This window comes from Peromyscus californicus, unplaced genomic scaffold, assembly GCF_007827085.1.
Source record: "Peromyscus californicus insignis strain IS unplaced genomic scaffold, ASM782708v3 Scaffold_10__1_contigs__length_136768540, whole genome shotgun sequence".
NCBI lineage: Eukaryota > Metazoa > Chordata > Mammalia > Rodentia > Cricetidae > Peromyscus > Peromyscus californicus.
In genome coordinates, this window is record NW_026294391.1 from 114,994,484 (window position 1) to 115,066,572 (window position 72,089).

Sequence of the window (72,089 nt, forward strand, 5' to 3'; positions counted from 1 at the left end):
GAGTCAGGGTCTTGCTGTGTAGCCAAAGCTAGCTTGGAAATCTCAAGGTCCTCCCGCCTCGAAATCTGGAGAGCATGGGTTGCAGGTGAGCACCATCACACCCAGCCTCAGCTTGCTGTTTTAATTAGGAACTATGTCATGTTCCCTTTCAAAACTCTAGCATCTGCCATCCAACTTGCCGTTCAGAAGCGATCTGTGATGCCTGTTGAATAAATGACGAGAGAGTATCGGGAGGCAAAGGGCAGTGAAAGCAGGTGAATCTCTTAAGAGTAAAGGCAAGCTAGAGCAAAGTCACTGGTGCTCCAGAGCAGAGTCAGTGAATCGGGGCTTCCAGAGCACGGGAGAGGTGGTGCAAAGCACAGCTCTGGTTGCTGGAATCAGGACAGACAGCTCTGTCAGTCTTCCTGGAAGCGTAAGAGGATGGCTGTACCAGATCTTATAGCTCAGTCCGTCCTTTTAAAAGTAAGTCATGAAGCTGGGGCCTTTGCTGACTATGAAGAACAAAAAAGAAGCAGTAACCAAGCCTGAAGAAGACCAGGAGAGTGTTGGCGGGAGTGTACTGGTGAATCAATATGAGATCAGTAGGGCCTATGCTATACCCCCAGGCACTAACGGGAAATAACAGGCTGCACCTGTCATGCTAATCGGGCCTGGTTACCAGACCCGGTCCCGACAATAACTGAATCCACTGATAACTGCCTTTGGAACTCTGCATTCCCATCTCGCCGTCTAAGATACTCACTGCTAACATCTTCTGTTGTAGCCATTTGTCTTTTCCTTCCTAGACTATAATCAGTGGGAAGGAAAAGCTGTGTCTTATTCATTATTGTGTTGTACCTTACCACAGTGCTTTGTACGCATCAGGTAGTGGATGTCTGCCTCAGGCATGCACCTTTATCACACCATACTGTATTGGTTTACTTGATGGTCTCAGTATTTTCACCCTGAACTCGATGGGTTTGCATTGGATTCATTTTCGTTTCCTCTCAGTTTGGAACTTAGTTTTGCAAGCTTTTATTGACTTAAACTTTGTTCAAATAAGTGCATGAATGAAACAATGAATTAAAGGCAGTAAAATATGGGCTGGGGTGTCAACTAAAAAGACTACACATTGTTTAGCCACTGCATTTTCTCTTATATATTCATCTGTGTCATTGTGGCATCAATAATCCTGTAAAACTTGGTGGAGGACCTATGATTTACATACAGTTTAAATGGAATACATATTGTGGATCTTCTTATGCAAATCTCTAGTCACTCCCTGGAGAGTAACTGGAGGCAAAGGGCAGTGGAAGTAGATGTATCTTTTAAGAGTGAAGGCAAGCTAGAGCAAAGCCACGGATGCCCTAGAGCAGAGGCAGTGAATCAGAGTTCCAGAGCACGGGAGGGATGTGATAAAAAGCACAGCTCTAGTTGCCGAAATCAGGACAGACAGAAGGCTCGGAGCAGGAGCTAGAGAAAGGTTCCTTGAAGCTAAATGATTGATTTGTAGGACCTCCTTGGGTTCCATTTGAATGAATCAATTTTAGACCACTATGGTTACTGTTTTCTTGGGCGTTGAAATCTAAGGTTGACCTTGAAAGGAAAAAATTAAAAATTGATGAAACACTATGTAAAAAGCATTGGATCCAGAATGTAAATCCACTCCCATTGCAGGAAAAATAGCTACATGAAAGATATCTTTAAAGGCTCCCTGGTTTGTTAGTGATATTTTCTTTTCTTTTTAAAAATGGTTCCCCCCCCCCCCCCCCCGAAGAGGCCAGCAGAAAATAACAAAAGTTGACCATCATAATAAGGTATACTATGTCCCCAGGCTTTATTCTCTTGTGATTTGCATATGTTAACTCATTTCTCACAATCTTTTGAGAGGGATAACATTGCGGTCTCTATTTTAGAACTGACAAGTCTGAGGGACCAGAGGTGATCAAGGTCATGAAGCTAGAAGTGAGGGAGCTGAGATTCAGTCCAGAATATGGCTCCAATATGCCTAAAAAGAGTGCTAGTTTAGGTATTTGGTTCATCTGTGTGGGTTATAAAGAAAATCACTCGTCTTTTTTGATTATGACAACCCCAGCATTTACAGAGAACCAGCTATACATGCTTCAGCTGCATCCTTATTCTTCCTCACAATAAACTTGGGAGGTATTTCGTTCTCATTTCCAAGACCAAAAAACGAAAAAAAATAAGGTTGAGTGATTATAACGATTGGCCCGAGGATTGCCATGCAAACGGGCAACCTGCACTGGAAGCTCTGTCTTTGCTAGCAGTGAAATCAGGCAAAAGGAGGACCCCACAGGGATACCAGGAGAGTACAATGAAATAATGGATGTAAAAAGGCCTCGACGAACAAGTGCAAGGGCTAAGGCCTGTGCATTTGAGTCACTGGAAAACCGGTTCCCCAAGACCTGGTCTCAGCTTTCTGGCCCCAACCCAGCGCCTTCTCCTCCCAGTGCCCAGCTTTCTCTTCAAATCTTTCTCGGTCTCCTCTGATCCTGCCCCCAAAGCCTCAGCCGAGCGGCAGAACGGAGAATAGAAGGTACGCGCGCGAGCCGGAGGCGGGGCCGCCGCCCCGAGCTTTTTGAGGGGCTGGTCTGCGCGCTTGCGCTCTACTTCGGCGGCTTCAACCGCCCCGGCTCGGTGGCCAATCAGAGTCCCCGGCGCGCTCGAGACGTCTTAACGTCCTGTGGGTCGTGTGCGTACGGAGGGAGGTAACGTAAGGGCGCTCGGCGAGCCCGTCTCTCCTCGAATGAAAGGAAACAACCCCCGGCGACAGAGCCCCGCTCTTCGGCAGTGCCGGAGAACCGACGCCCGCCTTCCTCGTCTCCCCTCGTGGGCGCTCTTCTCCCGTCGCCCGCCCGTGGGCCACGCTGGTGAGTTCCCCGCGGGAGCTAAGGGCCCCCCATTCTCTGTGTGGCGGGAGAAGACGGGGAGGATGGCGGTGGCCAGGCCGCCGCCCCTGCCCGTTGTTACGGGGGGACTCGCGGTGGTCTCCTTCATTGTCAGGGACCCCCAGAGGCGCCGCGCATTGTTGGTGCTCGCCGCAGAGGCTGGCGACCTAGTGCCTCGGGTGCGCTGAGGGACACGCTAGGCGGCTGCCTGGACTTCGGGGGAGGGGGCTTCACATCAGAGGAGGGAAAAGCTGGGATGGGGGGGTGTTAAAAAAACTCTATGCTGTTGCTTCGATCATTTTAGGGGTAAGGAGGGTGACTCCTAGTTTTGAAGTGTAAGAGAAAAAAATGGTTAAGATGGCATGAGGGTGAGCCCTACGGAACGAGGGGGAGAAAAAGAAAAACTCCTGGGCAAGGGGAATCGGGTGAAAGTGATGGATAAGGCGATGCTTTGGAGTAAGATCCTTCGTGGACGAACTCCTGGGGGAGGGAGGAGTGGGAAGAAAGTGGTTCCATGATATTTTCCTGAATTCCAGAGGCTTGGCCAAGGACAATCGGTGGGGGGACCCTCGACTTTCTGGCTGAAAAGAACCTGCCGAAGTGTTGGAAAGGAGGATAGTTTTTCGAGTTTATTCAGCGCCTTGGTTAGAGGGAGATCTAGGAGTCTAGTGTGTGATCGGGGAATAAATAACGGAGAGAGTCCGCTCTGTTTCGTATCTGGTCCTTTATTACATGAGCGAACAGCACGGCGTTCTCTTGCAATTTCTGTTCGTTTCGATATTCTGCGTGAAAGTGAAAAACAAATCTTTTGATCTTTGAAAAGCCTTTAATTTTCCTCTAGTTTCTACGTAATATCAGGTCTTATTCATACAGTTCAAAATTTTCACTACCCTTTGGCTTGAAACAACTGGAAAATTCCTTTAGTTTCCTTTTGAATAACCGCAAAAAGCAGTGCGAAGCATGTAATGATATCGTGCAACCAAATTCAGGTGCCCTTCCGGTACATCTCTTATTCATTTATATCTCTCCTCTGTAACTTTCCTGATAGAAAGGCTGTGTTATCTTTGGAGGATCACGCTTCTATCTGTACATTTCAACTGGCTTGCATGCGGAAGGGTTTTCATCTTCCGGAACTGCAGTTTTTGTTTTGTTTTGTTTGTTTTTTTCTGTGGAAAACGTTCTTTTCAGATACCAGCCATTGAATGAGCTCTCCAGTTGGTTCTCGAATGCCCTCCTTGGTTGTTCAGGTGATTTTCTACCTCGGTGCTTCACTGTATCTTGAAAAATCAGAAATGCATTCATTGTTTCCGCTGTGTTTTTCAGACGTTTAAACAGTGTTTCCCATAAAGATGTTGTTGTCTCTGCTTTAGACATTATCTTTTTTTAAAGGGAAAGGTCTCATTGTCGGGGTAAAGTATTAAACTTCGAGCTTTGCCTGCTCTTGAAAATCTTTAAATTAAAATCAAAGTGCTAAATAGCTGTGGATGATTATGAACCCTATAGTAATGATGCTTGAATGTCCTTATTCTGCTTAACCCGAGACCACAAATGTGACAGCAGTAGATAAAAATCTGTATTTTTATGATAGACAGTTTTGCTGGGCGTCATTGTTTCCATGATGGTCTCTGCCGCTGCATGTTTTATAAGGCAGATGTAAAAAATCAGCAAGCTATGCACACATGCATTATTTGAATTTTAGTGGAAAAATCCAATTAGCCATTACATAGCAGGGCAAAAATTTAATCGTTTGTTGCACATTCGTGTGTTTATGTTCACTTTACAAATAAAATATAAAGTAATTACCAGGAAATACATGAATATTTAAAAATGCAAAATTAAGTATTTTTTGTTCTCTTTTAGATTTTGGAATCTAATATCTAGAAAAGCAGGTTCTGAAAATTAAGATGAACAGTGTACCTGTTTATTAGTGAAAAGAGGCAATATTTAATAAGGATAGAATTTGGGGGGCTAACATTTCAGAATCAATTTTGGGAATAAAGAGTGATTTTTTTCCCTCTAGTAATTTTGCTTATCTTAAGTCAGTTTTTTTTAAGCCAGTGCTAGGATTGTATAGAGACAGCACATTAAAGATGTCTATGAAGATTAGATTTATAATGTACCATCCTTTCAGCTGGCCTGGATGACCTGGAGAAATGCTGAATACATCATGGTGACTTCACACTGCCAGTTATTCATTGCGTGATAGTGAAGGAAACTCATTTAGAACTCCAGTAGCATATCTGGGTGCTATTTATGAATCTTGGTGTTTTTGCATAGCTCTAAAAACTGGAACAGCTATATTTTTCATAAAGCAACTGGACACATACTTGCCTGAGCAAATGCAAACACACTTCCCCTTTTGTTTCTTTTGTTTCTCTGTTGTCCTTTTTTTAATGCTAAAAGATTTGCTATTTTCAGTCAGTTTCAAAGTTTCTAGCCAGTGTTCTGAAATCGGTATATTGAGAAGTACCCCGTGGCACTTGGGAGACTGAGGGATTTAAAATTATAGATAGCATTAAGAGTTCGTTAAACCATCAAAGCAGAGACGGCAAGACCTTTGAAGTCTTGTTCAAAAGAGAATACTGGATATAAATTAATGAGAAGAAATGTTTTCTTTGTGGCTTCTCATTACATTACATCAAGATGATCCACATTGAATAGCTCTCTGAGTGGTTGTAGATCCCGCATCACCTTGCTGCTACTGCTGCTACTGGTGAACAGATGCTTCTCAGAGCCAACGACTGAGTTGTTAGTGAGCCAAGTCTCTAAACACAATGTCACGAAAATGTTCAAACCTATGTAAGTGGCAATTTAATAAGCGAATTTGAAGACAGAAGTTTGAGATTCTATTGATTGTGATGTATGTTATGCCAACCTGGGCCTGAGCTGCTTACTCCCATTAATTGGGTGAATTATACAAATCAAAACACTGATTTGAAATTTGTTGAGTTGGTGGCATTGAATGATCTGTGTTGAGAACGATGATGCAAATCTGTAGACTTCTGTGTTACAGCTTTTCTTCCCTTTTTTGGTTTGACTGTACAACCTATAATTATAATCTGATCAAATGCAAGGCTCATTCAGAAGAATTTTCCTTCCACTGCACAGTATTGCTAACTTCTGTATAGGAATTATTGCATGTAGAAGACCACTGTTGGTTTGGCTTTTAATAAGCAGACTTAGGATAATTCTCAGTCAAATAAAATGGTTTAGTAAATATTAGGGTCCTAATGGCTGCATTTTATGGTACAATATTAGAAGCTTTATGATTTCATTATATGGAAAAGGAACAGGATAGCAAGAATTTGAGGTCATAAACATGATTTTCTTAAATTTGAACTATTTCAAATTTTAAAAATAGTTGTTTTAAAGTTACACTTAATTTTATTTCTAATACTTTATCAGTATGTGAACTGGAAGAAATTAAGCAATTAAAGATTCAGTTCTCTTAATATTCTGTAGTTTTCTTTGTAGTTTTAAATTGTTCATAGGTCTTTATCATTCTATTTCCTTGATGGCCATCTACTTATACTTGAAAAATATTTTTTACTATTAATTATTAGAGGACGCTTTAATTTTGTGATTTTGGTTTTCTATATGCTTTTTGAGACAGGGTGTCACTTTGTAACCCAGAGGGGCCTCAGACTCACCTTGTGGCCCAGGCTGAACTCATGATCTTTTGCCTGAAACTCTTAAGTGCTGAGATTATAGCCATGCACCACTGTATGTGGTAGCTATGCTATACATTCTTATCCACACAAAAGTACTTTTATCCACATATCTCCTAATTTGAATTCATTTTGATTTCTCTCACTCTAGACTTGATTTCATTTTCTACTTCCCTCTCTTAATATGTATTATATCTGGAAGGCATCTTGGGTTTTAGTATTTATCTATACTAATGTTTAAGTAACTCTATTAAAACCTAGGTCAGACATTAAACTACTTGCATGCAAATGTATAATTTTTAAATGAAATTAACCATTTTGTTGCCATTCTTCTTCTCTGTAGCATTTCTTGAGGCTTAAAGTGGCATTCTATAAGCAGTTTAACAATCATGTCAAGCTCAATTGAACAGAAAAAAGGGTCTACAAGACAGCGCAAATGCGGCTTTTGTAAGTCAAATAGAGACAAGGAGTGTGGACAGTTACTGATATCTGAAAACCAGAAGGTGGCAGCACACCATAAATGCATGGTGAGTATGTTGGCATCGATGGAGAGACCTCAAAACCATTCCTGAGAGAGAATCTCAGTAACACATTAGTATTACTGAATATGAAGGCAAAAAATGCTGTTAAAATTTGAAGAAATGCTTTCACACTATGCAATGTCATTTTAATAGAAAATTCATTTTTAAGTTTAATGTCTTATTCATTGTCTTAATGTAGTTATGTATAAACCCTAATGATTTCAAATGTTATTTATAGCTTTTTTCGTCGGCCTTGGTGTCATCACATTCCGATAATGAGAGTCTTGGTGGATTTTCTATTGAAGATGTCCAAAAGGAAATTAAAAGGGGCACAAAGCTGGTAAGTTGGTATTTGTGCCTCTTGAACATAAAAATTATTTTAAACTCACAAAGAAGGAAATTACTTATTTTAAAGTGTATACTTTGCAAATTTTATATAATTTTAAATTGTGGGTTCTTTTTTATTTTCTAGCCAGTAAAATCCAAAGCTTGATTTGTTTACAACTCAAGAAAGAGGAGTGAATCAGTATCTGTACTATTGAAATATTTCTTCTCAAAAGGAAAATCTTAAAGGCTGTGATCACTTACAAAACAAATAATTTGCTTAATTTGCATGTGTCATGTTTAAAAACTTCACTCAAATGTATTTTTCATAATTCTGGTATGTCTTCCTTTTTCATCATAAAATTAGTGTGGGTCATCACAAACTAAGATGACAGTGCCTCCTCAGCAGGAAAATGATAACTCTTGCTAACAAAATATTGTTCTGTGCTTTGGCTCTGTGACACAGCATTTATGACTTTGGATAACTTTTGGTGAATTTTCCAGGAGTTTTTCCGAAGCTGCGCTAGAGTTATGTTCCTGTAGTTATCTTCACCACCAATAACCAGATTGGCAAGATGTTATATTGCTCCTTGGGAAAAGTAGTGTCATCTCCATTGGTATTTACAACACATGACTTACCACGCAACATTTAATGGATAGATTTCTTTTCATTTGGTTGTTTCTCTTGCTTGAGCTTTTTGTTGAAATTATATCCATTGTTGTAGTAAGATCTTAACTGTGAACATATGTTATCATTCCAGCCCTAAACTGTATGTAATAATAGAAAAGATCTTTTTTTTTTAAATGTGATTTTTTTTCCTTTAGTGGATTTACATTACTTCATAACTGTAGTGTGCTGGTTTTTTTTGTTGTTTTTGTTTTTTGAGACAGTGTTTCTCTGTGTAGTTTTGGTGCCTGTCCTGGATCTCTGTAGACCAGGCTGGGCTCGAACTCACAGAGATCCACCTTCCTCTGCCTCCCGAGTGCTGGGATTAAAGGCATGCACCACCACCGCCTGGCTCTGATTTTTTTTTTCTTTTGGTGTTTCGAGACAGGGTTTCTCTGTGTAGCTTTGCGCCTTTCCTGGAACTCACTCTGTAGACCACACTGGCCTTGAACTCACAGAGATCCGCCTGTTTCTTCTTCCCGAGCGCTGGGATTAAAGGCGTGTGCCACCACCGCCCGGCCATGGCTCTGATTTTTTTAAGAAACAGAACACCTGTGTTTTTATTTCCTGGTCCTTAAAACAAATTCAGATGCAACAAGAGAATGCTATTTACTTGAAAGTAGTGTTGTAAACCTTATTGCTTCATTTTTTCCTTGTCATTATATGTAAAAACCCTTCCTGTTCTTGATGTGTTAGAGCTTGTACCACTTAACATGCCTCCTGTAATCAGACCAGGTATGGTATTGGCCCCTGATAGTGAAATAGTATTATGAAACTCAATGCTTTCTTTTTGCATGTTACGTGAAGCAGAAGTACACATCTGTCATTGCTGCTATAGTCAATCAAGATTCAATGCATTTGAACCTGTTTGTAAATAAAATACCAGAATTTGATACAAGTTTTACTATTAGAATTTACTAATCTAATTTACTAATAGAATTACTATTACTGTTTTGTTTTGAATGTTATAAAGTAGGGTGTTAATTTCCCCCCAGGTATAGTGTGCTATATATAACTCCTTGATCTAGTGAGTGGAATAATATTGAGGGTTAAACGCCCAGAAATCGTAATAGACTTGGGCTTGGGTCTCAGCTCTGTCACTAACTGGGTGACCCTGAATATGTTCTTTCCTTCCCTAGCCATGTATTCTTGTTCAAGGGATAATGAGCATACTTGCCCCGCAGAGTTACTATTAGGATTGAAAGAGAACATACAGGACTAAGTATGGTGCTCAGCACATACTTAAGACTTGATAAACGGTAGCCACCTCTGTAGTTACTCCTTACAGATAAAAGTAAGATCCTGCTAATGTCATTGAAGACTTACGAAAGAAAGCATGCGAGGCAGACAAGTCATGACATCAAATATGTTTTGGTGCTTGAGATTGAACCATGGCCTCAAAGATGCTAAACATGTGCTTTCCTTCAAAGCTACTCCTCCAGCCCTATGGCCTTTTTTTTCTGGATAATTACCACAGACACATTAATGTTACCTTAGACAAGTCATTAACTTACTTGTCTTTTTGCCACCTATCAGTAGATACTGTTTTATCATCACATACTAAACATCAATGACAAAATTATTATAAGAGGTAGAAAGATTTCCCATAGGCTGGTGGGATGGGTCACTGATAGGAACACTTCTCAAGCTTGTACACTGTTGCCAAGCACTAACTCACTAAGAGCTAGGATTTGTTTGAAAAGCTAATTGACACCATGGGCATCTTGAATTGTGGAATAGTTACAAAAGAGGAGTGTATCATAGCTTAGACTGTTTTCTTCTTCCTTCATCCAAAATGTTAGAATTTAAATTACTTATACAGTGAATTGGAGAGCAGCGTTTATGTTTCGCTTTGGAATAACCTTTTAAAAATTAATTATTTTTGTTTTTATTTTATGTGCATGAGTGTTTGCCTGCTTGTGTGTATGTATGTATGTGTACTGTATTCGTGCCTGGGGCCCATGGAGTCCAGAAGAGGCTGTCAGATTCCCCCAATATTGGAGCTGCCATGTAGATACTGAGAATGTGGATCCTCTGAAAGAGCAACAAGTGCCCTTAACTACTAAGTCACCTTGATGGCCCCTTAAATTTTCCCCTAGTACTTATTTTTAACTATGTGTATGTTTACATCTGTGTAGGGGTATGTGCATATGAATGCAGTTACCCATGGAAGACAGAAGACGTTGGATTCGTTGGTGCAGGAATTATATATAGGCTGTTATGATATGCATGCTGGGAGCAGAACTTGGGTCTTGTGCAAAAGCAGTATATGCTCTTAACTGCTGAACTTTCTCTCCAGGCCCTGAAATAACTTTAGCTTTCAGTTTCCTTCTTTGCTTAAATTGTTTTCTTTTTAATGAGGTACTGCCAAGTAACTAAAATTCTTGATTTTAGTTTTCTTTACTTTTCCCAGTGTAGATTTGTCTAAACAATAAAAGGACCACAAGTCAAATAGGAAAGAATAAAAAATGAAGAGTTTTATATATCTAAACTACATATAAACCAAGTAACTGGCGTCCCTGGTCAGCTTTTTAATGCATTTGATCCCGTGAGCCTTTTTGCCCTGGCTTCAGTTCATGTGCATTTTGAGATGAAAAGGCTTATGAATACCCACTGAAAACCATCAAAAGCAGGAGCCCAGGCTCCTGAGTGCATTTGTGGCAGATTTCAGTCAGTGCCTGATGTCATTTCCAAAGGTGTTATTTGCCCCACGGAAGAGGGGCAGACTCAAGACTTGAGGTGAACAGGTGCAGGTGGCTGGATGGGAGTCTTGCAAAGGTGGGAATGCTCCGGAGAGCAAGAGGTGCAGGGATGTGATTCCTGGCAGCCATAGGCAGTTAACTTTCATCACTTTCATATCAGCTTCAAGGATCAGAGGGAAAGCTATTTTGTGTGAACATGTTCATCTCTTTTCCATTATCTTAAATATACAGTTAAGGCCCAGGATGTATGGCGAGAAAAAGACAAAACTGTTTTTGTAGTTTAGTTATTTTTCCACAATGACTTCCAGTTCTCATTGAAGACATACAAAGACATCACACCTGAACCCTGTGCCAGATATGTTTTTGTTGTTTTTGGGTCAGGGTCTCCTGTGTCCCAGGCAGACTTCAGACTGCACTGTGTAGTTGAGGATGAGCTTGGTTCCTAATCCTCCTGACGACTCTTCCCAGGTGTTGGGTTATTATAGGTATATGCTACACTCACCTGTAAAATTTATCCTTAATTGTCCAGCCATATAGAAAAAAAATATAGGCCGGGCGGTGGTGGCGCACGCCTTTAATCCCAGCACTCGGGAGGCAGAGCCAGGCGGATCTCTGTGAGTTCGAGGCCAGCCTGGGCTACCAAGTGAGTTCCAGGAAAAAGGCTCAAAGCTACACAGAGAAACCCTGTCTCGAAAAAAAAAAAAATATAATTTCCAAGTAAAGTTATTAGTTACCATTGCTTTTTTGAATTTCTCATGAGACATGTGAGCGTAGTATTTGAAGAATGTATTCTTTCTGAAGCTACTTGGTAAGATCACTAAGATCTACACTGATAGTTACTTCTACTAATTAGTACCTGTGTCAGATAGAGCACAGATAGCAAAAGAATCCAGGAGGTCATGTAGTTCACCTTCCTTACCCCTAGGCAAGATTACCTAAGTCACCCAAGATGCTCTGCTCCTCTGCTCTGTTCTGGTGTTAGGAAATTGTGATTCTACTCAGGTCACATGAAATAAAAACAGCAATATATTTGCGAATCTCATCCCTCAGTAATTCAAATGTATCTCTTAATTTCTCTTTCCATTAAAGAAGTATTTAGGTTTTTTCCCTCCCTTTATTTAGAAAGAATCCTTCCTAGCCGGTGGTGGTGGTGGTGGTGGTGGTGGTGGTGGTGGTGGTGGTGGTGGTGGTGGTGGTGGTGCAGCACGCCTTTAATCCCAGCACTCGGGAGGCAGAGGCAGGTGGATCTCTGTGAGTTCAAGGCTAGCGTGGTCTACAGAGGGAGTTCCAGGACAGGCTCCAAAGCTACACAGAGAAACCCTGTCTCAAAAAGCCAAAAATAAATAAATAAATAAAATAAATAAAAGAATCACTCCCTCCTATACACAATGACCATCCTCACATGATTCCCAAACTTGCCTATTTTCAAATGAGAATTTTCTGCCATACACTTTATGAACTCCCCTGAACGTTTTATACTTTATCTAGTAGTAGAACTAGCTGACACTTCCTCAGTGCTCAATATGTGTTAAGGACTAGGCAAAGTATTTTAAATACATGATCCTAATTAATCCTTACAATCATGCTGCAAGAAAGGAAAGAAAGTATTCATCCTTGCTTTTTTATACAAAAGGAAACAGACTCAGAGAAGTAAGTAACGTGAGTGTCTAGGGTTATGTAGCTAGTATGTGACAGACCTCAGATTTGAATCTAGGGCCAGCACTCGTAATCAGCAGGTTATCTAGCCATTCTTTTAAGCTGCTTCACCTCAAATCACATTTTAATAAAGTGTGATAGTTTTGTAATAAAGATTGTTGATTTTATGGCACACTCAGACTCCTATTGCTTAATGTATTCCATCAGTAGCATTATCTTGCTTACTGTTAGGACAGAGCCTTATACACATCTTGGGTTAAAATGGTCTATTTTTACAGTGGAGATATTTTTTGTAGGCTCTGACCATAAGACAACTCATTCTCTAGTCTTTACTCAGTAGCAAGGGAGCACGTGGCACTGCAGAGGTAGGGTGTCCGTATTTAGGATCTAAATGGATAACTCCTAGTGTGTGTGTGCTTTCTTTTTGGGGAGGGCTGTTCCCTATTTAAAAGCTTAAGGCTTCTTTCTAGAGATAGTCAGGTGTAGGAATGAATGTAGGAAATGCTGTGAGCTTTACCGATTAGAGTTGAGTAAGAATGGTCATAGGGTTTTTTAAATATCAGACAAAATTTCAACTCAAAACGAGGCAAGGCAAACAGGATTTTTCTGGAGACAAGTTATGTACAATAGGCACTGTGGAGAAGGAAGTATAATGATTGCAATTTCCTTGCCTGTTCTATGTAGATGTCCTGCAGGCATTTGAAACTCAACCTGTCCAAACCAGTATTATAACCTTCCCCCCTGAAATCTGAGTCTCTTTCTGAATCCCTTGCCTTCAACCCTTCCTTCCACGTCTGTTAGGTGGATTCTATTTCTGAGGAGACTTTGTCTTTTCTTTCTTACTGCTGCCCTCTATCAGGCTTTCATCTTCTCCTTTTCTAGTAAACATAGCACTGGTACGTGCTTAACTGCTTTTGACAGCTACTGCCGGGCATGTGAGATGGCTCGGCTCTGGTAAAGGCGCAGCAGATAAAGGCGCTTGCCACCAAGTCTGACAACCCGAGTTTGATCCCCAGGAACCACATGGTAGAAGGGGAGAAGCAATCATTCCTGCAAGATGTCCTCTGACACTGGCCTGTGTGTGTGTGTGTGTGTGTGTGTGTGTGTGTATGTGTGTGCACACACCAGACACACATTTAATTGTTAAAAAAGCTCACGGAACTCTCCACACTACCCAGAGACATGAGCATGACATTGAGCAATCCTGTCTTAATGTACCTTTCCCAGCCTCTTGACTCTCCTTTCTTGGGTTTTCAGACATCCCCTCTATGCTTTCTTTCACTGCTACTTCACAAAAGTTCTTTTTATGTGGCCAGATCAAACTCAGGCTTGTCTCTGCAATATGGTGCAGCCCGGCATGCTTTGCAGTCGGAACACATGGGCAAGCTTTTCTTCCATGGTGAACTGTGGGCTCCAAGCGAGTTGAGACTGTGTTCTCTTTGCCTAGTTTAGCATCACATGGGCATAGCACATGGAAACATTTAGCATAGTGCTTTACGTCTTCTTTGTGTTCTGTACTGTTCTAACAAGTAAGTGGGCACTGATCAGCCCTTGCATCTCAAAAGAGGAATGGGTTTGGATTGGAGAAAGTAGGAAGCCTTTAATAACAGGCTAGGTTTAGGGGGCTGGAGAAATGGCTCAGCGGTTAAGAGCACTGGCTGTTCTTCCAAAGGTCCTGAGTTCAATTCTCAGCAACCACATGGCGACTCACAACCATTTGTAATGAGATCTGGCGCCCTCTTCTGGCAGGCAGAACACTATACATAATAAGTAAATCTTTAAAAAAAAAACAGGCTAGGTTTAAACTGGAAGTCCTGGCATAACATAAAATTCCTGATTTGGTTAATCAGTGTTGTTGTGTTGTTTGAGGCTTTGACAGATTGGAAGGTAGAAAAATTAGCCTGGTTATTTCTTCAGGGTGGTAGAGAACTATGTATGTACCTCAAACATGATGATTTTCATCTCTTCAACTTTCACTCACCCAGTGTGGTGGTACTTCTGTTGTATTCTTGGGCATTATATTTGTCAGATAAACCTTAGATTTTATCTTTATATGTGTTTATTAAGTACTAAAGAACCTACTAAAAGCTAGATACTTTGGATATAGACATGAAATAAATCACTCTTAGAAGTAAAGAATGGCCTGGGAGAGCTGGGAAAGAAGACCACAGCTGATCTACCTGAGAAGTCAGAAGGCTGCGTGGAAAAGACATTTGAGTCTGTATGGTGACCTGCATCTGTAATTCCAGCACTCAGGAAGCTGAGGCAGGAAGAGGATATGAGGTCCAGACAAGCTTGGACTACAGAGTAAAACCTTTTCCCACAAAATGGGGCTCTTTTGAAATGTGTTCCACCAGGAGAGCAATACCATGGAAGGCAAAGGTGGAAGGGAGCGCTTCAAGGAAGAAGTGTTCGAAATGGTTAAATGAGTGCAGTATGCCAGTGCTGCTTAAGTAGTGTGTGTGGCTTGTTTAGCATTTAGTAAGGGCTGAATGGGGGCAAGATGCCCCCACTTGGCTTTTGCATACAGAAACAGAAGATATTGGGTGACTGTTGATGCTACCTAAGCTCTTAGAACAGCGATCCCTCACCAGCTTGAATAAATCAGAAAAGGGGTTGGTTTTCAGACAGGCACACTTTGGTTTTTATTTTATTTTTTTTTATTTTTCAAGACAGGGTTTCTCTGGGTAGATTTGGTGCCTGTCTTGAATCAGGCTCTGTAGACCAGGCTGGCCTTGAACTCACAGAGATCCGCTTGGCTCTGCCTCCCAAGTGCTGGGATTAAAGGCATGTGCCACCACCGCCTGGCACACTTTGGCTTTTATAAGATAGGATCTTACTATATAGTCCAGGCTGGCTTTGAACTTGCAGTTCTCTTGCCTCAACCTCCTGAGTGCTAGGAGCACAGGTGTCTGCCACAAGACAAACTTTTTCTCTAAAAGACCAGATAATAAATTTGTGAAGCTTTTCCTCCAGCTATGTGGACTTAATTGTAATCAAAGACAATACTGAAAAAATGGTTATGACTGTACTCCAATTAAACTTCATTTACAAAATCCAGAAGTAGGCCATGTTGGGCTCACAGGACATCTGCCTATAGGGTATTTGAGGAGGAAAAGAGGTCAGTTTTCATCAGGGAGATTTTTCACTTCATCTCTGTAACTGTATGTACATGCATTATGAATGTATTCATGCTAGTGGGAATTCTTTTAAAAAGCCAATTATAGCATGGAGGTTAATTTTAATGTCTGTAGATATTTTACCAGAAATTTATATTAAAGTGAACTTTGCATTTGGGGTGATTAAGGAAAATAAGCAGTGATGGAGAAAACTGTGTCTTTGGCTATTATGGAAATGCTTTTATTTAAATGCAGTCTTTTTCTTTGCCTTCATTTAGTATGTTTTATAATTGGGAACACTAACTTTATGTCATAAAATTCTCATTTGTGTTTGCTAATGGAGGAGAACCAAAACCAATAATATAAAACCAGAGCTTGAGGAGGTGTGGCTCGGTGGTAGGTTGTTTGTGCAGCATATTCAAGGCCCTGGGTTCTATCCTCAGAACTGCAAAAACAACTGAGCAGTAATGTCAAGTAATTTCTCTGTGTTTTAGGGGACTGTCTTGGTGCTTACTTGAGTGTGGCTATGTTTTTGGCATTCTTCACAGATTAAATATAGCAAGCAGCCTGCCAGTTCACAGGATTCTCAGCTGCAAAGACCCATAGCTGGGAAGAATCTAAATGAAAAGGTCTGCACTTACCAAATGTCTGAACTTTTCAGTTGAACAAAGGGAGAAAACAAACTTTAAATGCTCACATGAGAATCTGTTTTTCTTATCAGACATGATTCAGGTAATTGGAGAGAGTTGGAATATGTGAGTACTCAGCATAAGGTCAGAGGGTTAGGTTAGGCAAGAGCTTCACAGACTGAGTTTATTGTCCTCTGGTTTCCATTAGTCTGTCCTCGGGTCAAAACGGAACAAGTGTTCTTCATTGGCCCTATGTGTTAGAGGCACCTGGAATTTAAAGTCCAAATCTGTCTTGTAAGCAACTTGCCATTTTTCAAGGATTTGACAGTGTTCAGATTTTATAGATGGTTTTTAGCTTCTCTTTAGATCTTCTAAGCAAGTTTTTATGTGTGATCTTCAAAACCACTGGTTTTGATACCAGGAGTATAGCTATAAGATCACATAGAAACAGTTTTGAGTTCACGCTGCACCCTCCCTGGCAGTGGCATTCTTTTAAAAAAAATTTAACAAGTAATTTGGTCACTGTCAACTAAGTAGGTAAGCCAGAGGGTCCTCTTGTCTGTGTTGGATATGTGAGGTATTATTCTAAACTATGGTCCTGGAGATACACAACATTATTGAGGCATTTCTGACTATTTGCCCCAACTGTACTGTCCTGCTTTCTGGTTTTTATGAGAGATGGTGTTATTACAGCCAAAAGAAGGAGCCAGACCACTGTAAGGTGAGCTTGTCTCTTGTGAAAATATCCTAGCTAGGGTGTCCCTTTCTTTAGGTGCTTTTGACAATTTTTGTCTTTGCCTTATAGGCTCAGGAGCATGGCTTCTTTTCACATCTTGTTTTGCATTTTGTTATTCAAAGCAGTTTTCTGAAGCGAGTGTCTCCATGGCTGTTAACAGTATTGCTCTGTCTATGCCGGGGGTTCCTCTGCTACAGTTGAGCCATATGGAGCTGTGCTCTAAGTGTTTCTGTGTAGCCGCTGGATTCTAGCTTTGCCACAGACACTTTCTTTTTGTGCCTGTCCATGAAGTTGGCAACCTCATTTTCATTCTCTCCTCACAGCTACTGAGAAAACAGTATTTTTCCTTTTGATCCTTAAGACTTCGTGGAGACCTCTTTCATTCTCGGTCTCGTTCAGTTGACTGAAGCGCAGGTATGCTCGGCTGTCCGGTGAATCTTAGTCCTCTCAGTTCTTTGTGTGTCCTCTCGTGCATGGCTTGCTTCCTCTTTCATCTTCGGGTCAGCTCCTTGAGACTTGTTTCTGTGGTACAGCTTAACCTACGTTAGCATAGCAGAACTTCTGGCCGTTCGTTCGCACGGCTTCTGACCATACTGTGGATGTGTGCAGTTACCTAGGATAGGACAGGACCTCATTTTCCAAACTCTCCAACTTTGCACTTGGAGATTCATAATTGAGGTTTATCAGGTCTTCTAGGTAGGAGCAAGCTGAAGGGGGGGGTGGTAAAAGAAAAGCAGTATCAGGGACAATGTGTTTGCCTTTTAAAAACAAGAACATGGAATAGGATACAAGCAGAGTAAGCTGAGAATTAACATTTAGACCTATACATTCATTGGAGGAAAGAAAATTAGCTCTCAAGAGAATACTCGGTAGGTCAGCCCCTTTTTTGGCAGGGAAAGGACACCATTGTTCTTGAAAAACATGTTCCTGTCACATTAGTTTTCATTTCCCACATTTGAAGGTGCCAGGGATACAGTGAGGGCCTGATGAAAATGGCAGCTGACAGTCTTCTTCTGGAGGACAAATGAGGGAAAGACTGGCAGATTGCAGAGCAAATGTCTTCTGTAAAGGCAGATCCTGGGTACCAGGGCTAGGTCCGTCTGACATACCTTGCGGTGATGGTGACAGTGGTGAGGGCAGGGTCGCTTGATCTGTGTTTTGAGACGGGGTCTCACTTTGTAGCCCTAGCTGCCTTAGAACTCACAGACAGCTGCCTGCCCCTGCTTCTACCTCCCTGGTGCTGAGATTAAAGGCATGTGCCACCATGCCCATCCTTTTTTTTAATTAATTTTTCTTTAGTCTTTGAACATTTTGTACATTTAGGAAATTTATTTGTATCATATCCAATGACCTCAACTCCTCTTAATGTCCCTCACCTTGTCACCCTGCTAACTTCATGTCTTTTTTCTTTTGTTATTACTAACCCCCTGGAGTCCTGTTATCGCTGCCCGTATGAGCATGTGTGTGAGGACAGCCGCCAGGCTATGGGGAAGCCTGTCAGCAGCCAAGTCCCCCAAAAAGACAGTAGCTCTCGCTTCCTTTCTAATTCTTTTTTTTTTAAGAAAAGTCTTCCTTTTTTGTTTCTATTTGCCATTGCATTTCAGAAATGGTTTCACCTACCTATCTTTCCTAGCTTCTTTAATTATGATGTTTATCTCTAAGCTCTCATTCTTGTTTCTAGAAGGGCTAATCTGTTCCTCCCTACATTCTGTGTTCTTTCAACTGAATTGTCCTCAATTTCACTTTTTTCTAGTTCCGGATCATACAGTTTGTCAGGTGTGTGTGTGTGTGTGTGTGTGTGTGTGTGTGTGTGTGTGTGTGTGTGTGTGTGGTTTTGTTTGTTTTAATGTGTGTGAGTGTTGTGCATGTGTTGTGCAGTGTCCTGATAGGTCAGAAGGGAGTGTTGGATCTCCTGGAAGCGAAGTTACAGATTGTTGTGACGCGTTATGTGGGTCCTGAGAACTGAACCCATGTTCTGCAAGAGCAGCAAGTGCTCTTATCCAGGGAGCCAGCTCTCTAGCCACTGTTGGTTTCTGAGTAAATCCTGAACTCAAGTTGCCATCAAACTTGAAATTGCCTCAGTTTCCAGAGTTCTGCTATTAAAGGTATATGCCTACATCCAGTTCATCATCATTTTTAGAAGCACCTGAAGATAAATAGGTAAAGTCTTCAATTTTTAAGGGGTGTGTGTGTGTGTGTGTGTGTGTGTGTGTGTAAGATATTCCAATCTTACAGTAACAGAATTAAATTAACACAGTTAACAAAATCAACAAATTTATTGAGCACTCTCTTAGTTTTCAGTGGGAGAGTGCTTGCCTACCATGGACAAAGGCCTAGCGTCCTTCTCAGTGTTACAAACAAATACTATAGAAGGTGAACTCTATTCATTTATTAAAAAATAAAGGTGCAGTTTAAAAAATAGCCAAATAGGGAGCACAATTGTAAGAACTAAGATGAGGCTGCCATGTACCCTGTCCCGTAGGAGTTGAGGGAGAAGAATTGTTGCAGGTGTTGGGCTATAGCATAGATGATTGGGATAACACAGTGAGAGGCATACGAGTGCATGCCTAAAATCCTGGCATTTGGGAAGCTGGCACAGAAGGGTTGCCAGATGAAGGCTAGACTGTGCTGCCTACCTTATCTCAAAAAGAGAAACAATGGATGGAGAGATGGCTCAGTGGTTAAGAACACTGCCTGCTCTTCCAGCTGACCCGGATTCAATTCCCAGCATCCACCTGGTGGCTCACAACTATGTGTAATTCTAGTTCCAAGGGATCCAGTGCCTTTCCTCTTCTGGCCTCCTTGGGCACACAAACACCCATACACATAAAAAATATGGAAAAATATATTTTTTTAAGTATTAAATAAATACCCTCTCCCCCAAAATCCAAAACCCCAAAGAAATTCTATTCCTTATCTTGACAAGTATTTTCTACCCTAAAATATTTTTGTTGGTATTTTGTCACTATTCTTCATTGAATGGAACGGACGACAAAATAGGCTTTTGGTCGCTTTAAAACCATGATCTTCCTATGTTGCTATAGTTGGTTATTTATGAAGTTGCTTTCTGTTACCATAGCAGCTTACACTACTTACTTTGGACATACCTGAACTTATAGCCCCCCTCCCCAATACTGGCATATTTTGGTTTCCTTTGCATTCTCAGCTGAGAGACAAGCACTGAATGCATTGGGTACACTATTCCTGATACTTTTAAAAAATAACTTTTGCACAACAAAATACTTTGAATACTATAGGAAAATCAGAAAATACAGAGAATTAAGAGCATTCCAAAATAGCAAACCAGCTTTTTGCTATGTTTACTTTTACCCTCCTTTTTTCTTTTTGTATTTTTTTTCCCACTCGAACGGATTTACCGAGTTCTCATCAACTGCAGCACTGCACTGTGAGATTATCTCAGAAAGATACAGCATACAAAACCAAATCTCCCAAACAGGCACTGCCGTCTGGCTGCCTTTGGGTCATTCGGTCCAGCTCGCGCCAGAACCCGTCGAAGCTTCTGCGGTGAGACACCAGCCTGAAAAGCAAACCTGGAGGCGCGGCTCCGCAGCGTTCCGCTGAGCACCGCCTATCTAGGGCAGTGCTTGTTTTTATCCGATGGCTCCTGCTGCAAACTGGACGCCCAGCAGGCTCCCAGCAGCGAGCAGCTAGCAAGCCGGTCAGCCATTTTCCGAGTCTCTGGTAACTCCGCCCTCTCTTTTTTATTTTTGAGACAGGGTTTCTTTGTATAGCTCTGCCTACCCTGGAACTTGTTATGTAGACCAGGCTGGCCTCAAACTCACAGAGATCCATCTGCCTCTGCCTCCCAAGTGCTAGGATTAAAGGCGTGTTCCATCACTGCCTGGCTTCTACCCATTTTCAAAGACTATATACTAGAAATATAATTGAGATTGAAATTAACATATTTTCATATCCCGTATTGGTTTTTCACTAAACATCTATAGACCTATTACTTTGAAGCTGGGTATGCTGGACATGCCTATCATTCCAGCACTTGGTAGTTTGAGGCTGCAGATCACAAATCTGAGTCCATCTTAGGCTACAACGTGAGATGCTCTCTGAAAAAAAAAAGCCTCCCAAGGAGCAGCAATAGACTATTCCTTCATATGGATGTAATTTATTTATTTATTTTATTATTTTTTTACATAGTGCTTTATTAACTTTAATTTTTTAAGTGCTAATGAGTGAAAAACAACAGCTGCTAAGACACGTAATTTATTTAAACATGTTTCGATTGTTGTTTTATAATTGAGACTATTCAAAACAATTCTGCAGTGAATGTGCTTAAACATAAATTGTTTATGCCTGATAGTATTTTCAGTAAATATGTAGAAGTGCAATTACTAGGACAGGGATATAAACTTTGTAAAGGCAGTATTTCTAATCCTTCATTTTGTGGTGCTGGAGGTGGAGGTTGAACCTAGGGCCTCACACATGCTGAGCAAGTGCTCTGTGATCTGGCTATACCCCCATTAGCACAGCGTTTCTTTTTATGGTAATTACTTGGTGTTTCGGTGCTCGTTTGAAGAAGTGGGTTATTTCTTGTGTATTAATAGTGGATAGTGGCCCTTGTGTTTTCTGGGAAGTACCTACATTGAGAGTATTTATTTTTGACTTACATGAGTATTTTCTAAAATGATAGCATGAATGAGTTTAAGTGTTTGATTTCCTTAGAGAAATGTGAGAAATTTTATTGGAATTTACCTCTTAGTACGTCAGCATTGCTTAGGGACCAAGTAGTCCAAATGTTAGGATCATAAGTGTTGTTTGTTTGTTTGTTTGTTTTTTGCATGATTGATCTTGGGTTTGGTTTTTGGAGACAGAGTCCTGTGGTATTGTATTCCCCCAAATATTGTGCACGCTAATAAACTTTTCTGGGGTCAGAGACAGAGCAGCCACAATATTAAACATGAGGATAGGCAGTGGTAGCACACGCCTTTAATCCTAGCATTCCAGAGGCAGAAATCCATGTGTTCAAGGATACAGCCAGGCATGGTGACACACGCCTTTAATCCCAGGGAGTGAGCCTTTAATCCCAGGGAGTGATGGCAGAAGACAGAAAGATATATAAGGCGTGAGGACCAGGAACTAGAAGCATTTGGCTGGTTAAGCATTTGGCTGGTTAAGCTTTCAGGCTTCTAGCAGCAGTTCAGCTGAGACCTATTCTGGATGAGGACTCCAGTCTGAGGAGACAAGACCAGCTGAGGATCCGGCGAGGTGAGGTAGCTGTGGCTTGTTCTGTCTCTCTGACCATCTAGCATTTCACCCCAATAACTGGCCCCGGGTTTGATTTTATTAATAAGACTCTCTAAGATTCATGCTACAAGAGTCCCAGTAAATGTAGCCCAGGCTGGCCTGCAACTCCATCCTTGTGCCTTGGTCTTCTGAATACTGAGATCAGAGTTAAGATGAAGGCATCTGGCAACCAGGAAACAAAGTTAAGGTTTTGTTTTTCCCTTACTGTGATTCACTTTGATAAGGCATTTATAGCTTAGGAGATGGCACATTAAAAGTCCACTGGGTACAGTACACTGTGTTTTGTGAAACCAAACCATTAATAATGATTGTTATGTACTTCCAAAAAAGAATTGCTTTCTAAATATAGAGCATGAGCTAGTTAATTACTATCTAATAAGTTCAGAATGTAAGATATATTGAGTTGAAAGAATCTCTTCTTCTTTCTGTTGGCTTGAATTCATAATGCAGAAGGTAAGTAAGATTAAATTGAAGCAGGCAGGCCTATTTTCACAGTATAATCAATTAGTTATCACAGAATATCCTCAGCTCAAGGTATTAAAACTGCTTTATAATTCTTTTATCCTTTCTACTGGCCTAACTTCCAATTGATTTTACCAGGTTCCCAAATAGTATAGGGGAGTTTTTCTCAAAGATTTTTCATTTAAATATTTCTTAATTTTCATTAACTCTTCATTTAAATCTGATTTAAAAATTGGTTTGGGTGGTGGTACTAGGGACTGGTGGTAGGTTTTGTGACTAGGGAAACAGTGTATCACTGAGCTATATCATCAGCTCTTTTGCTGATTTAAGTGGAAGTTTTAAGGAAAAAAATTCACATGAGATACTTTTCCTAATTAATTGTATCCAGCAAGTTCTGGATTGCAAAAGAAGTCTATCTTTTTTATACTGATTTTTATATATAGCTAAGATTCATGATTTACAGTATTTCAGATGTTCTCTTGGCCATAGAAAAATAACAGACATTTATAACACCCTATATTTTTTGTTAGTGAAAAAGTACCACCAGAATAATTTTATTTAAATTATTTTTAGGAGACAAAATAAGAAAAATAACATGAATTAGATTTTTTTTTTCAATAACCAGTTTGTTTTTCCTGACAGAAATTGGAATGCCCCTAACCTGTTTGTGACAGTATTAGCAGCTCACATTTGAATATTGTTTTGTTGTTTTTCTTTAGATGTGTTCTTTGTGCCATTGTCCTGGAGCAACAATTGGCTGTGATGTGAAAACCTGCCACAGGACATACCACTACCACTGTGCATTGCATGATAAAGCTCAGATCCGAGAGAAACCTTCACAAGGCATTTACATGTAACTGTTTCATTTTGCTTTGTTTTAAAGCAATCATACCTTCCTTCAGGCTTTTATAGTTTTTTCCTCATTCAAAGCATTTCATTGTCACTATAAAGGCTGTTTTGATATATAATAGTTAAATGATTTAGGAAGTGTAGCAGTTTATGAATGGGGTGGACTGTGCTGCTCATTTTTGTCATTTGAAAAATGAATTTAATTTAGTTCATAATTTTGTACTTTTCCCCCTCAGGGTTTATTGTCGAAAACACAAGAAAACTGCACATAACTCTGAAGGTATGTCTCATTAGCCAGTTTCATGTTTCAAGAAGAAATTTGAATAGAATGAGTGAATAATCTTCTATTAACGTTTTCCTTAAGATCAGTCTTACTATTAGGTATCTTTAAAATTTGGGAACTCGTTAGAACAAACCAGTGGAAATAAGAGCAATTTTTAAAAGAAAACTTTTACCCCAGAGGTCTTATAAATTATATATTTAAAACTTATGTCACATTAGGAAGAGACAATGGTAGGGGTGACATGTTTTTGTAAGGGTGGTAATTGGGATTCTTGCTTCTATTAGCTAGTATAGACAATGTGAATTTAGGAATACTAAGGTATTTTGGACCAGCATACGTTCTGGGAAAATTTCAACACATTCTGGTAGCCTTATTCATGATTTTGCTTTCCATGGTTTCAGTTACTTCTGGTTTGTAATGATCCAGAAATATTAAGTGGAAATTTCCAAAAATAAACAAGTTTTAAATTACTTTTGATTACAATATATTTATGTTTTATTTATAGTTATTGTTGTTAATGCCTTACTGTGTCCAACTTATAAGTCAGACTTTATCATAAGTAGGTATGTATAAGGAAAAAAACACATTTAGAATTATTCATGATTTTGTGTATTGACTGGGATTTAAAAACACATCCCTCACTGAGAAATAAGTAGAGATGTACTATGCTTTTCTCCAGAAGAAAGTAGACATCTTTATAAGTAAATTTAAAAATAGAAGCTTATTTTGTTTCCACTTAAATTTACAAATCTAGTTTAGTCATGTTTATATATTGTTAGCCAATTTGCATTTGGTCTTTAAAAGATCTGGGGAAATTCCGAATTTGGATTCTGACTGGGGTCAAACTTTTTTTCTTTTTCTATTTTATTTTAAGTGTGTGGGTGTTTTGCCTGTAAGTATGTCTGTACACCATGAGCATGTCTGATGCCCATGGAGGTTAGAAGAGGGTATCAGATGTTCTGGAACTGGAGTTAGACTCTTGTGAGCTGTCATGTGGGTTCTGGGAATCAAACCTAGGTCCTCTGGAAGGGCAGTCAGTGATCTTAACTGTTGAGCCATCTCTCCAGCCCTTGGTCAGACCTTTTCAAACAGATGGTTTTGATACATTTACTAGCAGTATAAAATGGATTAGATTCAATCTCAGATTAACTCATGTTTTCATTTAGCTTGAACTCAATCTTTAAATTTTGTGTTTGCTCCTAAGACTGTTCTGCTCAAAATTAAAATGGATCAAATACTGATATTTTAGGAAGCTGATCCTTTTGAGACAGGGTGTCTCTGTTATGTAGCCAGATCCGCCTGCCCATGCCTCCCCAAAGTGCTGGGATTAAAGGTGTGTGCCACCATGCTGGGCTTTGGAAGTTGATCTTTAAAGACTTAACTAGGAACTAGAGAGATAGAAAGCCTTGTTGAAAAGGATCTGAGATGGATTCCCAACTGCCATGCTGGGCAGCTCCTAGGGTCTGATGCCTCTGGCCTCCATGTGCACCTGCATTCATGTATACCTAACCACACACATCACACACACACACACACACACACACACACACACACACACACACACACACACACACTAATAATAAAAATAAGTCTTTAGAAAATCTACTTACCTAATTACTGGTAATAAATATTAAAACCGGTTGCCCTTTCTGATCTTTTATACATTGCTTTCTTTTGGGGGGGGCGGGGGGGGGGTGTTTGAGACAGTTTCTCTGTGTAGCTTTGGAGCCTGTCCTGGAACTTGCTCTGTAGCCCAGGCTGGTCTTGAACTCACAGAGATCCACCTGCCTCTGCCTCCCAAGTGCTGGGATTAAAGGCATGCACCACTACTGTCTGGCTACTTTGCTTTCATAGTAGAAAACCATACTGTTTTCACATCTGAAGTCCACATTAATACAAATACTTTAAATTGCTGGTTAAAAATACAGTCATCATATACATGCATTGAAATATGCATCATGCTTAATGTTAATTAAAATTTTTGGAACAAATGATTTACTAGATATACATGCTAACTATGATTTGGTCATCACACATTGTATCCGTGTATTGAGTTATTATGCTATATTCTACAAATACATACAATTAAAATAGTAGTTAAATATAAATTCAGCATTAAATGTAGATAAGCAGGCACATACATATCCATAAATAAAAATAAATGAATTTTTAAAAAAACTTTCTATGCTTTTTCTTTTTTAATGGAGAGTGTAGGGCTGGATAGATGGCTTGGAGGGTAAGAGCATTTGGTGCTATTCTAGAGGACTAAAGTTTGGTTTCTAGTATCCACATCAGGCACCTCACATCTGCCTGTGACTCCAACTCTGGGGGATCTAGTGCCCTCTTGTGGCTTCATTGGAAATAGACTGGATAAACAATAAGAACAAAATACTTTCCAGGTGATAGTGTGATTGAAAATCCCATACAACTATTTTTCTAATTTTCTTCACTCAGTTCTAGAAGTGAATCAAAAATCTTTTGTGAAGGGTTATAAGTAGGGGCTGGCAGTGTAGCTCAGTAGTATGTGGCTTGCTTGGCATGCATAATGCTCTGGGTTTTATCCCAAACATTATATGAAAAAGGAAGAAGGAACCATCGTAAGGAAGCTTTCCTATTATTCTGTTCCTTCAGATTTTAACAGTGTATTTATGCAGTGCCCTTTTATGATTAGAGTAGCTGTCTATGTTAAGAGCTGAGGATTAAGATTCACGATCTGATTAGTACAAGTATATGAATGTACTGGGACAGGATACTTGAGATTCTTAAAGATGATTAATATATACTGATTAACATAGCTGGCTCCCATTTTTTTTCTGCCTTCTAAAGCCAATAGTACCATCTAGTGGTAGAGAAAAGCCACTATAGTGCAGACTGTATAAAGAAGGGTAATTAAAAATTGGGTGTTTTTTTATATTAGTGTGTGTGTGTGTGTGACAGAAACCAACTTGTAGGAGTTGGTCTTTGTCTTTTCCTTCTGCCATGTGTAACCCAGGATTGAACTCATGTCTTTAGCCTTTGCAGCAAGTGCCCTACTCCCAAAGACCTAACTAGAATGATTTTGAGTTCCTTTTGCTGAGTGAGAGAGTTTTTTTGGTTTTTTGGTTTTTGGTTTTTTCGAGACAGGGTTTTTTTTGTGTGTGTGTAGCTTTGGAGCCTAGCCTGGAACTCACTCTGTAGACCAGGCTGGCCTCGAACTCACAGAATTCTGCCTGCCTCTGCCTCCTGAGTGCTAGGATTAAAGGTGTGCACCACCACTGCCCGGCAAGAGTTTTGATTCTACTTCATACTTTATGAACAACTTCAAATTGGCTTCAATTTTTGAGTTCATGGTATACTTCTATAGAATATCAGGTCCTTTTGTTTCCTTGTTATATAGTGTATGTTTATACTTACATTCTGGAACTTGAGCCATAATCTTATAGTCAGTGTTTTTTAGATGTATTTTTATTTTATGTGCCTGTGTGTATGTCTGTGCACTACATGCATGCCCAGTGTCCATGGAGAAGGCCAGAAGGCAGCTCTGGATCCCCTGGAACTGGAATTCTGGATGGTTGCAAGCCACTATATGGGTGCTGGGAAAGGAAACATGCAGCTGGAAGTTTTCCTGTGTCCTGCCCGGTCCGCAGCTGCTCAGACCCAAGTAAACACACAGAGGCTTATATGAATTAAAACTGCTCAGCCTTTAGCTTAGGCTAACTACTGACTAGCTCTTACACTTAAACTCAGCCCATTTTTGTAGATGAATTTCTAAACAATCTTATTAAATAAGAAACACAGAGCCAAATACAGAGGTGCAAGCCGTAGAGATCAGAGCAATAGCCGCCAACTAACCTTAGCTTCCTACCTCGCCTGTGCCTTTATTGCCTTCCTGTTCTGCCTTTTCATTGGCTCTAAGCTCAGCCACATTACTTCCTCGTCACTGCCTGTCTATACAGACCTCCAGGTCTCTGTGGTTGGTACTGGGATTAAAGGCGTGGGTCACCACGCTGGCTGTGTCCTTAACCACACAAAGACTCTGCCTGCCATGTGATCAGATTAAGATTAAGGGCGTGTGCTACCACTGCCTGACTTCTGTTTATGGCTATGACCTCTGATCTCCAGGCAAACTTTATTTATTAATATACAAATAAATTATCACATTTCAGCACAAAAAAATATCACCACACATTTCTGTTAATCTGTATGTTGCCACATGTTCCGTGGTTTTACCTGTGTGCCATTATATGCTGCTCCCTGGACAGCAGGCTGGCATCTCCTCCTCAGCCTTCCTCTTCCCAGAATTCTCCTTGTCTGCTTATCCCACCTATACTTCCTGCCTGGCTACTGGCCAATCAGTGTTTTATTAAACCAGTGTACAAAAGTATTATCCCACAGCACAAACATGTATTTCTCAAAGTTACATAAAGGAATTTCAGAGGTAGAAGCATTTTAGGTAATAATGATGTTTCTGGGTGTGACTTTGTGAATTGGGTGCTTGATGGAGGACATCATTGAAGGTAAGGGAACTGAGTGGCTGGGTGTTTGTTGGCTTGACCATATGGTCAGTTGAAATTAGCCAGAATGAAGACAGTGGAACAGAAAAGAGCTGTGTGCTGAAGAAAGCCTGCTGTGTGAGGTGACATGATCAGGAGTTGGTAGTTGTTAGCAGCTGGGAGAGGAAGTGAGTGTCATAGATCCTTTCTACTCAGAGTGTAGTCTATAGATCAGCAGGATGAGCAACATCTAGGAGTTTATTGCAAGTGTCTAATCTTAAACCTTACACTGACTTTCTAAAAAGGACTGTCTTTTAACAAGATCAAGCTTGAGAAGTTGTGGCTTAGCTAAGTGGTGCAGATGGAAAGATACCTGGCTTTTTACAGAGCAGTAGAGAGCCAATGACTGGATAACACTAGTAGAATTTTCCTTGATGTGTCTACTTTGCATCATCTACTGTGGTAGCTGTGTATGGTATTGAATAGTGTTCTTAAACTCCTGTCATTCTTTTCTACTCTTAGTGAGAAGTTTATGCCGTAAAACGTGGGCAAGAATGAACAGAATTAAGTCCTATGTAGTTTGTCCAGTAGTGCTGTTTTGAAACAGGGTCTTATGATGTAGCCCATCTTGGCCTCCGGCTCAAGATCCTGCTGCTTTCAGCCTGAATGCTAAGACTATGGACATATACCATATAGCATGCTTAGCTAAGCACTACATCTTTACAAGTTTTTCCTGTGTGTGTCTGGATAGGAGCTATATTGTTTATTCCTTTAATTTTTTTTTATTTTTGATTGTTTTGAGACTGGGTTTCTCTGTAACAGCTCTGGATGTCCTGTAACTTGCTTGTAACCAGGCTGTCCTTGGACTCACAAAAATCCACCTGCCTTTGCTGGAATTAAAGACGTGCACCACCAATCAGCATCCTTTAAATTTTTAAAATTATTTTATTTTTGTTCGTTTGTACATTTCTTTATTTTTTGTATGTGTTTGTGCATGCATGAGTATGTGTGTACATGCAGGGACTGAACTCAGATTGTCAGGCTTAGTGACAAGAAACTTTACCCACTGAGCCTGAACCATCTCTTAACAGTAGCCTTTTAAAAACAGTAAGTACAGGGCCAGAGAGATGGCCCAGCAATTCAGAGATCTAGATACTCTTACAGAGGACCTTGGTTTGGTTCCCAGCACCCACATGGCAACTAACAACAGTCTATAACTCCAATTCCAGAGGGCCTACACTTCTCCTAGCTTCTGCAGACACTGATGTACATTGTGTACAGACATATATATTCAGGCAAAACACCCATACACATACAATAAAAAGAGATACAACTTCAAAAACTTAAAATGAATAAATGTGGGACTGAAGAAAAGGATCAGTGGTTAAGAGCTGCTCTTTAAGAGGACCAGAGTTCAGTCCCCAGTACTCACATGAGGTGGTTTCTCCTCTTAACTCCAGCTCCTGTGGGTCCAACATTCTCTTCAGGCCTCTGCATAAAGCTGTAGACGAATTTCTAAACTGTCTTATTAATAAAAAACACAGAGCCAGAAATAGGGGTTAAAGCCTGAGAGAGATCAGAGGAATAGGAACAGTCACAGCTAACCTTACCTCACCAACTCTGCAGCTTCAGAATGCGAGTTACTTCCTGTCTACCCACGCCTGTATTCCTTGCTGTTCTGCCATCTGGTTTGTTCTCTATCCAGCTACATCAGTTCCTCTTCCTGCCCAGCTCTGTCACACCCTGTCTGTCTGTACAGACCTCCATGGTTAACTAGTATTGGAATTTAAGGTGTGTGCCACCACACCGGGCTGTTTCCAATGTGGACTTGAACTCACAGAGATCCAGACAGATCTCTGCCTGCCAAGTGATAGGATTAAAGGTGTGTGCAAACATTCATGACTTTTGTGTTCATTCATGACTTTTGTGTTTACTTATAATGGCTTGGTTTTTCCTCTGATCTCCAGACAAGCTTTATTTATTAAAGCACAGATAAAATATCACCACATTTCAGCACAAATAAAATATCACCACAGAAAGCAGCATGAGTGTGCACATACACAAACACAAAAATAAATCTCTTTAAAAGGTGAGTGTTGGTAAGAGCAACTAGTTCTAACATAACTATTGTTACTGGTCAGTGCTTGTAGAAGTACATTACCAGGACGCTTTATAATCCCTAAACATTTGATTATCTACAAGGAACTAGGATTATGGAAATTGGTTTGTATAAGATCATTTTTAGGCAATGGATACAGTCACTCAAGCCTATAATCCCAGCACTCAGGAGGTCAAGGTAGAGGGAATGCCATAAGTTCAAGGCCAGTCCAGACTACGGAGTAAAAACCTGTGTCAAAAAAACTTAAAGGGGGTTTGGAGAAATGCAGCTGTTGCCGAGAGGCTGAGTTTTTTCCTAGCACCCACATGGTGGCTTATAACAGTTTATAACTCTAGTTCTGGGGGATCCGATGCCCTTTTCTGACTTCCTTGGTCACCAGGCACACAGGTAGTAAACATATTACATGCTGACAAAACATCCAAACACATAAAATAAAAATAAGCAAATCTTTTTTAAAAAAGTAAAATAGAATAAAAATTGTGCTAGCTTATGTTCTCATCAGTGATGGAAAAACAGTCCTCATTTTTATGATTAGAAAAGCAGCACATTACTTATTTAAAACACTAAATAGTACAAAGGTGCTATTAAAATTACTTGAAAAGTTTAGGCTACATTTGTGTGTGTGTATGTGTGTGTGTGTGTGTGTGTGTGTGTGTGTGTGTGTGTGTGTGTGTGTGTGTGTGTGTGTGTGTGTGTGTGTGTGTGTTGGGGGCCTTGTACATACCACAGTGTGCATTTGGAGGTCACAGGACAACTTGTGGGAGTCCGTTCTCTCCTTCCATCATGTGGATCCTAGGGATCAAACTCAGATCATCAGTCTTGGCACCAAGAACTTTAACCTGCTGAGTGACCATTTCTCAACCTAATGGTTTCAAAACTTCTCTCTCCTCACTCTCTGGGACTAATTGGTATAACTGGTTTATAATCTAATACTTGTACTATCCCTGAGTTTATGTGTACTCAGATATACTAATTGAGTTGTCCTCCCCCGCCCCCATTAGGGATGTATATCCTACGATATTGGATCTGAGAATAGGAGCTGATACAATTTCTCATTGAGAAATTAGTTTGTAGAATTACAATCAGTAACATGCTAATGGAAAACCAATGAATGTATTAGGAGGTTTTGTCTAAAACTTTTATAGTTTGGCCCCGAGGCAAATCAATATTTTGTTTTTATGCCATTTTTAATAATAGCAAATACATTATCTTCTAAGTAGTTATATTAAAAATGTTTGCTAAAACTTTGTGTATATATGATGCGTGTATGTGCCAGAGAGCAGATGCAGAGGACAACTTTATGATTTTGTTTCTTTCCTTCCACCTTTATGTCAGTTTTGGGGGTTGAACTTAGACTGCCAAGCTTGGGCAGCAAGCACCTTAACCCACCAAGCCATCTCAGAGGCCCATATAATGGGCCTTTAATAAATAAATATTTATAGTGAATAACTGAATGAAATACTTTCTGTTAATTGTAGAATTCTTTTCTTATTTATGGGTAAAGTAGTAAAATTCCTAAGAGTTTAATGAAACTTTATGCAGCTAACTCACAAATGGCTTTTTATTGCTTGTTAGAGCTTCTTTCTGTACTTAGGGTATGTTTACTTACTCATCAATTAGTTCAATCATAAATGGCTTTCAAGTTGAAGTTGTTCATTCAGTTATCACAATGGATGAACTATATACATCAATGCTTTTCAGTAGAATTGCAGTGATGGAGGCTAAGGTCTCTGCTAACACTGTTGCCTCGTGCTCAGTGTGGCTGAGGCTAGTTTATCATAACTGTAATGATGCTTAAAAGCCACACAACCAGTATCACAACACTCATTTTTACAGAATTACAGAGTCAAAGGAAATAAGGTTACAGTGATTGCGATCTAACTTTTTGTGTTCAATTATCTGAAACATTGGATTGTGCTCTTTTTAATATACCACAGACCAGGCCTCCTTGTTTCTAGGGGCCATTTCATGCTAATAAAAAGCATAGCGCCTGGAGGCTCATGGAACTAGTGCTGGTTGTTAAGGTTGATCCATGTAAAGTTTTGGTTTCTTTTTGAGCAGCTGATTTAGAAGAAAGTTTTAATGAGCATGAACTGGAGCCCTCATCTCCAAAGACTAAGAAGAAAAGTCGTAAAGGAAGACCAAGGAAAACTAATTTTAAAGGGCTGTCGGAAGACACCAGATCTACATCCTCCCATGGAACAGACGAAATGGAAAGTAGTTCCTACGTAAGTAGAAAACTAGTGGATTCCTCCTGTGTGTTGGAACATGAGTAGTTTCCTTCAAACTGTCTACAGGTAAGTTGTATTTGTTTGAAGTGTTACATCCATTTTAAGTGTCTTGTCCCCCTTTTCTATTTACAGCGAGATCGGTCTCCACACAGGAGCAGTCCTAATGACACCAGGCCTAAATGTGGATTTTGCCATGTAGGGGAGGAAGAAAATGAAGCGAGAGGGAAGTTGCATATATTTAATGCCAAGAAGGCGGCCGCACATTATAAGTGCATGGTAAGCGTGGCTCTTCTGTGTTTTTAAAACATCGTTTAGCTGGTAATCTAATCGAGTACTTTCGTTTCAAACATTGTTTTAGAGCTTTGCAGAGGGAAGTATTAGTTACTTTCCTCATTGCTTTACAAAATACTTGACCAAAACAACGTAAGAAAGGAAGAGTTTGGGCTGGGTGTAGCAGTGTATGTATGCCTTTAATTCCAGCACTGGGAGGCAGACCAGAGAGCTCCATAGTGAGAGAGGAAGAAAAGACAGGAAGAAGGAAAACAGAAACAGAGGAAGGCTTTGTTCAGTTTGGACTCCACTTTAGGGAAGGTCCACTGTGGTGGGGAAGTACTGGTATGGCAGGAGCTTCAGGCAGCTGCTCACCTTGGATCCACAGTCAAGAGGCAGAGAACAGTGAATGTCTGTGCTCAGCTTGCTTCTCTTTTATTCAGTTTGGAACCCCAGCCCATGAAATGATGCCACCCACATTTAGGGTATGTCTCCCCACCTCAGCCTAATTAGAAATTCCCTCACAGACATGCCCAGAGATTTGTCTATAGGGTGATTATAGATTGTGTTAAGTTGACAATGAATATAAGACATCACAAGTAATATGTTATGCTCCCAAATCTTTTAGTTTTTTGAGACAAGGTTTCAGTGTGGAACCCTGGCTGTCCTAGAACCCACTCTGTAGACTAGGCTAGCCTCAAAGTCAGAGATCCACCTGCCTCTGACTCCTGAATGCTAGGATTAAAGGTGTGCACCACTACCACCTGGCCCCAAATTTTAATATACTTCAGATTAAAAAAAAAACAGGACTTAAAGTAATATTAATTATAGTTATCATATTGAAATACTCTACAATTACTTTATGACTATAAGAATTTCATCTTTATAATAATCATAAAAACATTTATGAATGTTTATAAATGTCTTGGGCTTCAACTTATAATCTAATAAATATCACTGTTATGGTACTTAGCACACTGTATTGCAGTTATTTATGAATGTATCTTTCCTAATAAACTAAAATTCCTTGTAGAGATTCTGTCTTTACATCCTTATATCCTGGCCTGATTAATCTTTTAAGCTAGATTGTATTGAATTACTCATCTCACTTAAGATTAATTTTTAAAAGTTATTTATATAAGAAGTTGTTACTAGCTGGGTGGTGGTGGTGCACACCTTTAATCCCAGCACTTGGGAGGCAGAGCCAGGCGGAACTCTGTGAGTTCGAGACCAGCCTGGTCTACAGAGTGAGATCCAGGACAGGCACCAAAACTACACAGAGAAACCCTGTCTCGGGAACAAAAAAAAAAAAGTTGTTACTAGATGTGAAGTCACAAGCCTGTGAACCCAGCACTAGGGAAGCTGAAACAGAAAGAGCATCTCAAGTTTGAATTCAAGGCCAGCCTAGAACAAATAGTGAGACACTGTCTCAAAATCTAAATAATTGGGCCTGTGAAATGGCTCCGCAGGTAAAGGCACTGGCTGCTTCCAGGACTTGTATAGCAGAAAGAGAGAACTGACTCCTGCAAGTTCTATATGTGCAGTGGCACATACAGAAATATATAGCATAATAAAAAACTTAAGACAATACCGCCCCAGATAAACAGAAATCTGGACTAGAGTTCATACTGTATTTACCCAGAATTTTCTTTTTCAAAATGTGTGTCCTTTAAGGACTCCCATGGAGTGGATTTTAGTCATACATGTTTTGAAAATAAAAGATAAGAAAGGATTCTAATCTGTATCGCTAATAGAAGTTTGCCAATTTAAACTATTTTTTAAAACTTTCTGGGAATATTAAATAGTTGGGCAAACAGGGTGACGGTATTATTGAGATCTTTGTTATTTAAAGCAGAGTATTTAACCTTAGCTCCAATTAGCAATCTTAGTTGGGTTTTTAATTAGTTCGATCTTGGTTTCTATTGTAATGAGACAGGAAAATATTTAAAGTACTTGAGTTGATAGTGATTCTTTAGGCAGTCTTTTGCTCTGGGAGTTATAGAAACATAATACTTTGGTACTGCACTGTTTAAACTTTTCTCAGAAGAACTGTTAAGTGGTTATGTTCTGTGTTTTTCTTTTCTAGTTGTTTTCTTCTGGGACTGTTCAGCTCACAACAACATCAAGAGCAGAATTTGGAGATTTTGATATTAAAACTGTACTTCAGGAGATTAAGCGAGGAAAAAGGATGGTCTGTGGTTATATTTGTGAATATATATGCCATAATATTCTTGATTCTGCTTTAAATTAGGGTGCATTCCCTTTTTTTCCAGTTATGCAGAAATTAAATAAAAAGTACTTCATAGTTTTAAATATAACCTGATCATCAGTATCAGTAGCTTTAAGAAGTGCAACCTTAGAGCTGATGAATGTGGAGGGCCAGTGGAATGCAAGCGTCTTTCAAGTTTTGTTGTGAAACATTTCATTCCAGCTAGTACCAGATTCCTGTCTCCTCTCCTGAGTCATCATTCACAGAGAATTCACCTGTGCTTTTCATTCTTACTGCGTGAAGTTTTTCACTTATTTGTGTGTGTGTGGGGTGGTGTGCATGTGTGTGTTTGGGTTGCTCCCGCCTGTGTGAGTGTATCTGAAAGCAAGAGTCAGATGTCATGTGTCCTACCCTGCCCCTCTCCTCCTTGTGCCTTTGAGATACAGTATTTTTCTGACCCTGAAGCTAGACTGGTGGACAGCAAGCCCCATGAAATGTCACCTTTGGTTCTTTCCCTTTTGTAGATTTTCTCTTTGGGGTGTGTGTGTGTGTGTGTGTGTGTGTGTGTGTGTGTGTGTGTGTGTGTGTCATTGTCTTTGTATATGTGTTTCTGCATGTTCCTGCAGAGGCCAAAAAAAGGGCATTAGATTCCCTGCAGCTGGAGTTACAGGAGGTTGTGAGCCACAGTGTGGATGCTAGAACCAAACCTGAATTCCCTGCAAGAGTGATATATTCTCAGCCATTTCTCGGGCCCCTACATTTGGTTCATATATATATATCCCTTACACAATACAGGCCAGTACCCCCTCTTTCCAATCTCTGTCTCTTTTGTCTTTTAATTTTATGTGTATGGGTGTTTTGTCTGCATGCATTCATGTGCATCAGTGCCCATGGAGGTCAGAAGGTGGCATTGGGTACTCGGGAACTGGATCTAAAGACAGTGGTGAGCCACCATGTGGTTGCTGGGAATTGAACCTGGTTCATCTGGAAGAGCAACTAGTGCTCTTAACTGCCTAGCCATCTCTCCAGCCCCCTCTATCTCACTTTCTCTGACTTGTTGATGGGCACAAACTACATTTGTTTGCTTTTTAAACTTGTTTGTTCATCCTCCATATTTCTGTCTAAAGTGGGAATTACAGAGACTGGAGAGATGGCTCAAGGTTTAAGAGAATGTACTACTCGTTTAGAGGACCCGAGTTAGGTTCCCAGCACCCACATCACAACTCGCTGTAGCTCTAGCTCCAGGGGATCCAACACCCTCTTCTGATTTCCACAGGTATCTGTACTCACATGTGTACATTTCCACACACAGATACACCATATATACACAATTGAAATAAATCTTGTGAAAAATTAAATAAGGGCCTGGAGAGATGACTCAGTGGTTAAGAGCCCTTGCCACTCTTCCAGAGGAACTGGGCTTAATTCTTAGCACCCACATGATGGTTTACAGTCATTTGTAACTACCATTCCAGGGGCCTCCCCCCTCTTCTGGCCTCTGTAGGCACTGCTAGCATGTGGTGCATAGAAAGACATACAGACAAAACACCCATACACATCAAATAAAATAAAGGCCAGGCGGTGGTGGCACACCCCTTTAATCCCAGCACTCTGGAGGCAGAGGCAGGTAGGTCTCTGAGTTTGAGGCCAGCCTGGTCTGTAGAGCAAGTTCTAGGACAGCCAGAGCTATACAGAGAAACCTGTTTCAAAAACAAAATGAATAAATATTAAAAAGATTTAAAAATAAAGTAAATCTTTTGAAAAATTTAAATAAGGGCCTGGAGCATTGGCCCAGAGGACCCAGGTTCAATCCCCAGCACCCACATGGTACTCAACTATTTGTAACTCCGGTTCCAAGGGATCTAGGTATTCGTGTGGTGCACATACATATATACATACAGGCAAAATTCTCATAACACATAATTTTTTAGAAAGAAATGAACCAGGAATTACACTTAATAAGGGCATGAATAGATTCAGTTTTAACTCTTGTTGCCATACTAATATTACACAAGAAGGACTATATCATCCCATGGTTTGCCTATCAGGTACATCATGTGTGGTTCTGGATGGGGTGGTCAGTCTGTTGTGAAGCTGTCCTTCAGTCTTTCATGTGGTAGTTTCAGATATTTATGGTCCTTTTCCAACTCCACTAGAACTGACCTTTTCTTTGTGGAACTTCCTATTTTAAAATGTGACAATTATCTGTTCTTTAGATTCGGGTCATTTGGTGGTTAAATTTGATTACTTTGAAGCTGAAATCTTTAGTACTAAACATATAGGAAAATCACCTATCCTCTTATCCAACAGTGCTGTGTTGTTTAACATAAGTCTAAATAAGTGAGTGGGACAAAAATTCAGTTCTCTAGATAAATTTATTGTACAGCTCTGTTAAAGGTTAGGGTAAATGCTAAGCTAGCAATCCCCTGTATATACTCTGATAGAAATTAGTCCATCATGATCCTCCCCCACCACTCCAAAAATAAAAGGCTAGCTGCAGTTGAATAAACTTGTAAGCTATTTACTATGCCCCCTCCCTGGAGAAGGGCTATGGAACATTCTGGAAAAGGGCAAACTGCCTGTTTTATGTTTGTCAGACTTACTGCACTGTAAAATCTCTTTTGCAATGAGCACCTGTAGCTTGAGTTTTCCTGCCTGGCCCACAGTCAGGACAAATCTCTCTCACCTGCCAGTCCCACAGCCTCTCAGACCTGACCAAGTAAACACAGAGACTTATATTGGTTACAAACTGTATGGCTGTGGCAGGCTTCTTGCTAACTGTTCTTACAGCTTAAATTAATCCATTTCCATTAATCTATACCTTGCCACATGGCTCGTGGCTTACCGGCGTCTTCACATGCTGTTTCTCATCGTGGCGGCTGGCAGTGTCTCTCTGACTCAGCCTTCCACTTCCCAGTTTTTTCTCCTCCTTGTCCCGCCTACACTTCCTACCTAGCCAATGGCCAATCAGTGTTTTATTTATTGACCAATCAGCAACACATTTGCCATACAGAACATCCCACAGCAAGCACCTGTTAATCTCACAGCATTATTTAGGAGAAGCTGAGAAGTTTTGAAAGGATTTCAGCCCGATCAGTCTCCCTTCGCCATTCTGGAAACTTAGTCGTGAGCCTCCTAATGGAGGGATTGCTTTCCTGTTTTTCTCATTTTTTTCCCAATAATAATAGGAAAGGATCTGATTTCAGGAAGGAAAAGGAATCAAATCACTAAAATACATATATTATTCTTTTTGTATTTGGCAGAATTAAGGAGTATCGCCTATATTTATAGTCCAGCCATATATGGTGTCATAGCTTTGATTATATGCTATATAAGTTTGCTTTGTTGGTGTATTTTTTTAGTAAAAAATAGCTGCTGTTTTCTTAATTTTTTAATACTTATTTTTGCCTGTGTATATGGTTGTCTGCCTGTATGCAGACATGTATGTGGGTGCCCATGGAAGCAAGGCATCAAGTACCAGTTGCAAGTTGTAACCTGTGAGTACCAGGTAGCTGGAGTTAAAGGTATTTGTGAGCTGTGCAACATGGTTGCTGGGAACTGGGCTCTAGTCCTCTGCAAGAGCAGCAATTACTTGTAACCACTGCGTCATTTCACCAACTCCTGGCTGCCGTTTCTGTATAAACTGCACTAGTTGGCTAAAATATGCTTAAAACAGAATAAGTAAGGTTGCCTAAACCTTAAAGTACTGCTTCTAATTATTCTTTCTTTCTTTCTTTCAACAGAAATGTACACTTTGCAGTCAGCCTGGTGCTACTATTGGATGTGAAATAAAAGCCTGTGTTAAAACTTACCATTACCACTGTGGAGTCCAAGACAAAGCAAAATACATTGAAAATATGTCACGAGGAATTTACAAGTAAGATAACAATTGTCTATTTTCTTTAACATGCCAGTAAGTTAGTTCCCTTAGAACGATAACACTAGTTTTCTTAATCTCTATTCTTTGACAGTGTTTCAGGAATGAGAACTACAGTTAGTATTTTTCTCTGACTGTATGTGTTGGTCATTCACTAGTGATCACTCAGGCACAAGACTGTCCTTAGGAAACTTACGGCTTGTTGGGCTCTCCCAACAACTCTATTGTTTAATTAAATGACCAGACAAGTCAGTGCTCAATGATGAATTATGTAAACATCTAGGAAGAGCTAACCTAACCTGTGGTAGGAAGTGTTTAAGAGTTTGCTAAAAACAGAAAACAAAACTGCTGGAGCTGAGATGTAAAAGACAGAGGTAAACTTGGCACAGGTGTTCTGGGGTACACATGCCAAGTAAGCACTCCATCACTGAGATCAAATTCTAGGCTTGTTTTGGCCTCGACATCACCCATAGCTGCCTCCTTAGTGCTGGGGTTAAAGGTGTTAAAGGCATGTACACCTTGTCTCACCTTCCAGTCCTGCGCTTTATCATCTTGCCAAGCCATCTGTCGTCTTCTGTCTTCACAACTACACCCTAGTCTACCTTATCAACAGTTTCGCCTGGTTAATCAGCATTAGTATCCTCATTCAGCTTGTCTCCTTTTTGCTTCTGCTCTGCCTGACATGCTGCGATTAAAATACTTGCTTAGTGTTTGTAAAGTTCTACTTTCAATCCTCACAAGAGAAGGAGACAGAATATATTCTTTTTTTTTTGACAGAATATATTCTGAAATTTGGGATTGCACATCACTTTTTGTAATGAGTCTTCCACTTACAAGTGTATCCATAGTAATTTCATTCCCTTCCTCACATGGAGAGTAAATTTGATAGGAATCCCTGAAGCTTGATTTGCCTTTGAGAGTTGTGAAATACTTCCACGGGCTTAATGTACAGTAAAACAATAACTAATATGCAATAAAACAATTACGCCGAGGTCTCATGTTTGTGGAAAAATCAGTTGCACATTGAGTCATCAAGCCCTTTGGGTGCCCACATAACATGCTAATGCTGTCAGGCCTTTAAGCAACAGATAATGTGAATATCATATAGAGATCTAACACATAGTAAGAGATGGAAGACTTCCATTATTGTGTAATAGCAACAAACTGCACCTGTCTCATCAGTGTGTGTGTGTGTGTAAAGTCACTGTAAACTATAAACATAAATGCAGCTCTGTAATCACGATGTTTAAAATTGGAAAATAAGTGTTCATTTGATCTAAATTAATAAAGAAAAATCATGTCACCACCTTCCAGGTAAATGATGAAAGGCCACTTTATAACTTTAAGTGTCAATTTCTGAATCTTAGAGTATGGTCTCAATGGTACCCTTTGCTAAGTTAAGAGTCATAATAGGGTGTCCAGGAGAAAAGAACAAATAGTTTATTTAGTGTTGAGGGTTGGGCCTCCGAATCACCAGACTTAGACTGGCTCTTTTGGGAAATGTCCATGTCTGTAACATACCAGAGATGTTCAGTTCCATAGGTCTGCACTGAGGATCAAACTTGAGGTGATTTTCATGCTCATTCCTAATGGAACAATTAGACTGAACATACTTGTTCATTCAGATTAGGAACAAGACAAAGGTGCCAGCTACCAGCATCTCCTTCAACTGCTCTGGAGGGTTAGCTCTTGCAACAAGAACAGAAAGAGGGGCTGGAGCATAGTGCAGTGGTAGACAGTTGACTCGAACATTCAAGAGGCCCCAAGTTTCATTCCCAGCACCACAAAAAAAACCCCACAAATGTATAATAAATAGAATGATTAGTTCTTGTTACTGATGTTGTCTACCAAGCTAATGCAAAGGAATCAAGTCTAAACTCTGGAAAATTAATGAAAGCACAGTAAGATTGACAATATGAGATGCCTTTTAGAAGGCAATGCCAGTAATAACTAGTTCAAAAATGTGAAGGGAAGATGTTTCTTTCTCCCTGCTCATCAACTTTAACCAATTTTAGAAACAATTGCATTTTGCTAAGCACTCAGGTGAAGCGTATTACATTTCTCAATAGAAGGATTTAGCATTAACAGATACCTAGTCACCATATTAATCGAGAAGCCAATATGATGTTAAGCAAATCCAAAAATGTTAACAATTTTATCTTAGTAGTCTTAGTAGTAATCAGAGCATAATTTCTGTCAGGTAATTTGGTGTGCCCTGTGTAACAGGGAAAATGACAGCTTAAACAAGATAGCTCTTCTTCACCTACAAGACGCACAGAGGAAAGATGTCAGATGGAGGAGGAGGCAGTTGTTACAATCTGTTTTCCATTTGTTGTATATGAGACACTTAACAATTTTACAGTGCTTTTAATGGTTGTGTGATTTTTCTATTGTATGGGTTAATAATTTTTATTGGTTCCTGTTTTAGACATTTAGATTAATTTTTTAGCTGTCAGAAAAATCATATTCAGTGCTGGGTTGGCTTAGCTGGTGGAGACCTTGCCTAGAGTGTATGAAACCCTGAGTTTAATCCCTGTCATAGCATAAAAACAGGTGTGTGTACACCTTGGGATTGGAGCAGGAGTTCAGCAGTTCAAGAGCATGCTCTGCTACATAGCACTTTCAAGGTCATATGAGGCTACACGAAAGCCTGTTGTCTCAAAAAAGCAAAGGAAGAAAATCATGTTTCAGTGGCCACCTCTAAAACATATTTGGCCATGATCATTTCAGTTGTTTTCCGTTCTTTTCACAGTGAAATAGACTTAAATCCCTGCAGTGTCGGTTGTCGATAGACCTGTTGGGTTCAAATGAGTGTCTTTGTGCACGTAGCTTACAGAGAGAAAGAGCCAAGCAGGTGCAAATGCAGAGGAGGATTTCCGAATGAAGCGGCATCTGTACCCCTTATATATGGCTTCCTTCCTTCAAAGCTGTTTTTGAGCCCTGGCTTTATAGTTTAAAAGGCAAGGGAAGCTGGACATGGTGGCGTGTGGCAGGGGGTGGGGAGTGAGGAGCACCCCAGTGAAGGGAAATTATAAAATGATTCTCCTGTAGAACAATGAACAGTAAGTGTGGTCCCCACCTGACTCCCCTACACACACACACTCGGATCTCTGCAAGCTCTCATAAAAATCCCTAATTCTTCTGCTTGTCTGTTTACTGCCCTGAGTCTCATTACGTGTGTTTCCTCTTCCCTCTCCACGTTTCCTGTAAACTTAAGTTGGTTCAAAGGTTTAAGTTCGATGGAGGCTGTTTGAGGGAAGATAGTTAATGGGTGGTGGTACTGCCTAGAGTCCTCACTCTCGTTATCTGAACTTGTGGTTTAAAAGTAAAATACATGCACAGTGTTGGAAAAGGACAACAGGAAGGGAAATAATGAACAAAACTAGACTAAAAAGCTGGGCAAGAGCGATGCATGCTCGTAACCCCAGCGCTCAGGATATGGAGGCTGGAAGCTTAGGAGTTCTAGGGCGGCCACAGCTATACTGAGTTTGAGGCCAGCTTGGCCTATATAAACCTGTCTCATTGAAACAGAACAAAAATATCCTAAACTGGCATCACTTGTACCATAAGTTTGAGGTTCACCTAGGCTACATATGAGTTTTAGATCTGCCTCTAGGACTGCTTGTTCTCATTGGCTACATAATGAGACCCTGTCTCAAAAAAAATACACCACCCACATAGCTTGTATTCAGTTGCAGTACTCAAAGCCATCCTTACCTTCTGTTATACACAAATGTTAGTTGTAAACCTTGTGAGAAATAAATAACCTACTTTTTAAGGACTTTTTATTGATTCTTTGTGGATTTCACATCATGCATCCTGATTCCATTCATCTTCCCTGTTCCTTTGTATCCCACCTTCTGCCCCTGTAACTCCCCCAAACAAAATAAAATTTAAAAGGAAGGGAAAAAGGGGGGGAAATCTCGTCATGGAAGCTGCAGCATGACCCAGCGAGTCACACAGTGTACCCTTTAGTCCATACATCTTTACTTGGAAGTATTCACTGCAGTGAGTCATTGGTCTGGTTCCAGGCTTCCGCTGGGCCCTCTATCCACTACTGACCACAAGAGGGCACTGTTCCATCTTTTTCTGGCGTAAAAATGACCTAAAACCAGGTTTGATTCAGCCCACCATCATCTTCTCCTCTTTCTTTCTTTCTTTCTTTCTTTCTTTCTTTCTTTCTTTCTTTCTTTCTTTCTTTCTTTCTTTCTTTCTTTCCTTCCTTCCTTCCTTCCTTCCTTCCTTCCTTCCTTCCTTCCTTCCTTCCTTCCTTCCTTCTCTCTCTCTCTCTCTCTCTCTCTCTCTCTCTCTCTCTCTTTCTTTCTTTCTCTTTGTTACTATATACTAACTGTATAAAGGGGTTTTATTTGTTACAGCATGCCTGTAACATACTTCAGTCACACTCGGTCCTGTTACTTTCTTCTGTTTCCCTCTAATCCCTATCCTTAATAGTCTCCATTTTAGTTTCGTGGTCTTTCTAGCCCCTAGCTCCCATACACTTGTCTTTGTGGAACTGATCTAAATTAACAGAATGATCTCCACTTCCATCCAGTTCCTGCACCAATGCCAGTGCATTCTTTCTGGCTAAGCCAAAGTGTATTGAGTGCATGTACCATATTTTCTTTAGATCATCTTTTCTGTGATGTGTGTGTGTGTGTGTGTGTGTGTGTGTGTGTGTGTGTGTGTGTGTGTGTGTTTCTGGGGATTGAACATGTACATGCTAGGTAGTCCCTAGCTTTGTCTTCTTTCTTTCTTTCTTTCTTTCTTTCTTTCTTTCTTTCTTTCTTTCTTTCTTTCTTTCTTTCTCTTTCTTTCTTTCTTTCTTTCCTTCTTTCTCTTTCTCTTTCTTTTTCTCTTTCTCGCCAAGGTCTCACTAGGTTGCCTAGTCAGGCCTTGAACTTGCATTTATCCTTCCACAGCTAATTATCAAAAGCCACCTACATTATTTCTCTTAAAAACTTCATGAATTTCAAATATACAGTGTATCTGCCCAAATCAATACTTGCTGGAACAGTACGATGTTAAAAAAAAAATCACTCCAGCAAACCACTTGCTTGTTTTTAAAGGGGAACCTACATATGCAAAGACTAACTCTGACTTGATCACTGCTGCCTTAATCATATGATTTAATTATAGCATCATTGATAGAGGGGCAGTTGAAAATCACATGCCTCTAAAAGTGGACAGGATCAGTTATAGAGCATCCTGATTGATAGACTAAAGCTGGACCTAAAACTGACCACACTCAGATTTTATTCCTGGTTTGTATGAAATGGAGTGAGAGATAACCAAATAAAATGGTACTAGACAAATCCAGTTTGGTGCAGCTGAGAAGCTGTCTGTTCCAATCCCAACTTAAAAAGGTCAGTGTTAGGAAATGAAAAGAAATCTGAAAGGCCGTTGTAGATAAGGAGACACCGCCAAGTGCCAAGTGCAGTGCAGGGAAAAGAGCTGCTAAAGATAATCTGGGGAAGGCAAGGAAGCTCGGGATGCAGAGGCACTTGATGAGCTTGAGGAAGGCTGTGTCACAAAATACAAGCAGAAAGTAACAGGGTATGGAGAATAGATCTCTCCTCCCCCGTGTGTGTGTGTGTGTGTGTGTGTGTGTGTGTGTGTGTGTGTGTGTGTGTGTGTGTGTGTGTGCGCGCGCGCACATTTATTTGTATTCTTTACCATGTGGGTCCTGGGGATTAAACACAGGCTATTGGAGTTGGTAGCAAGCACCTTTAATACATTCTTTGATCAGAGAGATGGCTCAGTGGTTAAGAGCACTTTTTGCTCTTTAAGGGAAGGGATCCAGTGTCCTTTTCTGGATTCTGGCTGCACATATACACGAAGAAAAATACAAAGTAAATATTTTTTAAAGCTATATTTCTTAAAATGTGATTGTAAATTATGTGACTGAAATAAATCTGTAGCATTTGGTTAGTTCATTTGTTTACATGAAAGTTGATTTTTGGATTTTGTTTAGGATTGTTTTAAGACAGGGTGTTACTCTGGAGTCCATGTTGGCCTCGAACTCGAATAGCCCTTCTGTCTATAAAACTTGGTTTTTTAAAGAAATTTGTTCCATTTGTTTTATGTATTTGTTGGAGGCACGTGTGTGGCATGGTGTACATGTGGAGATCTGAGGACAACTTTTGGGAGGCCACGGTCTCCTTCCGCCATGTGGGCTTATCCTCGGGTGCCTTTTACCTGATGATGTATCTCATGGTACTAAGTGTGAATGAGGAAACCTATATATTATAAGGGAACCAACCTCGGCTAATGATGATTTAATTATATTCTCATCCACGTTAGACACAGGATTTTGAGATGTTTGTCTTTCACCATTGTAGACTGTATTGTAAAAACCATAGTGGGAATGATGAGCGAGATGAAGAAGATGAGGAACGAGAGAGTAAAAGCCGGGGAAGAATAGCGATTGATCAGCAGCTAACCCAGCAGCAGCTCAATGGGAACTAGGTATGGAAGTTGATTTGATGAGCCGTGTTGTCAGAATACCACGTACACTGAAACAGAAAGACAACGTGCAGCACGCATTTTAATCCTGTGGTATTGAATTATGAGGGTGGTGCCAGAATGCTGAGGATTGTATAAGCCTGCACACTTGTTTGTTCTTTTCTTTAGTTGGTGAGTTTTAGAACCATAAAAACAAGCTGTCTACTTTATCAGTAAATATAGTCAGAATGTGGAATCAATAAGATACCCCTATTTCTCAATAATGTTATGTTGATTATATTGCCTTAAACATCATGTTTTACATGTTTTCTCATCTTTTAAACAGGTTCGTGGGACAGAGAGAGTTAGAAAACTGAGAATAAGACATCTATAACTCCTATGCTTTTTTTTCACTCTTTTCTAAAATAAAAAAGGGTTTGTAACTTTTTACTGCCCAACTCTTAGATCCTTCATTGAACTGCCTAAAAACACCTTGTTTGTTCTCTGAGCCTTCACTAGATGGCCGAATTTGACATATTGATATTACGTAGCTGTAGTTTGCAGTTTCTGGGAAGCAATCAAAACACTATTAACCCTGTGTATACTGTCAGCAATTAAAGCAGACACTGAATGGCATAAACTGTATTTCTGAACTGAACAGAGTTCTACTCTTTAGAGTGTTTTAAGTTTGTAGTGGATCCATGCTCAAAAGAACCCGGAGGAAAGTTCACCGTGCAAACATGTCTCTGGTGGCAACACCTGGTAATTTGTGAACTTTTTTTCATACTCAAGCAATGGAAACTACAAATGAAAAGAACCTTCTTTTTATCTTGGCTTCGACAGCACATGTTAAAGTTTGTTTCTTCCGAGAAGCGTGCTGCAGCCTTCCTATGGTCTTTTTAAAGTTCTTCTCACTGACCAGCATGGACTCTGGGCAACTGGTGATGGTAAGCTCTGAGCTCCAGTGCGTCTGCCAAAATTCTCTTGACAGTACACCTTTCTGTGCTGTACAGAGAGCTTCTGGCAAAATAATGGGATCCTATCAAGATCAAAATAAAGCTTGGCAGCAGCAGATTAAACTTCTTTGAGATTAAAGAGGTTACCAACGCACTAAGGACGTTGGACACTATATCTGAAACCAGAAACCAGTTCCTCTCAAGTGCCCTGTGGTGTGGAACACTTCACATATTGGCCCAAAGTATATCAGAGGTCTTATGTGCTAACAGAGTAAAAAAAAAAAAAAAAAGAAAAAAAGAAAAAAAGAAAGAAAGAAAAAAGAAAAAAAAAGTCTTTGAGTAAAACAGTATTTATTTTTGATTTTGTGACCACTATTTTAGAAACTTTATTTAATGCTTTCAGTCATTGGTTTGCTTATGTATTGAATAGGCTTTTGTGCCCTGCTTTCTTCTAGGGCTCGGAAGTGTTTTCTTAATCACCAGATTTTTAGAAAGGATTTCCACTGGCGACTCTCGCTAGTGGCACTCTTCCACTTACCTGCTGAAGCACATTTATATATTTCTTTATGGCAAAACCAAAAAAATTAGTTATGGTCTGCCTAATATTACCGTAGCACCTCAGTAGGGATTCTGAGTTCTGAATTATTAATTAACCTACCACAATGAATCAGATTTGCAAATAAGAAACAACATACTAACTTGACTGTACATTGATCTCTTCTGCAGCTGGTTAAACAGCATTTTTAAATGTAACAGGTGGAAAATTACACTGTGCTTATTGACTGAATTTTTAAACTGCTAGTCCCTTAAGATCATGTTTGTTAAAGTGTGTATTTACATATTCACTTAAATCAAGGGACTCAATGCTTGCTTTATTTTAACCATCTTTTACTGTTATTTTAGAAGGAAACTAGCTTTAGTAGTGGATTGCCTTGTACGTCTTCTTTCGCTCTTAATATGCCATGATGTGTATGTGATTAATTTTCAAGGTTCATCATGACTTGAAGTGCAAGGACAGATCTCAGTTTGTTTACCAAGCGATGTGACTTTTTCCAAAGGATCTGTACTTTATTTCCTTATAACAGCTTGAAAACATTATTTTTTAAATCTTTAAATCACTGTGTCTAGGTAATTTTTACATTGTGTGCCATAGAACTTACCCATGGAGAAATAGAGCTCCTTCATTTTTGGACAACTACTGTAATGATTTTTTTAAGTAAAATGGAAGGTGCCAGGGGTAATTCTGGCCAGTCAATAATTATATAAAGAACTTCAAATACTATAGCTGTCAGTTGATGGATTTGCTGTGTAGTAAATGTATGACTTTTTATGGGTTTCTTCAGCCCTTTCTCTGCCACTAGCAACCAGAAAAGCACTTTACCTTTTGGTTGCTTAGATAAATGGTTGACTACCTGTTTTTCTCACTGTGGTGTGATTGGCTAAATAACGTTCATTTAAAACTGAAGTCACATTAAAAACTCATGTTTGGGTGTAAACTTCCAATATTTTGATTCTTTGTTCTGTTCTCATTCTATGCTGAGTAAAAGTGCCTTACAATGTAAAAATTGTACAGTACTTATGTTCCCAAGTAGCATCTTCATCACCTGGCTAGTAATTACATTGTGGTATTAATATTTAGATAAATGGACCTCAGCAGTGTATTAACTGTACATCTCTTAAGTCCTTAACTGTAGTTTTAATAAGCATGACATTATTTGGTAAATATATGGCATTTACATCATTTCCAAAAATACTGCCATTGCTGTCTAATGCGTATTTTAGCCTGCAATTTTGATGCGTCTTTTTTTCTTGTTTTTCTTTCTTTGTTTTATTCTTTTTTGTCATTATTAATATTAAAATGTGTAACCTTTGCAAGCGTATATTGAAGATTATTCTGGAGCATTTATTGCCTTACCAGAAGCGTTAGTAGGAGATGTTCTTTAGAGTAGAAGGGTAGACTTGAGTTTCTCTACTTTAACGAGTTCCTGGGGTGGGAGGGGGGGTTACTTTCATCTCATTGCTTAAAACCCACACCCGAAGTCAATTTCATTTCAAGGATCAGCAGTTTCAAACTTGAGGTGGTACTTGTGCAGTATACACTACTCAAGATACTAACAAAGTAATGTGACCTATAGATCTGCTATTGAATTGAATCTGTGTACTTGAACAAATGTGTGAATCTCAAATCTTTCAAAGCAAAAGTGTTGTAGAATGTTGTTGCTTTTTGAAAAAGCACTGAAGTTAGACCAAGGCACAGTTTTGTTTTAACAGACATTTAAGTTAATTGTAAAGATAAGGAATGCATCATGGGTCAAAAATCAAACATTCCTCACATGTTATGTATATTTTGTTCCTGTTATTGGTTTTGTTTTCAGAATTGTAGTTTGTAGTATTAGTTTCCTTTTATTGGTATTCTTGCATATACTATTCGTTCAATAAATGAGTTCTGAATTTCAGTTCTGCGTGTCTTTTTGTAAAAGCGTGTGTCCAGGGTTGCTTGGTAACAGCAGTAGTGCTGTGTTCCTCGAACTCTCGCTTTACTTCAGGGTGAAATACAAATATCTCATATGTTCAATAGCTTGAAGATAAGCAAATGTGGAAGGAGGGCTAGAGAGGTGGTTCAGTGCTAGGGGCTGACCAGCATACACTCGGCCCTGCGTTCCCTCCCCTGGTAGGACAAAACAAAGTACATACCTCAAAAAGCAGTGGGACTGGGTGAGTGTGGTTAAACAAAAATGAATGTGGTCAGTCCAGAGTTTCACAATATAGAGATGTCATCCTGCAGAGGAGCAGCAACCTTTTAAAGACAGTAGAGTTGCATTGTGTCTTGCTCCTTCTAACACATAGTTCAGATCCCCAATGCTTAAATCAAGTCTACTGCCACCAAGTCAGTGTGTAATTCTGTAAATGAACACATCAAAATGCCCAGTTAGAGATTATCTGACAGGTAACAGGTCATTCAGCTATTCCACCTGCGTCCTGCTGGAACTTTCTTATCTCGTGTGTTGAGCTTGATACTACCCAGGTCAGAAATCAAAGTTTTAATTCATGGACTGTATGTTTCTCCTACATATAGTTTCTAACTCTGCATTCTTATGGATGAGTGGCTGGAACATAAAATAGTATGCTTTCCTACAAATGCTACCTACTGGTGCTTGGCACATATGTGTATGTATGTATTTAAAATCCATGATTAAGTCCCATCTGAATGACTATAATAAAATATGGAAAAGAAGAGTTACATGGTTTTTTTTGCTAATTACAACTGTTGACAGCTGCCTTATTGTTTCCATCTGCAGTCCCTAGCAATTACTAAAGATCATACCAAAGCCCTACCACTATTTCCCAGGAAAATTAAATGAACGTACCATCTATGTAATTATTGAGAGAGAAGGTATCATACAGCACAAGCTATATTGTTAAGGATGACCCTGATCTCCTGATTCTTCTGCCTCCACCTCCCAAGTGCACAGCCATGCCTAGTTTACCTACCAGGTCCATCTTTTTGAAAAAGGATTGTGTGTGTGTGTGTGTGTGTGTGTTCCAGTTCTCAAGAAGGCCAGAAGAAGTTGTCAGATCCCCTGGAGCTGGTGTTACAGATATGAGCCATCTGACGTGTGTGCTGGGGACCAAACTTGTCCTCTGCAAACGCAACAAACTAACCCACTGAGCCCCAGGCCTACCTTTGAAAGATATCAAAACAAAACCTCCGATTTGTATGTTGTCTTCAGTTGTGAAGGCAAAGTGCCAGTTTCTCTGTCAACTAACTTCACCTTGTTTGGATGAGGATTCCAGTGGACGTTCACGGTACACAACAAAATTTATGATTGACTATATTTAGAAGATGAAAACTATCAAGTAACCATTACTTGGAAAGTTATATTTGAAAATGTTACTATGGAAGACATGATGTCCATGTGGTCTGTGTGGTGAAGCCAAGCAGACCTGACTTTTTGTGAAAAGACAGCCAGGCATGGTGGCGCATGCTTTTAATCTCAGTAATTGGGAGACAGAGACAGGTGTACCTCTGAGTTCAAGGCCAGCCTGGTCTACAGAGCTACATAGTGAGAGATAACCTCCTATAGAGAGGGAGAGATAGGTTCAAAGTGGCTCATAACCATAACCCCAGCACTCAGAAGGCAGAGGCAGGAGGATCACACATTTTAGAGCCCACTTGAACTACCGGTTGAGACCCAGTCTCAAAAATAAACAATGGTGTACACCTGTAATTCCAGCACTTGGGGGACTAGGAGTTTAAGACCACCATCATCTACCTAGCAAGTTCAAAACTAGCCTGGGCTATACAAAACTTTGTCTCAGCAAAGAGAACAGATCACAAACTTCCAAATTATGCCTTTGCCTGTATCTGTGCTGTGTTTCTTTTACGATGCTAGTGGGGAGATAGGGCAAATAAAAGCCAGATGGTCAAGGCCCTAACGAGGTGTATTGTATGAATGATAATACTTGAATAAAGTGATATGAAAATGAAAGGGCTGTTAGGGAAGCCCATTGGAACCTTTCTTGAGAGAAAGAAAAAGAGAACTGGAGTATGGGGGCTAATCTTGGAAACAAGACCTCTTACAAGATACTAAGAGTGGTAGGAATATCGAGGCAGAAAGCGTTGTACCATGGATGCTGGGTTTCAGGATGTTCTCTTTGGGACTCTATAAAGTGATTTGTACAGAAGGAAGAAGTGCTTCCGCATATTTTAGAAATCAGAACCACTTAAGGATTTTTTTTATTATTTATAAAAGTAATCTAAAGGCTGGAAAGATGGCTCAGCAGTTGAATTTATACATCAAGCAGATAACACATGTCTATTTCTAGTTCTAGGGGGTCCAACACCTTCTGGGCTCCTTGGGCACCTGCTCTCATACAAACATACCCATATACAGATGCACACATAAGCATATAATTAAAAGTAGAAATAAATCTTTTTTGTTGGTTTGTTTTTCCAGACAGGATTCCTCTGTGTAACTGGCCTGGCTGTCTTGGAACTTGATTTGTAGACCAGACTGGCCTCGAACTCACAGAGGTCTGCCTGCCTCTGCCTCCTGAGTGCACCACCACCATCCAGAAGAAATAAATCTTTTATAAAGTTATCTGTAGGAGCTGGAGAGATGGCTCAGGAATTAATGCTTGCTGCCCTTGCAGAGGACTCAAGTTCAGTTTCCAGCACCCATGTTAGGCAGCTGACAACCACCTGTTAAGTTCAGCTCCAAGGAATTCTACCCCTCTTCTGGACTTCTCAGGCACTTGCTGTTGTATTTTAAAAATGGCAGGAAGAAGTCACACCATACAACATGGCCCATGTAGGCCATTTATTGAGGGAAGGGGAGAGAAGGGGCAGAAAAGGGGGCAGAGACCAGTCCCTGGGGATGAGAGCAAAGGAAGAGAGAGAGATGGGAGGTGTACAAGGCCCGCCTTTTATAAGGAAACGTGAATCACACAAGGGGTGCTCTTAGTGGCTGCAGCTGAGGTATATCCTGTCAGGACCCTAAGGGCAGGCCAGTACAGATGCCTAAATGTGCTAACACTTGCATCCACACATGCACATACCCACACACAGACACAATTTTTAAAAAGTAATCTAGGGTCTGGAGAGATGGCTTGCAGAGGGGCTGGGATCAGTTCCAAGAACCCACATCATATGACTCACAACCTGTAAATCCACCTCCAGGGGATCTGATGGCCTCTGCAGGCACCCACAAACACATGCACACATGTACACACACATAATTAAAAACAGAAAGCAGTAATCTGTAGCCTTTAAATGGAGCAAGTTCTGGATATATGTTTAGTGTGAACCATGAAAGCATGCTAAAAGAAGCCAGACACAAATGGGCTGTGGTGGAACACACCTTTAATCCCAGCACTCGAGAGGCAGAGGCAGTTGGATTTCTTTCTTTTTTTTTTTCTGAGACAGGGTTTCTCTGTGTAGTTTTTGGTGCCTGTCCTGGATCTCGCTCTGTAGACCAAGCTGGCCTCAAACTCACAGAGATCCGCCTGGCTCTGCCTCCCGAGTGCTGGGATTAAAGGTGTGCGCCACCGCTGCCGCCAACGCTGCCACCACCACCCAGCCATAAGGCAAGTGGATTTCTGTGAGTTCAAGGCCAGCCTGGTCTACAGAGTGAGTTTCAGGACAGTCAGGGACACACAGAGAAATCTTGTGTCAAAAAGGGAGAAGCTAAATACAATAGGTAACAAGTGGTATGACTCTCTTTCAAGTTCTCAGAAAGACAAAGGTAAAAGGCAGATTATTGGTTGCCAGTGGCTACAGAGATGGGGCAGTGAGGGACTGTTAATAGGTGTAGGGTTATCTTTTGGCAGTGAAGAGTATCTGAAATAAGATAATGGTTGGTGGTTGTATGACCTTACAAATGTACTGAAGTTATGAATTACACTTATGTTTTTAAATTATTTTTTTAGATTATAATAATTACATCATTTCCCCCTTCCCTTTCCTACCTATATAATTCCTCTTTTTCATTAATTGTTGCCTCTTTTTTCATTAATTGTTGTTACATGCATATGAGTGTAGAAGACATATATACTCCTAAATATAACCTGCTTGGTCTGTATGACATTACCCATATGTATGTTTTCAGGCTGACCACTTGGTATTGGATACCAGTTGGTGTGCTCTTCCCTGGGGAAGACGATTTCTCCTGCTCCCAGCTTTGCTCAGTTGCCTGTAGTTCTTTATGTAGAGTTGAGGCATCATGAGCTTTTCCCCATCCAAGTTAACATGTCTGTTGTTGCTATCCTTGTTCAGCTGATGTTTCATGTTGATGAGACTATGAGTATAGATTCTAACATTACTAGAAGACACACTCGAATAGCAAACTCCCTGATCCTCTGGCTCTTAGAATCTTCCCACCCGCTCTTCTGAAATGATCTCTGAACCTTAGCTTTGAGTGAATTAACACACTTAAAAAATTTTTATGCTGTCTGAGTTTTACCTCAGCATTTTACAAAACTAAACCTGGGAATGGTGTCACATGAGTATAATCCCTAGCACTTGTCTACAGGCCCAGTACCCTGAAGAAGGAGGATGATAGGATTTCAAGAGTATCCTCAGCTATCTAGTGTGCTTGAGAACAATGTGGGCTACATGAGACCCCCGCCTCTCTCTCTCCCCATGAGACCACCTCTCTCTCTCCACGAGACCACCTTTCTCTCCATGAGACCCTCTCTTTTTCACACCCACCACCGCCGCCGCCGCCGCCGCCGCCACCACCACCACCAATAACAACAACAAAACCAAACCTAATATGTGGTCATTATACAGATTTAAAATACAGAAAGGTATGTATATGAAGCATAATGTGAAATCTTCCCTTTCTCCTCAACCTAGTCCCCAAAATTGCATACCTTGTACATGTTTATATACATATATAAGACTCTCTCTCTCTCTCTCTCTCTCTCTCTCTCTGAGTTTCTGTTACTGTGAAGAGACACCATGACTGCCAACTCTTATAAAGGAAAAACATTTAATTGCGGCTGGCTTACATTTTCAGAAGTTTAGTACATTATCATCATGGTGGGACATGATGATGTGCAGGCAGACGTGGTGCTGGAGAAGGAGCTGAGATTCCTACATCTTGATTCACAGGTAACAGGAAGCGATCTATGACACTGGGAGACCTCAAAGCCCATCTCCACAGTGACACACTTCCTCCAACAAGACCACACCTCCTAATAGTGCCACTCCCTTTGAGGGCCATTTTCTTTCAAATGATCCCTCCCTCCCTCCTTCCGTGTGTGTGTGTGTGTGTGTGTGTGTGTGTGTGTGTGTGTGTGTGTGTGTGTGTGTGTCTAAAGACCTGTAAGTGCATGTGCACATGTGTGAAGGTGCATTCGAAGGCCAGAGATCATTATCAAGTATATTGATGTTATCAGTTGTTACCCACCTTATTTTTCTTTTGAGACAGGATGTTCCACTGAAATTGGAGTTCACCAATTCAGCGGCTCTGGCTGGCCACAGAGCTCCAGGGATCTGCCTGTCTGCCTCCTCATGCTGGGATTACAGTTGTATACCATACCTGCCATTTTGTATGGGTTTGAGGGATCTGAATTCTGGTCCTCGTGTTTGTGCACACAGCAAGGTGTTTTACCAACTGAGCCATCTCCCCAGCCTCAGTTTTCTTTTAACATTAATAGGATCACGGTATTAATGTTAAAATGCTACTCAGTTCTGTACCTTGTCTTTTTCACTTCCACACGTTATAAATGTCAGCACATGTAGTTGCTCACATCCTTCTTCGCAGCCCTAAGTATTTGAGTGTATAGATGAACTAGAATTTTTCTACCTAGTCTCACATGCATCATTACATTTTTAGACAAGTAATGTCTTAAGCTAAATTTCCAAAAGTGGACTTATGTATGTTTAATGTTGTGATAAGAGTTGCCATCCAAAAATTCCATGCCATTTATAAGATTAAGTTTGCCTGTTTCTCCACTTTAGAAGGATACAGGCAGCTGTGATGGCTTAAACTATAATCCCATCCTGGTATTGGAAGGATGAGACAGGCGGATTGTCATCAGTTTGAGGCTAGCCTGGGTTACCTAGTGAGTTCTAGCCAGCCATGACTATAATATGAGACCCTGTCTCAAAAAAGGGGGAATGCTAAAATTAGTGGGTGAAAAAGCATACTATAGTTCTTTTTTCAAAAATATGTTATGTGGGTTTTGGATTTTGCTGTATAGCCCAAAGAGACTATAGCTCGGTGATACATCAATTGTCTTTACAAAACAGGCACTGTGTTTCATTTACAAAAGAATTGAAAGGTTTTATTCTGCCTGGGCATGGTGACTCACCCCAGAAATTCTAGCATTTGGGAGGCTGAAGCAAGGAGAATCAGGAGTTCAAGGTCATCCTCAGTTATAAAAGCTTGTTCAAGGCCAGCCTGGGCTACTGTGAGTCCTTGTCCCCACTTCCCCCAACACACACTGTTTCATTATATATGTTTTACTAACTATGGTGGTCGGTCATTTCCCTTTCTCTTGATTTTTGAAGAGTAACAGATTTTGCATCACTGTCTAGTGTTTCCAGACAGGCCTGTTTCTCCACTCAGGGTTGTATTGCCTCAGTTCCGTGGACTTGGCAAGGCCATACTAGTTTATTGAAGAACTCCCATAGCCTTTTTTCTGTTCAATGGCTCTTATCCTCACAGTTAGGACTGTGTCTAACAGCTGGTTGATTTTGTGAAAAAGAAAAGCATCATTTGAACTTCTAACTTTTCAGCTGTTCGTTTGGGCTTTGCATAAATACAGTCTAAAACTAGTCAGGAAATGAGCTTTTTTTCATTTGCTAAAAATGTTTTTTCATGTAGCAGTTTCAAGAAATTTCAATTTAGCAACGTCTGCATGTCTGAAAAGAAATTATTAGTTAAAAAGACTCAAACAAACAGGGACCCATTATGCTGGCTAGTCAGCGTGAAAGTATCTAAATGAATACAGCCAAGAGTGAATCAACAGAATTTTTTCTGATTCCGCAAATTACATTTTATGCTAATTGGTACTATAACATTAGTGAAACATTTAAAAAATTTTTCAAATGTCAAAACATTACAAAAATAAGGTTTGATGTTTTACTAGTAACTCAGCCTTTGATTATGTTCCTATTTAGTTGATCTTTACCAGTTTATTAAATAATTAAGTAGGGGGCAACAAAATAAAATGACTTAATGAGAGCACTTTTTGTAACTTAGAACTTAAGTAGTTGGGCCTGCAGCCTTTTAGAGGTAAGCTAGACAATTGAATACAAAGGCTTATTTTCAAATGTTCCTGATCCTTAAGCCCCAATAGGCTTATGTTCTATATTTAATGTTGACTTAGTAGCACCTGGAAGCAATGATTCATCGGAACCTGGTTTCATGTGTTTTTGAATACAAAGCAAGCACACAAGGGAGATACATGGTTTAGAAAATTACTAATCAGAGAGAGTGTATGTGCGCGCGCATATGCTTTCCAAATGTAGCACGGATTGTTAGAAGGTCTTATTAATAAAAACCTGGGACCCAGATATTGGGGTGAATGCTGGAAGATCAGAGAAACAGAACAGGCCACAGATACCTCACCTCACCAACTTCTCAGCTGACCTGGTTTCCTCAAACTGGAGTCTCTGAGTCCTCAACCAAATGGATCTCAGCTGAACTGCTGCTCAAAAGCTAAAGCTTAACAGACTCTAGTTCCTGGTCCTCACACCTTATATACCTTTCTGCTTCCTGCCATCACTTCCTGGGATTAAAGGTGTGTGCCACCATGCCTGGCTGTTTCCAGTGTGGCTTTGGACTGAATGCTAGGATTAAAGGTGTGTGTGCCACCATTTTCTGGCCTCTGTATCTAGTGGCTGTTCTGTCCTCTGACCCCAGATAAGTTTATTAGGGTGCACAGTATAGTGGGAGACACAATATATCACCACATCCCAGACGACATATATGGGGGTCAGATGACAACCCTGGGTGTCAGTCCTCACCTTGCACCTTCTTTGCTGTTTGCATACACCCCCATAGCTGGCCTGTGAATGTCCACAGGGTCTCCTGTCTGTACTTCAGATCTCACCATTGGAACACTTGAATTGCAGGCATGTATTCCTGGCTTTATATAGGTTCCTGGGATTTACACTTTTGTTCTTGTGCTTGCATGCAAGTGATTTATCCACTGAGCCATCTCTCCAGGCCCCCAAAGCTGGAATTTTAACATTCTTTTTAGTCCTGGCTGTCCTGGAATTTGCTATGTGGACCAGGCTGGCCTCAAACTCACAGGGATCTGCCTGCCTCTGCCTCCTAAGTGCTGAGACTAAAGGTGTGTATCCCTGCACCAGGCTTAATGTTATTTTTAAGTACAACATTCTTTGTAGGCATGTCTTAAAAGAATTGTTGTTAAGCATTTCAACCTATCCTATGTATCCTAATGACTCAGGAGAACTAGTCAGAATGTTGGACGAGTAAGGAGAAAATGCTGAGCAAAACAGTTTGTGCTTCAAGCTAGTGATAAAGCTCAGTTGGTAGGGTGCTTGCCTAGCATGCATGAAGTCTCAGCTTTCATTCCCAGCACTTCGTAAACCCAGGCATGGTACTGTGTGCCTATAATCCTAGCACTGAGGAGGTGCATGCAGGAGGATCAGGAGTTCAAGATTATCTTCTGCTCCAGTTCAGTGACTGTGATGGAGATGGCAAGTTGCCACAAAAGGAGGTTTGTTTTTTGTTGTTTTTGTTTTGTTTTGTTTTGTTTTACTTATTTACTAGTTTTTTGAGACAGGGTTTCCCAGTTTAGCCCTGGCTGTCGTGGAACTGAAATAGTTTTTTTTTTTTTTTTAATTTTATTAATTTATTATGCATACAGTATTCTGCCTGCATGTGTCCCTGCAGGCCAGAAGAGGGCACCAGATCTCATTACAGATGGTTCTGAGCCACCATGTGGTTGCTGGGAATTGAACTCAGGACCTCTGGAAGAGCAGTCAGTGCTCTTAACCTCTGAGTCATCTCTCCAGCCCCTGAAATAGTTTTTTAAACAAAGCACATTGCTGGGGGCTGGAGAGATGACTGAGTGGTTAAAAAGCACTTGGTGCTCTTACAGAGGACTGGGTTTCAGTTCCAAAAGCCACACCAGGCAACTCAGAACCACCTGGAACTCTACTGACGACTGGGCACCTGCACACACATGCTGCACATACAGACAAGCAGGCATATGCACACATAAAATAAAAAGAAATCTTACTTTAAAAGCACGTTGCTTAGGAAGAAGGCTCAGGAGATTTCCTTTCTCTCTTGGGAAGAGGCAGGTAGGAGAATGAGTCTGCAGACCACCTGTGCTGTGGACTTTGGAACACTTCAATGAGAGTCATTCCAGTCCATGAATTGGGGATGTAACCAAGAGGTCATAGGCTGCCTCCTAGAAAGATCAACGCAAAACCTGAACTCGTCACATCTTTCTTCATTCATGTGAGTCCTTCCTGGAAACGCTCACTTTGATTTTCACTCCTTCAGAACCACCGCACCCCTTTTCTGACCTTTTTCCTTACCCCTAACCTAATGTCCCCTGGTTGTTGAGTCTTCTGCCACTAGAAGATGCTACTTAGCTTGAAATCTTAGCATTTGCCCAGTGTTGGAAGGTAGACGGAAGAGAATCGGGAGTTAGAGGTCATCCCCAGCTACATAGTGAGTTGGAGGCCAACCTGGGCTATATAACCCTTTATCTAAAGAAATAAAAGGGGTGGAGGAGGGAGTCTGTGGAGAGCAGTGGGTAAAGTGACTGATGGGTAAGAAAAAGGATTAAGTTTGGATCCGCCAGCATGCATGGAAAAGGTAGGCATAGAAGTGCATGCATATGATCCTAATGCTGGGGAATGGAGACAGGATCCCTGGGTTTGCTGGCCAGCCAGTTTAGCTGAAATGAGAGCTGCATACTCAGTCAGCAACCCTGTCTCAAATAAGGTGGAAAGCACTGAGTGAAGATGCTGGACGTTGATTGATCGCTAGACTCATTGTACATATGCATGGGTGAGTATACACACAAATACCTACACAAACACACCATGTAAACACACACACACACACACACACACACACACACACACACACACACACAAGAAAGAAAAATGAGGGCCTTGGAAGATGGCTCAGTTGGTTAAGTGCTGCTTGTTTAAGCATGAGGACCTGATTTTTTTCTTGGCACCCACATAAAAAGCTAGCTGTGGTTGGCATGTGCTTGGAAGCTCAGCTCTAGGGAAGCAAGCTAGGAGAATCTCTAAGGCTTGCTGGCCAGGCAGTCTTGTTGACTTGGTAAGCTCCAGGTTCAGTGAGAGACCCTGGTTCAAGAAACAAGCTGGAGAATGATAGAGGAAGACATCCAACATTGACCTCTGGCCTCCACATGCACAAGCACACACATGAACATGTATGTGTGCATGCAAGTACTCTTCCCCCCAACACACACAAAGAAAAAAGAGTTATTTGTGCTCTCAAATTTGGAAGTTCCAGGGCAAGATAAGTGGTACATTCCTTAGGGTCTCTAGTGAGGCCTTCCATGACAGGAGCAAATAAAACTGCTCCTCTCATCCAGGAACCAATACAGACAAGACCAGCACCCCACAATCTCATACACTGACACGCTCCAATAAACTCTAGGCCACACCTCCCAAAGCACTACCTGGTGAACAAACTTCAACTAGGCTGCTGGGCCAGCAAAGCCCTAGAGATTCTCCTCCCTTGCTTCCCTGGAGCTGAGATTACAAAGGCATGCCAACCTACCTAGTGTTTGTGTGTGCCTCTGGGAGACACTGGCTTAGACTATAGCATTGAGGTTCCAGTCTCTGCCATATCCTGTTCTTACCATCACCTGTATATTCCACGTGGCTATCCATTACTCACTGAAGCTCCATGCTCTCAACTCCTCCCATGGACATTTCTAGCCAAGGTGATGTCACCTCAAGCGTGAATCCCAAACTAAATGTTCCTGACCTGAGTTCTAGCTATCTGCTAGCTATTTGCTTTCATTTCTACCCCGACCTACTCCTCAGTTTCTCAGAATCTGTCCCTCTGGCTTTTAGATCCGTCCTCTCTTCTTTTTTATATCCATCCATCCATCCATCCATCCATCCAATCTATTTATTTATTACATGTGTGTTAATGTGTGGGCATGCATGTGCCATCTGTCTGTCTGTCTGCCTGCCTGTCTGCCTGTATGTATGTATGTATGTATGTATGTTTGTATGTATGTATGTATGTATGTATCTATCTATCTATCTATCTATCTATATCTAATCTATTAACTACATGTGTGTTAATGTGTGGGCATGCATGTGCCATGGCATGTGTACAGAGGTCAAAGGACAACTTGCAGGAGTCTGTTCTCCTCTTCTTCGAACTCAGGGTACTGGGAATGGAATTCAGTTCATCAGCTTGGTGGCAAACACCTTGACTGGCTGGGCCATCTCTCCAGCTGCATCCTCTCTGTTCTCACTGCTGACACCTACTGTCCATTCCACTTTATTAACATGCACAGAGTTTCCTCCCTTCTACTCTGTCCCTGTTGATTAGATGTTAGTCCTTTTTCTCTTTTAGGGGCAGTTCTTGGCCTTCCTCTGACAACTCGATGTGAAGGTTATTACTTTGTGACACTCCCGGCCTCACTTCCATTTCCCCCTAATTTTCTTCTACTCCTGTATACCACATGTCCACTTACTCCTGTATACCACATGTCCAATTACTCCTGTATACCACATGTACAGTTACTCCTGTATACCACATGTCCAATTACTCCTGTATATCACATGTACAGTTACTCCTGTATACCACATGTCCAATTACTCCTGTATATCACATGTACAGTTACTCCTGTATACCACATGTACAGTTACTCCTGTATACCACATGTCCAATGACTCCTGTATACCACATGTACAGTTACTCCTGTATACCACATGTACAGTTACTCCTGTATACCACATGTACAGTTACTCCTATATACCACATGTCCAATTACTCCTGTATACCACATGTACAGTTACTCCTGTATACCACATGTACAGTTACTCCTGTATACCACATGTCCACTTACTCCTGCATACCACATGTCCACTTACTCCTTCCTGTATACCACACGCCCAATCACTCCTGTATACCGCATGTCCAATTGTACCTTTTACTCCATCTCTGCTTGTGTAGTTTTCTCTAAAGTTCACACCTTCATTTTCTTCTTTTTCCTCTTACCCACTCCAGCAAAGTTTGCAGTGCCTGTTGCGGAAACCGGTGGCCCTTTCCAGTTCTTAACTTATTAATTGCCTGTGAATTATATTCCCAATAGTTCAAGCGCTGCCACTTGGCCCTCAGCTAATCTGCTTTTGCAAATGACCCCCAAATAGTCTGTTAGATGGTAGGACCAAGATTGGAAATGCTGAGACTCCACACACTCTCGCTTGCTGGCAGAGATTTAATAGGAATCTACCCCAAAGCTGGTAGTTCACTGGCAAAGGCAAGGCAACTGTGCCCAGATAGGAGGGTGGGCAAACAGTAGGCACTGAGGCGATAAGGGGGCAGGAGAGAAGTGAGAGCAACCGGGATTGAAGCGCTCGGTGTCAGAAGAAATGGAGTTGTTTTAACTGACTTATTTATGAAATGCTGCACAGTAAAGACAGCTCAAAACATGAAGCACATGCCAGGTGACATGGCTCCTACCCACAATCCCAACATTTAAGAGACTGAGAAAGGATTGTCGTGAGTTTGAGGCTAGCCTGGGATACATAGTGCATTCCAGCCTATTCTGGGCTGTAATGTGAAACCCTGACTCAAAAGCAAGCAACAACCAAAATTGCAGCCGTTGTGAGGTAGGCAAGCATAGGGATAGCTTATCAATCTGGGGCTCAACTTGGCTTGGCCTACACATGCACCCTTCCTTAACAATGCACACAGCCACCTAAGATGCCCACCTTCATCAGGCTGCAGGTCCACTAGACTCCAAACAGTGGAATAAGTTACTCTTCCTCTATCTTCTAAAACACCCCTTTTGTGGTCAGTTTCTACTCAAGCATGATCCAGATTTATATGAGATTGACAGGCAGGGGGCTGTTCTGAACTATTTTTGAGGAACATGCACAGTTAGGTAAACTGTCCTAGAGTGAACTTCTAGGGAAAATTTCTTTTTACCAGCCTGTACCTATGCATAATTGAGTGTGCATATGATTAAAATCAGATGCATCATGGGAACAGATGTACTCGGAGCAAAGGATTACATAATCTAAGCCAGTCAATCAAAACAGAGAACTGCCGGTGGTACACCCCTTAGCAACCAAACACCACCTCCTCCTCTTCCTCCATCCCATAAAGGAAGAACCCAGACAATAACCTGGTAAAGAAACAATAACAGTAAGGTTTTTTTTTAAAAGGGGTTTTATGATCCAAAAAGCCTGGGACTAAATTTGAAGGTTGCCAGTTAGAACTGGGCAGTATTATGTTTCCCCTGCTCTCAACCTCCTAGATCTCTGTGAGTTTGAGGCCAGCCTGGTCTACATAGTGAGTTACAGGCCAACTAAGGCTACAACTTTTATGCAAATGGTCTATTACACCTATTAAATATTTTTACTTAGAAATCACAATATTTTCCTAGGTCAGAAAATAATATACTCTTACCATTCTTACTGGCTGCCTAATAGTCAATTTTGTGGCTGTATCACAATTAGTATCATGAGAGATTTGAATACTTTTCAGCTTTCATTGTTGCTATTTCACTATTTCAAGCAGATCTTATCAAATCACAAAGAAATAGCAGAGATCCCCAATTGAAAATGATTCTATGTAATCACTGGCCTGAACAACATCAAAAGGTCTTGAAAATCAAGGGAAGGCTAAGGATCTGTTTCAAGTAAAAGGTGACTAAAGGGGCATGATAACTAAAACGAATGCTAATCCTGAATTATACCCCAATTGTTTAAAAAAGAAGCTTTTCACTATAAGGGCATTTAAGGAAGTATATACTGAATGTAAATATGGACTGGCTATTACATAATACTGTATCAGTATTAATTTCTTGATTGTAGTCATTGTTCTGTGGTTATGTAAGAGAATATCCTTGGTCTGGCAATATAGCTCAGTAACAGAACTCTTGCCTACCATGGAAAGGCCCTGGTTCCATCTCTAGCACTGCAAAATTTAAAAATATTGGGGTTAGCAAGATTGTTCAGCAGGAAGAGGGGCTTGCTGCCAAACCTGACCACCCGAGTTTCATTCTTAAATCCCACACGGTGGAAGGAAAAAGCTGACTGCCATAGTTGTCCTCTGATCTCCATACATGTCCCCTCTCTCTCTCTCTCTCTCTCTCTCTCTCTCTCTCTCTCTCTCTCCCCCCCCCCCATATGCACTCTCATGCTCCCTCGTGTTCTTGCTCTCTGTCTCTGTCTCGTTCTTTTTTGGTTGTCGTTGTTATTGTTGTTTTGAGGCAGGTTTTCTCTGTGTAACAGTCCTGGCTGTCCTGGAACTCATAGAGATCCACCTGCCTCTGCCTCCCAAGTACTGGGATTAAAGGTCTATGCTCTCTTTTACACACACACACACACACACACACACACACACACACACACACACACACACACACACACGGGGTGGGGGGTGTAAAAATTATAAAACAGCCGGGCGGTGGTGGCGCACGCCTTTAATCCCAGCACTCGGGAGGCAGAGCCAGGCGGATCTCTGTGAGTTCGAGGCCAGCCTGGGCTACCAAGTGAGTCCCAGGAAAGGCGCAAAGCTACACAGAGAAACCCTGTCTCGAAAAACCAAAAAAAAAAAAAAATTATAAAACAATATTGTCCTTAGAAAACACATATTCAGTGTTTAGGAACAAAGTGTTTTTTACAACTTTTCTGTCCTTTTAAAATTTTTCAAAAAGTTGAGCATAAAAGCCAAAACTGCAACTCTTCTTCAGGGAGTCCGAAGAGAGTGAAACTTAGGGGCAGCCAACTCCAACTCCCGGACCAGGAGAAATCCCGGGATGGCCATCAGAATATTTAACTGAAAGACAACATCTGAGCTGGACTTGGTGGCTCACACCCTGGTTCCTGCTTTGCAGTAGGGCTAGTGCTGCTTTCCCTCCCGTGACCTGGGACAAGGCTGAAGTTTCTTGTTAGAACTCTCTTGGGATCCTGTTCTGCTTTCTCTCCCAGATGTCCTCTTTAAGCCACCACCATTGGTTGCTGGGGCTGTAGCTCAGTGGCAGAGTGCTTCCCTTGCATCTTCAAGGCCCTGGGTTCCATCCCAGGCATCTCCCCAGATGTTTCATGAGTTTTGCCAGGCATGGTGGTTCATGCCTATGATCCCAGTATTTGGGAGGTCGAGGTAGGAAGACTGCTATGACTGCTAGACTGGATTGGGCTTCATTGTGAGTTGCAGGCCAGCTTGGGCTACAGTGTCAGACCCTCTTTTAAAACACAATTTAGGTTGGGCAGTGGTGGCACATGCATTTAATCCCAGTACTCAGGAGGCAGAGGCAGGTGAATCTCTGTGAGTTGAAAGCCAGTCTGGTCTATACGTGAGTTCCAGGATAGCCAGGGCTATATAGAGAAACCCTGTCTTGAAAAAAAAAACAAAAACAAAAACAAGAAAACAAACAAACCACACACACACACACACACACACACACACACACACACACACACACACACACACACACAATTTAGGTGGGCATGTTGGATGGCCTGTTTAGTTTTTAATGACAACCTGCCACCACCTAGAGTCGCCTGAGAGCAGAGAACTTCAATTGAAGAACTGCCTCAGTCCGTTTGGTCTGTGGCCATGTCTGTGAGGAACGGTCTTAGCTGATGACTGGTGTGGGAGGGACTGGCTTACTGTGAGCAGCACCGTCCCTGGGCAGGTGGGCCTGGGCTATATAAGAAAGCTAACATTGGCTGGGCATGGTGGTGCACGCCTTTAATCCCAGCACTCGAAAGGGAGGGGCAGGCAGATCTCTGAGTTTGAAGCCAGCCTGGTCTACATAGTGAGTTCCAGGACATTCAGAGCTACATAGTTAAAACCTGTCTCAAAAACAACAAAAGAAAGAAAGAAAGAAAGAAAACTAGCATTGGGGATGGAGAAATGGCTCAGTGCTTAAGAGTATAGGCTGCATTTCCAGAGGACCTGGGTTCTAATCTCAGCACATGGCAGTTCACAACCATCTGTAACTCTAGTTCCAGAGGGTCCAATACCCTCTTCTGGCCTCCACGGACATGTGGTATACAGACATACATGCAGGCAAAACACTCCTGCACATTTAAAAAGTTTTTGAAAAAAAGGTTTCGAAAAAGATAGTAGTCGCTTTCTAAAACACAAAACAAAACAAACAAACTAAAGGAGAGCATGGCAGCGAGCAGGTCCCTGCCTTGAGTTCACGCTCTGACTGCCCTCCGTGATGAACTGTGGCATGGGAATGAAAGCCAAAGAAACCCTTTCCCCCACACGCTGCTTTCAGTCGGAGCATTTTATCACCCCAACAGAAAGCGAGTTTCAACAAGGGCGCCCATCTGTAATGGCCGCACTTGAGAAGCCTAAGGCAGATGTACTACCACAAGGTTGAGGCCAGCCTTAGCAAACTGCTTCGTTCCAAACCAGCCTGGACTACAGAGAGGTTGCTTACCAAAAAGTTACTTTTGGGGCCAGCAACACAGCTCAGAGAGTAAAGCTGCCTGCTTCCAAGTCTGACAACGTGAGTTCGAAACCATGTGGATGGAAAGAACCAACTTCTGCAAATTGTCCTCTGACTTGCAAAAGTAGGCCATGGCACGCATGTACCCACACATACATGTGCACACACACACACACACACAATACGTGTAGTTAAAAATTACTTTTTACAGCTGGGCGGTGGTGATGCACACCTTTAATCCCAGCACTCGGGAGGCAGAGTCAGGCGGATCTCTGTGAGTTCGAGGTCAGCCTGGGCTACAGAGTGAGTTCCAGGACAGGCACAAAACTACACAGAGAAACCCTGTCTCAAAAAACCAAAAAAAAAAAAAGAAAGAAAAAAAGAAAAGAAAAGAAAGTGCAAAAAAAAAAAAAAACAGGTTGGGGATTTAGCTCAGTGGTAGAGTGCTTGCCTAGCAAGTGCAAGGCCCTGGGTTCGATCCTCAGCTCCAAAAAAAAAAATTACTTTTTACAAGTGAAAAGTGAACAGAAAATAGTACTTTTTAAAATGTGCATGGGTGCACACGTTGTCAGTCATCTGGCACCAAGGAACCAAAGACAAAAGGGTCTTGGGTTTTAGGATCCTGAGTTGTACAACAAGATCCTGACACAAAAGTGAAACAAGAAAGGTTTTCTTTTCTTTTTTTTTTCTTTCTTTTCTTTTCTTTTCTTTTTTTTTTTTTTTTGGTTTTTCGAGACAGGGTTTCTCTGTGTAGCTTTGCGCCTTTCCTGGGACTCACTTGGTAGTCCAGGCTGGCCTCGAACTCACAGAGATCCGCCTGGCTCTGCCTCCCGAGTGCTGGGATTAAAGGTGTGTGCCACCACCGCCCAGCAAGAAAGGTTTTCTTTAAGAGCATCCCACCCACAAACCAGGTAACTGTAATAACATACCGACCAAGGAACAAGTCATGCTTTGGTTTAGACATTTCAGTTTCAGTGAGTGGTCCTTTGGTAATGAATTCTTAGAGAATGAAAGTTTCCATACGAGATTCTGGACTCATCCCCAACAGCATGAAAACAAAAGCTGGGCAACAATGACCTTGACAGAGAGGACTAAAACTGAGGGTTGGAGGCAAAGCAAAAAAGCTTGTCTATCCCCACTGGGAAAAAAAAAAATAAAACAATTTCCATTACGATTCTCAAAGAAATCTGCACTGGATTCCTCTAGTCCATTGGACTTGTTCATATTTTGTTTTTTATACATTGCAGTCTGCCTTCATGAAGCCATCTGCCTCTGAGCTAAAATAGCCCTCGAAATCCCTCATCCTGAGGCTCTGAAATCGTCTTGTCAGTTTTAGGCAACTGATAGCAGTCTCAACTTCCCCTGAGAAGGCTGTTTCTGTGACAGTCCTCTAGCGAGCCTGAGACTGTTCTGTCAGTCCCCGTAGAAGACGCACTCTAGCCCAGGCTGAAGAAAACTTACTATAGCCAGGTGTCGTCCATACCTGTAATCCTAGGAGGCTGGTGCAGGAGGATTGTGAGTTTGATTCCAGCCTGTATAACCTAGTCAGACCCTATGTAAAACAAATGAACCAACAGAAAAAGTGTGCAATAACAAAAAATACTATGCAATGATGGAAATGTTCTGCATTGGCACAGTGCCTTGTAGAACCATTAACAACACTCAAAATGCTGCAAATAGGGACTTTTCCCTGGAGTCTCCTGCTGGGAATGGAGAGCCCCCCCTCCTAGTGCCACCCTTCTGTAAAGAGTCCCCACGGTTCTGATGATTTGTCTCACAGCTAAGTCTACACGTGTGCATTTCCTGGCTGTTTTCACTTCTTCTCTACAAGTGGTGTCAGTACTGCAGGCAGGGGGAGAGAGACAGGAGCTTTTTTCTCCCTGGTTCCTGCCCAAACTGTAAAGAAATCTTTTCCCTTACCAAGTCTCATTTTCTTTTGGTATGTATGGCTGAAGGCTATAGATTCATGTGCCTATCTCCTGTAACAGTAGGACTGAGGAACCAAATTTGTATTTTTTTTTAATTTAAGACCTTTTTGTATTCATGGCACTGGAAAGATAGCTCAGTAGTTAAGAACATTTGCTGTCCTTATAGAGGACCCAGGTTCAGTTCCTAGCATCCACTTCATGGCTCACAACCATCCATAGGCATGCACATGGTAAATAGACATACATGCAGACAAAAAACTCATATACATAAATAAAATAAATAAATCTAAATGAAATGTACTTATTATTATAACTCTGTGTGTGTGTATGTGTAAGTGTATGTGTGTGTGTGTGTGTGTGTGTGTGTGTGTGTGTGTGTGTGTGTGTGTGTGTGTAAGTCAGAGAACAACTTTTGGGAGCTGGTACTCTGTTTACTGTGGATTCTGGTCATTGAAATTAGGTCCTCAGGCTTGTGTGGCAAAGCACTTTTACTGACTGCACTATCACATTGGCTCCACATTTTAAATTGAATTTTAATTGAAATTTATTTATATTCATTATATTTATTATTCATAAATAAACCTCTATTTATGAACTTGTCATCTGCAGTTTGGTCTTCTAGACTGGATGGCATGGTTCTGTCTCATTTGCAGCACAGACCTTTAGGCAATTGTGAAGGAAAAGTAGAGGCCACCTATGGAATGACCAAATCAGTATGGCTCATTTATTAATAATGGGCAAATGAAGGAATTCTCTGTTAGGGAACAGAAAAGGAAACTGAGCCACCTGTAACTTTAGCTGGTGACAACCATGTGGGTAAGAACACATTTCAAAAGAACAGGTTAAGAACAGAGAGGCCTTTTACAAACTTTCTGGATGTGACAATCCCTCCTTTCCACATGCATCCTTTTCACACTGTGTCGCTTCACCCTTCTCAAACAACAAAGGGATTTTGAGTGCAGCAAGAAAATCTTTAGAAGTAGACTTGGCTTGTTTGTTTGTTTGTTTGTTTGTCAATACAGGGTTTCTCTGTGCAGCCCTGGCCGTCCTGGAACTCTTTCTGTTGACCAGGCTGGCCTCGAACTCAGAGATCTGCCTGCCTCTGCCTCTGCCCTGACTGTCCTGGAACTTGATTTTGTAGACCAGGCTGGCCTCAAACTCATAGAGATCCACCTGCCTCTGCCTTCCTAGTGCTGGGATTAAAGGTGTGCACCACCACCACCACCACCACCACCACCACCACCACCACCACCACCACCACCACCACCAGGCTTAGAAGTGGACTTTTTAACAGTCACCTTGTAAGCCATTTACATGTGAATTTGAATTTGGCACTGCCTGGCAGGAAAAGAGAATTTCCTTACAAAAACACTTTACCTATATAAAAGTAACCTGATGTGAACCACACTTCTTTCTCATTTTAATAAATTTGGCAGGGAGCTGGAGGGATCTCTCAGCAGTTAAGAGCAGTCTGCTCTTCCAGCAGACCTGGGTTCAATTCCCACCACCCACATGGTGACACATATTGTCTGTAACTGCAGTTCCAGGGGTCTGATGCCCTCTTCTGGCCTCTGTGGGCACCAGGCATCCACATGGTACACAGACATACATGTCAACAAAACACACATGCACATAAAATAATAATAAAAACAAACAAACTTTGTTACATTTAGTGTGTTTGTGTGGGGGGATAGATGTGCCACCATACATGACTTGAGATCAGAAAACAATTTATGGGCTGGGTGGTGGTGGTGCACGCCTTTAAGGTCAGCACTAGGAAGGTAGAGGCAGGTGGATCTACCTGGTCTACAAAATCAAGTTCCAGGACAGCCAGGGCTACACAGAGAAACCTGTCTTTAAAAAAAAAAAAGAAGAAGAAAGAAAGAAAGCCAGGCAGTGGTGGCGCATGCCTTTAATCCCAGCACTCGTGAAGTTCTCTGTGAGTTCGAGGCCAGCCTGGTCTACAGAGTGAGTTCCAGGAAAGGCTCCAAAGCTACACAGAGAAACCCTGTCTCAAAAAATGAGATAGATAGATAGATAGATAGATAGATAGATAGATAGATAGAGAGGACAATTCCCTTTATGGGAGTTGGTTCTCACTGCATGGGTCCTGAGCATCAAACTCAGGTTAGTAGACTTGGTGGCAAATCCCCTTACCAGATGAGCCATCTCCCTGGCCCTTCTTTCACTTGTATTTACATTTTATTCATTTTTCTTTGTGTTAGTATCTCTCACCATGCACAAAAATCTATTCAAAATAGATAAAAGCCCTTAATATAAAGCCTAAATCACTGAAATTACCTGAAGAAAACATTAGGGAAACAACTTTAAGCTATGGGCACAGGCAACAACTTTCTGGAAAGGATTCCAGTAGCACGGCAAGTAATGCCAAGTAACTGATAAATGAGCTTCTGTGAAATGTCAAAGCCTCTGCACTGCAAGGGAAAGTATCATCGGAGAGAAGAGACAGAATGGGTAGAAATCGACACCTCAGAGGCCTAATACCGAAAAGAGATAAATACTGCTTCTTTCTCTGTATTCACGGATTTCTCTATACTGTGAGTCTAAAATCTAAAAGTCTGCTAGTGCATCCATTAAGAATATATGATACAGGGCTGGAGAGATGGCTCAGAGGTTAAGAGCCCTGGTTGCTCTTCCAGAGGACTTGAGTTCAATTCACAACCATCTGTAATGAGATCTGGTGCCCTCTTCTGGCCTCTTCTGGCAGAACACAGTATACATAACAACAACAAGAAGCTAAAACAAAAAAGAATATATGGCCAGGCGGTGGTGGCACACGCCTTTAATCCCAGCATTCAGGAGGTAGTAGAGGCAGGCAGATCTCTGTAAGTTCGAGGCCAGCCTGGTCTACAAAATCAACTTTCCAGGACAGCCAGGGCTGTTACACAGAAACTCTGTCTCGAAAAACAAACAAAAAAAGAATATATGATATAGGGCTGAAGAGATAGCTCCGAGGTTAAGAGCACAAACTGTTCTGGAAGATCTAAGTTTAGTTTTCAGGGCCCACATCAGGCAGCACAGCTGTCTTTAACTCCAGCCCATGGGGATCTGACACCTCTGGTCTCTTTACAGAAACATAATTAAAATAAAAAAATCTTTAAAAGGAGACAGAGGAAGAATATATAATAGGCTGGGGGTATATCTCAGTGATGAAGTACTTACCTAGCATGCACAAACAGCACTATTAAAAATAAAAAGTTACTCCAGGAGTGGTGGCGCACTCCTTTAATCCCAGCACTAGGGAGGCAGAGGCAGGTGGATCTCCGTCAGTTCGAGGGCAGCCTGGGCTACAAAGCGAGTTCCAGGACAGCCAGGGCTACACCGAGAAATCTTGTCTCGAACTCCCCCTCAAAATTACATAAGCCAGGTATGGTAGCTCACACCTGTATTCCTCGCACTCAGAAGGCAGGAGGATCACTGCATGTCTGAGGCTAGCCTAGGTTACATAGTAAGTTCTGGGCTACATAGCAAGAGTTTGACTCAAAAGACATATATCATCATAACTAACATTTCTTTTTATTGTAGTGATAAGGTTGGAACCCAGGACCTTGCGCATGTGCATTGATGACCTCCCCCTTGAGCTCACTGTTCATTATGCCTGCCACCTTGCTCCACTCTTCTTGCTTGTGATGCAACACTACGAGTCATGAAATGGGGAAGCAATGCTTTGGTAATTGTAGTAAGGATGGCTGTAAAGACTGGAGCAGCATGAGATACCATCATTGGAGTTTATCATAGTCTACACTCTTTCAAAAATATATGTTTAAAATGTATATGGGTGCTTTGTCTGCATGTATGTCTGTGTAACTTGTTTGTGAAGTGCTCTTGGAGGGCAGTAGAGGGCCTTGGATCCCCTGGAACTGAAGTTACAGCTGATTGTGAGCCACCATATAGATATTGGGAATCAAACCTGGGTCCCCTGTAAGAGCAGCCAGTGTTCTTAACCACTGCGCAATCACTCCAACCCCATAGTCTGTACTCCCCGCATTGCACAGCATGCTTCTGTGGCCAGATAGATGGGGAAATCCCCTCATACCTAGAGAGTCTGCAAAAGATAACATCTGGATGTCCTTTAACTGGAAAAAGCAACTGACTTCTTAGGTCTCAGAGGGTAGAGATAATGTCAGTAACCAGAGTTTGGAGATAGCATCAGAGCCGACATACCAGTTAAGGGCTCTCTTACAAGACTCCTTCCCACTTCAGGTGCCAATTCCAAGTCCCAGGCTGTGCTTCTGACAACCAGCAATTAAGCAGATGTACTCAAGATATCCTGCTCAGATTCAGTTATTGCTACGACAGTTCACATAGTTCAGGGAAGCACTTACACTTAGTAGTTGAGTGTAAAGCCTATTACAAAAGATGCAGATAAACATCCAGATGGATGAGAAGTAGGGTTGGGTATGGGTTGGGTCATGGAATGTTCACGCTCTTTCTGGTCACATTATTCCCCAGCATGACATGTGCTCAGCATCCCAGAAACTGTTGACATCTTATTGTTCAAGAGTCTTTATTTCTTCCTCCAAACCCTCCCCCATACTCCTCCCCACTCTCCAAAATCATGGCTTCTTTTTCACAAATTGTTAGTGATTGGGCGTGTGGGTGTGGGTGTGTATCACCCGCTCAGTCTGTATACTGTTGTTTGTCTATGTG

General features: G+C 41.0%; 1 protein-coding gene across 1 annotated transcript; it reads left to right on the forward strand.

Moving 5' to 3' along the window:
* Positions 1-2,698: 2,698 nt before the first annotated feature.
* Phf6 (PHD finger protein 6) lies at positions 2,699-48,812 on the forward strand. Its single transcript, XM_052739584.1, has 11 exons — positions 2,699-2,870; positions 6,900-7,083; positions 7,316-7,417; positions 23,369-23,502; positions 23,735-23,778; positions 32,434-32,600; positions 32,736-32,879; positions 34,960-35,064; positions 38,826-38,959; positions 45,298-45,424; positions 45,747-48,812. Exons 2-10 carry the CDS (start codon positions 6,946-6,948, stop codon positions 45,422-45,424), a joined length of 1,095 nt encoding a protein of 364 aa, XP_052595544.1. The 5' UTR covers positions 2,699-2,870; positions 6,900-6,945; the 3' UTR covers positions 45,747-48,812.
* The last annotated feature ends 23,277 nt before the right edge of the window (positions 48,813-72,089 follow it).

Coding starts and splice junctions, on each gene's coding strand:
- Phf6 (XM_052739584.1), top strand. CDS start 6,946: ATGTCAAGCTCAATTGAACAGAAAAAAGGGTCTACAAGACAGCGCAAA. Junction 32,880..34,959: donor CCGCACATTATAAGTGCATG/GTAAGCGTGGCT, acceptor TTTCTTTTCTAG/TTGTTTTCTTCTGGGACTGT. Junction 38,960..45,297: donor ATGTCACGAGGAATTTACAA/GTAAGATAACAA, acceptor TCACCATTGTAG/ACTGTATTGTAAAAACCATA.